A 72089-nucleotide genomic window follows, 5' to 3' on the forward strand; every position below is an offset into this window, starting at 1 on the left:
GCAAAAAATTTAAATATCTTTGGGGGCTAGGAAAATAATGTAAGTGAATGATGTAAAATATTTATAGGAAAAAATAACTGCTGAAAATACAATCAAACTTTATTTTCACTGAACGATGGTATATAGAGAAATAAAATAATATAAACATATGAAAGCAAAATATTTTAATTTGAGAGGAAAACTTAAAGTCAATAAGTCATTATTAATTAATTACTAATTCTATAGCTTGTGGTGTTTTTGGTTCTTCCCTGCAATTAAAAAAGTGATTCCTTTTCTTCTGCCCTTTGATATTACTATATTTTGCATTTCCTATGGCATTGTGGACAACTTCAAATATTTTACTTTAAATTATTGGCATTTAATTTTATACAGATTCATAAGGGAAACAATTATTGACTGAAGTAGGCATTTACAAATGTGGATAGAACTCTTACACACCGTGCCCTTCCTTCCTCTCTCTTTACATGGGTGACTCCTTCTCATTCTTCAGTTCTCAGGTTAAATTTTTCCTCTTCAGAGGTGGCTTTTCTCCCCATTATTATTTCTCATCCTTCTGTTTTCTTACTAGTATTTTTACTACTAGTAGCTACACTTGTTTTGTTAACCTGATACTCGTCTTTTCTACTAGCCTACAAGTTCCATGGGGGCAGGGTCTCTATAAGTTTCCCTCATCATTACATACCAGTATCTAACTTCATGCCTAAGTTACAGTGAGAGCTCAATACAGAATTGAAGAAAGAATGGTTAAAATCCATTAAGCTCTGGTCAGAGGGCAAGACTGACAGCCCAATTATCCTGGTTAGTGATGATTTGAGACCCAATTAAACTCCTATTCCAAATGGAGAAAGATAACTGAAAATAAATGTTTTAAAATAACTTTCTGGAGGGATATTTGGGAGTGCTTATCAGAACTTAAACTGAACACATATTTTGACCAAACTGTTGACCTTTCAGTAATGTATTCTATAGAGATTCACAATAGGCACATCTTTTAAAGCAGCAATTCCTTTCCTACACAAGAAGTCAGACAACCAGACATGTGTGGAGATGCGTTGTCATTACAATATCATTTGTAAACTCAGAAAACAGAAGTTGGAAATTAGCTAAACGTACTTCAAAATTATTTAAATAAATTCTGATATGTTCATCAATGAGATGCTATGCAAACATTAAAATTAAAATATATGACTGTATTAAGTTATAGTTAAAAATCACAGTGAAAATAAATTCACAATATATTGTTAAGTGAAAAAATTTTAAATAACATGTGTACAGTAATCACTCCCCTTTTTGTTTAAAACAATAATTGATATGCGTACATGGGCATGCCCAGAAAAATATTTAGAAGCATATATAAGATACTGCTCATATGATTATTTCTGAAGAGTGGAATTTCTAAATATTTTTATGCTGTGCTTGTTTATTGTTACAAGAAACATGCATTAATTTTATAATAATTTTTAAAACTAATAAATATATTTCTACTTGGAAAAAATACTTCTTAAGAAGATGAACCCACTTCTCTTAGGAATGTATTTGAATGTCTCCCATGCCTTTCAGTCAGACATTTCTTCTACCTTATGACTCAGTGATTCCACTTCTGGGAATGTATCTGAAGAAACCCAAAAACTGACTTGATAGAGTATATGCACCCCTATGTTCCTTGCAGCATTATTTACAATAGCCAAGATTTGCCCAGTACCCATCAGCAGATGAACAAATAAAAAAGATGTAATACATTAATACATTTACGCAGTGGAATACTACTCAGCTGTAATAAAAGAAGGAACTCTTACCTTTTGTGGCAACATGGGTGGATCTGGAGAGTATTATGCTATGTTAAATAAGCCAGTCAGAGAAAGACAAGTAGTATAGGATTTCATTTATATGTGGAATCTAACGAACAGAATAAACAAAATAGAAACAGACTCATAGATACAGAAAACTGAGAGTTCTTTGAGGGGTGGAGGTTTGGGAACAAGATGAAAAAAATGAAAGGAATTTTTAAAAACCCTCATAGACACAGACAACAGTATAATGTTCACCAGAGGGAGAGGTTGGTGGGGGGAGGTAGAAGAGGGTAAATGGGGGGTAATGGAGATGAAAGAAGACTTGACTTGGTATGTGTTCATCACAGCCAATACACAGATATATATTATAGAATTGTACACCTGAGCCCTGTATAATTTTATTAACCAATGTCTCCCCAATTCATTCAATAAAAATTAAAAGATAAAAAAGAAACTTCTTCCAATTTTAGCATGTTTCAACTTGGTTAGAAAAGTAAAATTGTTTTTAAAAATTGACTTTTATTCTTCTTCCAATATGGTCCAGAACACACTTAATGCTTGAAATATATTTTTGATTTTATTTCACTGAGCATTAAGTATTATTGGTAAAGCTGCAACGTTATCAAGCTCAGTTTACAAACTTGATTTTATTTTACGTTTTTCTGTTATACTTTTTAAAAGTGAATGCAAATAACTAATTCAAATAACAATTTTCATGACATTACATTCAGTGTCCAAGAACGTAAGCCCTGGATGAGAGGGACACCACCATCCCACCAACAAATGGTTGGATTGTTATTCTCTCAAATCATGCTGTGTCATATGTAGAGATCTTGTTTTCCTTCACAATCTTCTTCACTAAGAGCTGAATCACAGTCCAGCTAGTTTATAGGTTCTTTGTTTGCACGAATCAATCCAAACAGTCTAATAGGATCATCATGAATGTTTTCCTCTACTGCCTGGCTGTCAGGTGGGAAACTGTCTACCAGGCTAGTCTTAGGAAGGCCGGCATTTGTTCCATGTAACAGTTCCTCTCCATTCTTCTCTGACAAATGAGTATTTTGTTTCCTGGGCTTTCTGCGCTTCCCTTCATAGTTGTGATTCAGTTGGGCGTAAAACATCTGTGTTTCATTGATTGCCTAAAAAGAAAAGCATATTAGTTTTTCATTGTTAGTCCATTTTTTAACACTTTTCATAGGAAAACACTATGAAAAGCAAGAAGATTGCTTTCTGGACTTCACCTACCTGATTCTGACAAATTTGTCAGAATGATGATAAAAAGTATTAGTCAATTCAAGACTTTTTAGTGGAAAAGAGTGCTTATATAAACTTTTTGCTTGTGTAGTTTTATTTCTTTCCTATACTTAGATGGACTCTTACCAGCCTCTCCCCTTCCTTTACCTTAGGGAGCGCTTGCCCTAAGTTGCTCTTACCAAGTAACTTAATAATTGGTCATTTAATGGTTTCCACAAAAGTCCCCAATTATTCTACAGTTTTGAGATTCAGAACTATAAAAATAATAGTGTCGATTTATATGACTAGTATTTGGCAAAAAGTACATTTCCCATATTTATTATTTTCTTCCTTCTGCTTACCCCTCAGGTTCCCTTTGAGCTTATTTTGGGTTGGCCTTAGAGATATTTATTTACATCTAAGAGGGTTTGGTAGTTCTCTCTGGTCTAGTGCTGGGTCAGTACTAGAACAGGAAGAGCTAGAGACTAGGGAAACTTGGGGAAACAATAGGCTGAAAGGCAAGACCTTGAATTTGGCGATGGAAAGCTGAGGGTTGAATTCTGGCTCTGTAATGTGATAACCATGGGATCTTGGGCTGTTTTAAAAAACTATTCTGAGTCTCAATTTTCTTGCTTATAAAATGAAAGCAACTAAATTACAGTGTTATGAGTAAATAAAGGTAATATATATGGAAGCTATAACCATTGTCCAAAAGTAAGGTATGGGATTATATTTATTAGAATTTACAGGATAAAACTTTGGGACAGCTATTGAATAAACCAAAAGTTTCTGTATTAAGGATTTATCTTTATGATTAGGCCAAAATTATATCAATTTGTGAGGGCAGGGGTAAGGAAGCAACATTGGATTAACTGAACTCTCCCTCCTCCACTCATTTTCATGTTAAATGTTAAATGTGTTATATTTTCTACCAAGCAGAAAAGATGGTTGTACTTACAATTTCTCTGATATTTTTGGCTGACTTTTTATTCCTAAAATAACCATTTCTAGAAAATTGTGATAGCTGCTTAACTGGTATCTTTGCTCTAGTCTCTTCCCTCTGCCAGTGAACTTATATATTGTATTCAAATTATCTTCGTACGGCAAAATTTTCATATTTTGACCATCCTCTCTCCAAAATTTTACCCTATATACTAAAGTCTGAATTTCATGTCCTGACATTGAAGGTTTTCCATGCTTGATACTGCTTCACCTTTTAAATTTGGATTCCTACTACTCCCCTGCAAAAACTCTGTATGTCAGGCAAACTGAACAATTCACTGCTCCCTGAATACACTTTGTGCATTTAACTCCTTTGTCTTTGCTCAGGCAGAAAGAGAAGGAGATGTCACGGATGTTCAGAAATAACCAGAAGACACTCAGCATTGCAAAGGGATAGGTATCTGTTGCGTCTGTCCAGCACTTTGTTCTATTTTTTTAATATAAAAAAATTTTCCCTTCATCTCCCTTTGGGAAATTCCTCACCCTTAGCTGGTCCTAGATTAAAGTGCTGCAGGGCCAGCACAGAACTAAGCATGTGACCTAGGCTGGAACCAACCACACCATCCTTCCCCCTGGCAACAGAAGTTGGCCCAAGAATAGATGACATGTGGTTTCAGGAGAACCAATTATATGGCACATTTGGGGTTGATGTACAGGTGCAAGGAATAAAACATGTGTTGTTTCCTGGAGCTGAGAGGAAGAAAATCTGGGACTTGCAGTGGCTTGCCCAGCCTCAGTGGAGGAGTTTGTGGTGAAAGAAAAGAACGAAATAGGTCACAGACGGAAGCAGGGAGGGAGGAGGTACGAAGAGAGTCCTCACAGTTGGTCACCTCAAAAACAAAATACACCCTTATATAGCTCCTTGTCATGTGAGCCGGCAGTGTTCTTCGTATGCTAAAGTGGTTTGAATTGGGTTTCTGCCCTTATAACTTAAAGCATCTGATCAACAGTTGGACAACTTTGTCAAGTGCTGCAGAGTTCAAAAACTGTGTTCCTGGGAAAGAACTACAAATTGTACATGGCACAGTCACTTGTGATTTCCAAAGTTACTTTAGTTGAGGGCATGGGTAGAATATATATAGCGAGGGGTAAAAGAATGGTTATCTGTGGAGAGAAATGAAAACAGTAAAGTAAAAATCAGTGTAGGAGTCAGAGAGATAAACAAGTTGAAGTCAAATTTTGTTGTTTTATTCTTAAGTATTAGGGTGATTTGTGCATGTTGGTAGGTATATAGAAATAGTTTTTTGAAAAAGTTGATTTCAGAGGGAGAGAAACAATGATGTGAGAGAGAAACATCAATCAGCTGCCTCCCATATGCCCCCAACCAGGGATCAAACCCTGCAGCCTAGGTATGTGCTTTTACTGGGAATCAAACCTGCAACTCTTTGGTGTATGGGATGAGCCACCCAGCCATGGAAAAATAGTTTTAAAAAGTGAAAAATGGAGATAAATAATTTAATGTTTAAGACCTTGAAAGAAATGAGAGAAATGGTCAAGAGCATAAGGAGCAGTACTGGCTTTAGAAAGGAGAGAGCGTATTTCTGACGTAAGAGGGAAAGGAGAGACTGATGAGAGATTTTGACATGAAGAGGAAAGGACCAAGCTCACATTTGTGTCCCTCAAATATTTTAGGATATGAGAATGCTTGTGGGCTCATTTTATTAGTAGGTTTGCTGATAAACTCTTCCGGGTTAAAAGAAGATTGAGATACTGAAATTACAAGTTCTGAACTGTACACATTATTTTCGAAGGGCAAGAAACTTATTTCCATTTTTCCAACAAACACTTCATCCATCAAGCTTTATGCACAATATTGCAGATTCCTGATACTTTTGTAACAGACTATAGTAACAAAGTAAGCATTGGAGTAGGAAACTGGGCAGTATGTTTGAAGATAATGATCATTCTAACAAAATGGAATTAAGCGAATATAAAGAAATTACTTCTAATCTGTGAAACTAAATTTGTGAGGAGGATGTAATAGAATAAAAACTAATCCCCTTAGAGTATCTTTGATGATGTAATTTATAAAATAGCAGACTTGAAGACATTTTCAGGTTTTGCAAAATTTCCACTTTAGTAATAACTCAATGCAACTCAAATAAAGCAACTCCAATAGTGCTGCGTCCCTCATAGGAATCTGAGAAGATAATGCATATAAAGACATAAAACGAGGCCTAACACATAACAACTGCATTGGAAGTACTGGCCCCATGGCTATTTCTAGATGGTAGCAAGAGTGCACATCATTGAAGGAACAAAATCTGAGAGGAGAAGAAGGAATAAGAACTATTTTAAGTAAACTTATACTTTAGCAGCAGGTAGACTAAGAATTGTGAAAGGCTTTTGATGAAGTCAGTCTGAGAAGGTTGAGCTTATTGTGGTAGAAAAAGAAGAAACCATTCATTTCTTCTAGGGCTTTTATATGTTTTTGTTTAAACTATCACTCTGCTTATCCCCACTTACTGTGTGTAAATCTCTTGCTGCAAGACCAAAGACATAGGACTTGTATGAAAATTTACGCTCATGCCCTGTTAAATAGAAGGATGGTCTTTTCTATCCAGCTAATTTACCATTGAACTAAAGTTCTCTCTCTCTCCCTGTTTCCCCATAAATTACTAACATCTAGGCCTTTAAGCATTATACATGTGTCAACTTTTATATTTATCTCTGTGACACAATTTTTTCAATCTGAAAGTAAAATGCTTAATTGATTATGTAGGAAGAGAATCAACTTTTCCATTTAAATCTATTGCCTTTGTAATTGCACTCAATTTTGACTCTTTGAATGTGTGTCCAAGTAATGTTTACCTGCCTTTGAGCTTCCCTTTAGAGATCAGGTCCTAGAACACAACACATTCAGGTGGCAAACTTCCTAACAGCTGCTTCAGTTGTGCATCAGAACGCATTCCTTTTCTGCTCTCAACACCTGTGGCTGTGCTGTGCTCTAGACTAAACTTGACACCTGACATAGAAAACAGAACTAACCTGTGCGGGTGGGGTGGCTTCTTGCAGTTCATTCACAGATCTCTCTGGGCGGGCTTTCATTTGTTCATAGCAATTTTCATCCGTTGGTTCTTAGGAGTTGAAAAGATGATGATTCACAATGGAAAAACAAAATATGCTGGCATAAGTAAAAATACATGACCCGAACAATATTTAGCTGTAAATGTGAAATTCACAAAAATCATTTAATTTGTCTTTTTCGTGGAGATGCAAAGAGATAAGGACGCACTAACTGTTCTCTGCAGGTCAGATGGTGAAGTCTTTGCCCCACAGTGTTAACAGTAAGACAAAAGGAGATCACTTGGGATAAGGACTAGACCATAGTCATTTGTAGGCAATGACAATCTCAAACTACCATTTAGATATTTTAGAGATCCCATGAGTTAAATTTTTGCCTGTGTTCTCTTCTATTTAAGTATGATTGCAAATGATGCATGGTAGCATAATGCATAGTGTGCCCGCATTGATGATTACATACAATTTGGTAGTGTTTTTCTGTGAACAAGAAACTTCCCCGAAGCATTCTGAAACTTAAGTCCTATTTTGAAAAATGTGGTCTAGATTATAATTGTTCCATAAATCAGTGACAGGACAGTCCAGCCAGTCTGTTCTGAAGGCGGGCTGTCTCATGCTGACTCTTAAGTACTTGGAGATCTTGTGCAGTGTCCACAAGCCGGCAGACAGGCACTCGTTTCAGCCTGTGAGGATGCGCTTATTGAATCATTCATGCCTTTCTTACCCCAGAGACATGTATTTAAAAGGGAGAGGATAGAGAGTTAGTGACTGGTAGGATGGCCAGTAACCTGGCAGAACTGTGAACTGCCCCAATCTGAACACAATAAAAATAGTATCTTTACTATAATACAAGGTACCTCATCATTATTCAACCCTTTCTGAAAACACCACAAAAGAAAGGGTCCCTAGGATGGTATTTCTTGAGCCTAGTCCGTGGAATGCATGCATTAGAATCACCTGGGAGGTTTGTTAGATGGCAGATTCCTACGCCTTATCCTACACATACTAAATCGGAACCTGCAGGAGTGACCTGTGTGCTCACTTGAATATGGAGATAATTACAGGTATGGCGGGCTTCAAGGCACCGGGTACATAAGAAAGGGAGTCCTCAAATATTATAGGGGAGCGCCGTGATTCTGCAAGGTGAAACAGGAGGGCAAATTTGCTTTAATAGTTCATTCCTGAAAAGCAGTTCCTCATTCTTCAGAGTGCAGGGATTAGAGGGTACTTGACAATGGAAGATAGACAATAATTCTATAAATTCTTGAATTCTATAACACTCTCACATTCCTAACTTCAAAAGAATTCCACACTGTTTTGCTATATGGAGAGTCAGATCAGTTTAGTCCACTCCTGGAAACCTCTGTGTTGGAGACTCAGAAATCCACAGGGGCTCAGCCCGAGTTCTCCTGCTGTGGAATAAGTGAGGTGTTTGTAAAGCAAGGGTGGCCTTAAATGCTGGCATTACCCTCCCGGCTTCTCTCATCAGAGCTCTGGGATCAGATTGCAGTTGTCTGTTTGGAGGAATGTGGGGTATTTTTTGGGGGTGGTTGGGATGTTTCAAGTAATAACATGTTGGGAATTGATGAGTGTCTGTCACCTAAGAACAAAAATATATAACCCACTCAGGGATGATTTAGGTCTTCTCTCTCCCTACCCACTGTAGAAATAGCCCCAGGTTCTGTGCTTACAGAGAATGAGTTAAAACAAGGGAAACCAGAAAATGTATTTATTATTTTAGATATTTCACTATAGATTTGCTTTTGTATATGGTGCATAAAGCACTGTTTCCCTGGATGGGTTATTTTCTGTTCTAGAAATAGTATTTCAGAGAATTCTATGTGTGTCAAAATTCATGTAATAGAGTCTTCCTGTGTTCTCATTACTACTAGAGTGAAATGGAAGGCATACAGAAACAGGATGTTAATTTACACCTAATATTGTGACACATTTATGATGTGTGGTTTTGGAAATACATACTAAATGATATGCTAAACATACTTGAATTTATGGTTATCTTTGGAATATTTAAATGATATTATGACAAAAATAAGCCACCTCAAATTCTTTGTGGAATTAACTGGGGGGGGGGGGGAGGCGTGTATTGATTTATAGGTAAATTAATTTCTGAATAAATGAAACTTACCTGGGACCACCACATTATCTAAGTTACCATATATTGGTATGTCTTCAGCATAATACTCATCCTCCCTATAATAAGGAAAAATAACATTAGAACCCACTTTACACATAGTTCTTAACTAATTTCTCAGTTAAATTTGACATTGGGTAAACTTGTTCTTGTTCAGCCTTGGCCAATCAAGGTAGATATGTTTATGCACAACTGAGTGAATCCAAGTGTGAGAGCATGGCTGCATCAGGGTGTGTATGAATTTGAAGTGTTAGTTATTTTTTGGAACTCTCTCAGGAAATAATGATAGCAAGTACTTATTTAGTACTTACCTGTTTGTCAGTTGCTACCTGAAGTGAATTTTATATATTCATTTATTTAATTCTTACAATAATCTGACCAAATAAGCACTAAAGTATCCCTATCTTAAAGGCAAGGAATCTAAGGCCCAGAGAGGTCATATATTTGCTAAAGTTCATGAGAGTTGTAACGGGCAGAACTGGGATTAGAACCTAGGTTATCTGTGCTTTTACTACATGATGTACTGCCTCTTTACTTGACCAGACTTTCACTCCGAACAATCCCCTAAAACTATGTTTACAAAGTAAATATTAATTGACAGGGATGTATAAAAAGTAAAAAGCCAAAGAAATATTGGCAGATGCAATAAAATGATTGATTGCCTATTACACTCATGCTGTGCTGAGTTACATACATTATATCAAAGATCCAGCAAAATTCTACCAAAATACTATTATCACTCCCCACTTTACAGGTGAGAAGCCTAAGATTCAGACAGGTTAGCGTATTTTCCCTAACCTTATGCATAATATCAACATTATCTACCAATTATTAAAGCTTTTCTTTATGCCCATGTGCATTCAACCCTCAGACGCATTTTGTTTTTATCCCCACTGTGCATATAAGGAATTCACAGTTCACAGAGGTAAATTCTCCAAAGACGCAGAGACAGTAGCTGGCAGTGCTAGGATTGTAATGCAAGTCTGGCCCTAAGGCCCTGAATCTTACTTGCTCTTGATGTTTGATTAAGTTTCCTTACAGCCTCATCTGAGTAATCCTTTAAGGATTACAGCACACATCCCACCGTTGTCACAAGACAGCAAAATTGGTCCTGGAGACCAGCTTTCACAATAGCGGTGTAAGAACAGAGACCCATCAGGTAGTGAGAGTGACATTTCAGAAAACTGCCTTAACTTTGATATCACGTATCACCGACAGCTGGTAGGAATTGCAACAAAAGAAAAAAGAACTCTTAGCTCAAGGCGTACCATCTATATTACTAGCCATGCTTCTGAAAGAAGACAGTAAATGTAAATAGCAAGTAGATGTCCTTAAAAAAATTACAGATCAAATGATATCTAGGTAAAATGGATTGAAAAGCCCAGATGCGGGCCTGTGTTTTGCTTATCTTATAACAAAGGAACTCATTCGCACCCCTTCTTTCTATCTGTATTTCAATATAGCTTAATATTGTGATACGGAAGGGACCCTGCTCATGGTTTTCCTCCGGCTATGCAGAGAATATAATAACAAAAGGTAAAGAATTTTTAATAAGGCAATCCATCTATTTTCCTAGCCCACACAGACAGCAGATACAATCTGCAAATGATAAATCATGTTGAAAAAATGAATATCATTTCTTTCCTTATGAATGAAAATAAGATGTGACTTATAATGCAGTGTCCTGAGTCTACAAGCAGGTCTCAGATGATTAATCATCTCAAATAAAATATTATTCAGAAGCACTTACCTAATAAATTAATATATGTATATATATGATACTTATTATATATATGATATTTATAAATGCCAAATAGCTTCAGTCTATTGCAGATATTTAATAAATTCCAAGCACAAGTGTTTGGCAGTGTTTTTACATGGAAGGTTAATTATCATTAAAAATAAATTCATAAATAAGCTTAGATCCCAGAGGCCAGTGCACTTCTGAGTTTTGGGCTAGATCAGATTCTCCATTGCTCAGAGACTGTCTGAAATAGTCCTCTAACCAATAAGCACATTTAATTACACTCCACAATTTAAAATATTATTGTCTTTTACTAGGGTCCAAATTTCCTATTTTTACATATATTTTCTCTAGTTTATATTTTAAAATTGTTATTTATATTTTACTATTATTTTATTGTGAAGTCTTTTTTAGAAAAATGTCTTCATATTTTATTATCTAAGTATATTAAATAATTAAATTCAATTTTTAAAAAGTCATTACTTCTGCCTGGGTGACTTTGGGCATAAATTCTCTGATACAAGTAAGTATTATACTTGTCTATAAATCAAGGAAATTAAACTATTTAATTCCTATTGTTCTTTTCAGTTCCCAAATTATATGATATAAATGTAACATTCTAATATCCAAATAAAAATGAAAGATACTTCTATAAAAGTAAAGGTATTTTAAGGGACTGGAAAGTTGTCATATTGAGGAAAGAGCAAGGTTAGGGTCTTCCAGAAGTTGGTTTGGGTAAGTGTTAACTAGATTTGCTTAATATACATTCTGTGAATCAGCAGATATATGTTTGGGCTCCATGAGTGAATAAATGTTATTTAAAGCCATTACTAATTTTGGCTCTCAAAGTACATAATCAGAAATAGACAAGTTGTGAAGTATATACACGAATGTGTGAATTAACATGCCAACTGCTTTTTATAGATAATATCTGCATTGTATAATCAAATTTTGCCTAAATGGAGATTCATTACAATAGATTAATTATTAAACCCTTAAGGGAATCCGCACCTTTCCATCCTTGTATCCCTATGTTTAGCAAAGTTCTTATTTGTTGAATGAATTATATTAAATGTTGTAAAAGAGCCAACCTCTTTTTTTTGCATTTGCCCTACAGCTAAGAGGCTATTCGCTTTGAGATGGGTATTTTATCAATTTTCCCTTCTGACTCTTACCATCTTCATGCCCGAACTACCAACCCAATTTTCAGCAAAATGATCAAATCATGAGACTATCATATTGCATCTTAATTGCCCTTCAAGTGACAAGTATCAAATCAATTGTCAGATTAATTTATATATAATTATGTCAGATTTTCTTTGTTACATTTTTGTAACCAAGTCAGCAAATTACTCTTGATTTGAGCTAATGACTTGAAAATTATGTTATAGAATCCAAGGTCAAGAGTACTTATAAAAGTAAGTTGTGTGTGCGCGCATGTGTGTGTGCATCTGCCTGTAGCCCAGATCCTGAAACTGCCAGAGACATTTCCACACGGAGAAGAAAAAAACAACAGACCTTTCAGAGGTTTATAATCTTATCCTACTGACTGAGAAAGCTCTGTGTTTTTGAAAGATCTTTAAGTCTATCAGTCTACCATTTCAGAAAGATATGGAGAAGTAAAATTTTCTGTATTTAGATTTTTTTTATCCAAAAGAGAAATCTCCAGTCTAATGAAACATTTGGGCCAGAATATACTGCCTAAGAAAATCAAACTTCTTCACTATGACTCACACCATAAACCCTTTGTAAAAAAAAAAAAAAGTATCGCACTATACAATTTCTCAGCAACTAGCTCAATAAGTATTCAAGAGAATAAGTTGTACCTATAACTGCACATTATTTTAGAGCTGATTTATCACATTTCTCTAGTGGTTGACATTATCCCTAGAAACAGCATACCACAAAGTATCCTAATCAATGCATGCGTGTAAACATATCTTTACTTTTATTATGTATTGCCAGATTTCTTTCCACACTTGATGCTTAAGGGCCATACAACTCTATATATAATTAGACTACAGTTTTACAGTATAAGCTGAATCATAGTCTAGTATAATTTTCTCTGGAAATTGATGCTACTCCTAGAGATAACAAGTTAGAGTCCCATTCCATTCTTTACCAGCCCTCTCATTGACTCAGGATGAGTAAGTAACTAGGGCAGATAATAATGTTATAGCTTATAATTTTCAGATGAGAGTAAAAGTAATTACAACTCATTTTTCATTTATTTTTAGTCCAAATACTATATCCCTGAGCCCAACCTATCAGCAACATAGCATTTATTACTTTCTTTTATTAATTGGGAATCATAATACATAACTTATTTTCTACATACCTGGGAATGTAGTCTTCAGAGTACCTGTATATTTTACCTGAAAGATATTCAGAATAGACAAATGAGAAGAAGTTTTGATATATATTTGTTAAATCTTCTAGAAAGGGTTGTGAGTGGAACTTAACACAGTTAACAATATCAGTTAACATTTTTAATCAAAACATTTGGTTACCATTATTTGAACTAGAGATAATGATCATCTCTAATGTGGGCCAATCATAACTTATTTACTCTCTTGGTAGTTTGGGAGTGAAATTCAGGGCAGCAGAATAAAAATAATAATAAAAATTAGAGCAGAATTGAATGAAACAGAGAACAAAAAGACTATACAAAAAATTAATACAACAAAGAGCTGGTTCTTTGAAAAGATTAATAAAACTGGCAACCCCCTGGTTAAAATCACTAAGGAAAAAAAGAGAAAATCCTCATATAAACAAAATCAGAAATGAAAAATGAGAAGTTACTACAGATATTACAGATAATACAAAGGATCATACTAAAATACTATGAAAGGCTGAGTATATGCCACTAAATTCAAAATCCTAGAAGAAATGGATAAGTTCCTAGAAGTATATAACCTTCGTAGAATGAATCATGAAGAAGTGGAAAATCAAAATAAACCAATCAACAATGAGGAAATTTAAACAACCATCAAAAACCTCCCCAAACATAAAAGGCCAGGGCCAGATGGCTTCACTAGTGAATTCTATCAAACATTCAAAGATTTGATACCTATCCTTCTCACACTGTCCCAAAAAGTTGAAGAAAAGGCAATACTTCCTAACACATTTTATGAGGCCAATGTAACCGTAGCACAAAGACTTGGCAAGGATAACAAACAATAAACACACACACACACACACACATACACACCATACACACAAACTACATACCAATATCTCTGGTTAGTATAGATGCAAAAATCCTAAACAAAATACTAGCAAATCAAATATAACAATATGTTAAAAAAATATTTCATGATCAACTGGGGTTCATTCCAGGGACACAAGGAAGGTTTAACATACATAAGTGAACCAATGTAATATACCACATTAACAAAAGAAAGGATAAAATCATATGATCTTATCAATAGATGCAGAAAAAGCATTTGATAAGGTACAGCATTCCTTTATGATTAAAACACTCAATAAAATGGGTGTGGAAAAAAGTACCTCGCCATAAAAAAAACCATATATGATAAACCCTCAGCTAATATCACATCTTCAATTTTGAAATACTTAAAGCTTTTTCTCTAAAATCAATACAAGAATGCCCACTCTCACCACTTGTATTTAACATAGTCCTGAAAGTCCTGACCAAGCAATCAGGCAAGAGAAAGAAATAAAAGTCATCCCAATGAGGGATGAAGAAGCAAAAGTGACACTTTTTTGCAGATGACATATTCCTAAAGACTCCACCAAAAAACTATTAGAAACAATAAACAAATACAGTAAAGTTGCGGAATACCAAACACTGTACAAAAATCTACCACTTTCCTATATACTAACAATTAAACTTCAGAAAAAGAAATGAAAAAAAACCCCAATTTCTTTTGCAATTACAACCACAAGAATAAAATACGTAGGAATAAACTTGAAACCAATATGATCTTATTTACCACTGTCACCTCAATAAATTTAATATTTTTTTAAAAAATAGCAAAATGGCTTTTAAAAGAAACTCTTAAAAAGAGCCCGGGGCTCTGCAGTAACAAGGCTGATGAGAGTAGATGTGGGACTGTAAACCCATGAAAAAGTACGTGCCGATTCAAAGAAAGAACCCGGGTGATGGTTCAGAAGCAAGTGGAAGGAAAATATTTTTATTTTAAATTAAATATATGTTTTCAAAATTGAAAAAATAGTTCCAAGACATTTTTTTAAATGAAAGGCAATAATAGATTTATAATGAATTATTGAGGGACATTAAGGAAAATTCAGAGTACAGTTTCAATAATTAAGACCAATATTATGAAGAAGTCTGTATTACCTGGTCATGAATAAATTTTCTTTGATATTGAACTGGATGGATGTATCTAATGTTATATTTATTTTATTTTGATTAGATGTTATTTAATCTGGCACTAAATTAAAGCCAAAATTTTGCAGAACTTACTTTTATAAAAATGAAGCCCAATATTATCTAAGTCTCTGACAATGACTCAGACACAATAGTAACCAAACAGAGATCTTTCAGCTTCAACATGTGAAAAACACTCTGTATTGGTAAGGAACCAGCACAGATATTTCCAAATAATTGAATAAATCATCAAATAACCTCGAAGATTATTTTTTGGTAGATTTATGTGCAACAGAGTTAAGTTATTCTCCAGAGAGATCATTAACTGTTAGAGAAACATTATTGGAATAACATATCAAAATCATCACATTGGAAGATACAGTGGACATGTCCCATGTCCATGTGTTTGAATAATTCTGTGAAGAACCAAATGTGGGACATTTTTGCAGAATGTATACACAGAGCAGCTATGCAACCTAAAATGATGAATGTAATCCACTGGGGGTATATCTAAAATACTCTTCTGCTAGCCAACAGGAAACGCCCTACCATGAGCTGCATATGAAAAAATGCAGTTGTTTTCAACTACCTTCAGATCAGTCTTGTGAATATGAAAGCACGTAGATGTAGGGAGAAGTGTAGAGATGTCTGGTGTTGCACAAAACAAGTTAATGGAAGCTTGAGAAAGGTAAACAATATCAATGAGCATGAGAATAAATATTAGTTAATATAGACCAAAAAATTGTACTCTGGAAAATATCAAATATGTGGAGTGTTTTTTGGCATGACAGAAATGTTTATACTCAGGTAATCAATAATTATTCAGCTTTGTCTGGAATTAAAGTGCATTATCATACACAAGAATAACTTGATGTATCATGGAACAAATTCAGGCTGAGAATTCAGAAGACATGGGATTTAGGCAGCAGTTCTTGGATGCATTTGCATCACCTTAAAACTCTGACTCTCAGTTTACCCATATGTAAGGACAAAAATGTCTACATTGGGCAAGTAGATGTAGAAGATAAATAAAGCAATTTTTGTAAAAATGTCATAGAAATGGCAAAGTTAATATTTAATATTCTATATTCTAAATCCATATCACATAACAAGCCATGATTTAATTGTGCTGATTTGAATTGGAAAGTTTCTTCATTAAATGGGTCAGCTGAAAACAATTGATATAATTATGATGCTATTTTAACGATAAAATATTTTTAAGTAAATCTTGATATAGGATGAAATAACCAAATCTCACCTTTGGCAGAGGAATTGTCACCAACTGAACAGTAAATAGAAAGAAAAGGTAAAGAATAAAGAAGTGAAAACAAAAATAAAGAGTGACATTACTTAAATAGAATAAGAAAAAATAAGTATGGAGTAAAAATATTTCCCCAAAGATTTTTAAGAAACAACATGGATCTTCCATGGCGGTGGTTGGAGTGCGAATGCTGGTGCCTGGAAAGTATGCCGGGGCAACGGGTGACTGGACAGCTCTATAGAAGGAAAGGGTAGCTGGATGTACTATCACCGGAGAACAGCAAAAGAGAGTTTTAGACCAAAAAGATTTGCAAGAAAAAGAAGTGGAAGCAATTATGTAAAGGATACAATATACTAATGTAATGCTTAGGTAAAAGGAAAGGAACTAAAACAGTGTGAAGATAAAAATGAGTAACAGGTAAAAAAAATTATATAGCAGGTCCAACTATGCTGAAGAAGCACTGTGAAGGGGGGAACTCAAAAGTTCAAGGACACCACCACATTCCTTGCTATTCTTAGGACTTAACTGCGCTATCTAGAGTTGGATGCTTGGGACTTGTGTGGTTTTAATTTTACAATATTTACTATAAAAAGTTGATAGAATATGATCTCCTTAAAAAGGGGAGTAGTAATGAAGTCTAAAGGTTACAGCTATGGAGAAAGGTCAGCATGCCCAGCTCCTGAAAAGGGCTTGCTCTGACATAAGGGTTTACAAGTTTATTTACAAATAACTGGAATGATTTAAAAGCTCCCTAATCATTTCAATGGTAATCAGTAAAACAATAAAAGCAGTTCTTATTTAGCTATAATGCAGTTACATTTGCAAGACTCTGTTTGAGAAGAGCTGGGTGAGTTTTCAAAAGCCTCTCCTGTGATTCAGATGCAAAGACTTGTTTGTTTCGGGTTCATGGTTAAGAAGGTGTGAGCAAACATTTGCTTTTATGTTTTCCCCTTTATAGTTGTTCATCCTTCCATACACAATACAAGAAAAAACAGCACATGGCTGAAACTCCATAATAAAAAAAAAAAAAGATTTGATACATTTTTAATGTGAAAAAACATGCCATAATTTTCTAGTGAATAGGAGATATACTGATAAGACTTTGATGTATGAGCAAAGCATACATTTGTTTTAACCTTCTCAAAGCAGAGAAGAAAGATTGGATGAAGATTTTTTTTTGTTTTTTGGTTTCGGGGTTTTTTGTTTTTGTTTTTGTTTTTTGTTTTTTGCTTTAAAGGAGATAAAATGAATGCAATCCCATAAGAAAAAAAAAAAGAAATAAACATCATCTTCCTAAAGATCAGGTTTGGACCAACAATCACATAAAAAAGGAAAGATTTATTTTGGAGGGAAAGAAGAACTGCATTTCAAAGCTTCTACTTAGCACTGCTACAGAAAACATCAAGGAGAGGCTTATCTTGTCTATCTGATCGAATGTGAAGATACTACATTGTTGCTGGGATAGAGGCTGTCTTTGTAAGCTATTTAATACACAAGCAGAGCTTCCTCACTGACTGTTTGCCAAGGTGGAGTCATATCTTGCAAGTTTCTTAACCACAAAGAATAGCACAAAGATGCAAAAATAAAAAGTTACATAAGGCCAGGTAGAGGAGTATTGCATTCCCAGGCCAAGCAGCAGAAAAGCTGGCTAATGGGATGGAATCTCTTCTAGCCGGCCTGTCCAGCAGAGACAAAGCAGGGAGGAATCTTCAAGAAGACAAAAAAGGAGTCAGTTTGCAGAGGTAATCCCCAATCCGCCTGAAATCCCTGGGTGAGAAAGAAAGATAGTGCTCTTTGCTCATATGTAACAGAAAGGAAGGCAGTTATTACTAATACTTGGGAAAAGATGTGGGAAGAAGCTGGGGTGATGGGAAGGACAGCAGGGAGAAAAGGTGGAGAGGACAGGAATGAAGGGGACAGGATAAGTAAACACTGCTCAAAGGCTAATCTTAGGTTTGCACACTAATAAAGTGCAAGACCCAGGGTTGTGTGTACCACCTAAGGAGAATACACTACATCTCAAATAAAATAATTTACAATAGGTTAATGTTTAGAATCAACTCCATGAAAGCTTACAGAAAACCCTCTAAAATGAACCTTTACGTGACTTAAATGAACAACAGTTGTTGCTAAAACTGACGTGATTGTACAGGTGTGTTAAATAAAATAGAGATGAGGGCAGGAAGTGAGATGGGGCCTAGAGAACGTAGGAATGGTGGGAGTAGAGGAGAAGGCAGAGGAACTAATGTTCACTGAAATTACAGACATTAAAATTAAATAGGATAACATGTAGCCAAGTGAGTTCTTAACAGATGTTTGTGGAATGAGGGTAGAAAGCACCAGGGCCACCAAGAATGGTGATGTGGGCTGTACCCTGCCCCGGACTGACCTACTGAGTCCCCACTACTTTCTAAGAGGTACAGAACAGTACCTCTTTTCTGTTGTGTCAGTTATCCATGGTCGACCGTGGTTTAAAAATATTAAATAGATAACTCCAGGATAAACAATTCATATTGCTTATGCTGTTCTAAATAGCAGAATTAAATCTTGAGCTGCCTCGTTATGTCCCACCTGGGTTGTGAATCAGTGAATCATCCTTTTGTCCAGCCCTTTCATACTGTAAACACTCCCTGCCCACTAGTCACTTAGTAGCTCTCGCAGTTATCAGATCAACTGTCACAGTATTGCAGTGCTTATGTTTAAGTAACCCTTATTTTATTGTAATTTATTCTAATTTATTATTAGTTACTGTTGTTAATTTCCAATCCTGCTTAATATAAACATTAAACTTTGTTATAGGTACATACATATGAGAAAACATATAGTATACATAAGATTTGGTACCATCCACAGTTCCAGGTATCCACTGGAGGTCTTGGAACATATCCCCCATTGGAAAGGGGGACTACCGTATTTATATGATTTTCACAAGAACCCTATAGTCTAGGTGATATTTATAACAACTGGTAGATAAGGAAACTGAAACTCAGAGAATTTATACTACTTGTATAAGATCTCCCAGGTAAATGTTAAAAGCAGAGTTTTAATTCAATGTCAGCTTGACTTCAAAAGCCATGATGTTAAAAACAATTGAGAGAACTGAAACTGATTTTGAAAAATACATCGATGAATGCAATTTATTATTCTCTGTTTTTAAAAAGGGTCTAGTCAGGGATCATGTATAAAAGACCCATTGTAATGAACCACAGGGTGCAGACTGGCTGAGGGACCAGGGGTGTGCAGGGTAGAGGGGAGTAACAATGAAAATGTTGGGACAACTGTAACTGAACAACAATAAAAAAATCACTTCCCTCTATACTGCTTATAGGCAATATATTCACTGTGGTATGCCAGAGGCAATAATGGTTTGTACAGCTGACAAAAAAAAAAAAAAGAAAGAAATCTGTCTTAAAAAAAAAAATTAAAATCCTGCTACTGTCTTTTAGCAGTGATCAGCTAACCATTTATTATAAGCAAACAATTCCTCAAAGGAGTTTGTATGGTGGAAAAATGGTATGGATATGCATAAATAAATTTCAATATACAAATGATCAAAAATGAGAATTGGAAAACTCACTTGTTTCCTGACCCTACATAAATCTCCAAATGATTATCACTAGAATCAATGGAAGAATGAACATTGTTCAGATGCTTATTGTTGTCCTGGTTTACACCTTAAATTATTTCACCTCTATAGTTCTCAATTCACCTTTTTTAACTCTAGTGAAAATATTATCTGCCTTCATAAATTATTTTCGCTAAAATTTTAAATATATTCATTTTAAGTGATTATATAAAGAAGGGTACTGCTCTTAGCCCATTCTTTTCCTATAAAGGAAGGAAACTTTTCAAAGATACCTGATGATGGGTCATTTGTGCATCTGATATAAACTTTAACAAATTTTTTTTAAAGTGATTGCTAAAGTCATTATTAATGAAAAAGTGTTGTTTGCCTAAACTTTTATCTTAGGCATAGAAACGATATAATAGAGACCCTAAAAGAGTGTTGAGTTCCTGATTGAGGACATTTGGTCAAAAATGCAAAAGCAGCACGTGCTGGTGGAAACTGTTTCGGACAGAGAATTAGAAAAACTGAGGACATATCCATGATTTTGCTATTAAATAGATGTGTGACCTCAGTTATGCTACCTTTCTGGTGTCCCTCATTTTCTTTCAAACCCACATGACAATGATGCGCTCTTCTTCATACTTTATGTTAGCATTATCAGCATTGAAGAAGACACTCCTGAGACCCAAGCACTTGCCCCAGAATCCGACCATTGTTTTAAATTAGACTTATGCAAATTCTATTGGTCACGTGGGTCTAATTTAGTTCAGTTAACTTCATTTTCTTTCTTTTCATCTGTTAAGAGAAAATGTACTTATATTTTTTATTTGTCTATTACCACCTAAATGTTCTGCCCTTATTATTCTTTTTTTTTTTTTGGTTCTTGAGTATTAAGACCCCTCCCCCAAATTGTTGACCTTTCATTTTTCTTTTCTTCTCTTTTACTGTTGTTCTATTACAGTTGTCCCAATTCTCCCTGTTGCTCTCCCTTGCCCTGCCCCCACTCAGTGAGTCCCCACACTGTTGTTCATGTCCATGGACCCTTTATATACATGTTCCTTGACTAGACTCTTCCCCTTCTTTCCCCCATTATTGCCCTCCCCTCTCCTATCTGGTCACTGTCTGTTTGTTCCTTGTTTCCATGTCTTTGGTTCTATTTGCTCATTTGTTTGTTTTGTTCATTAGGTTCCACTTATAGGTGAGCCCATATGGTATTTTTCTTTTACCCCCTGGCTTATTTCACTTAGTATAATCCTCTTTAGTTCCATCCATGCTGTTGCAAAGGGTAGGAGCTCCTTATTTCTTTCTGCTGCATAGTATTCCATTGTGTAAATGTACTAGTTTTTTGATACACTCATTTACTGATGGGCACTATCATTTTTCTATCCATTCATCCATCATCTATCCATCCATCCAATCCATTCATGCATTCGTTGTATATATATTGAATGCTTACATTGTGTAAAGGTTGAGCTTTTACTGGGCATTACACTATTTCAATAATGCAAGTGAGGGTAAAATTCATGGTTAAAACTGCTGTCCTGCTTGTTCAAAAGAAAAGCTGACAGTGGCAGGTCCCCTTGACCTGCCCTCCTGGACCTTGGGAGTGTTTAAAAACAAGCTCATGTTTCCGTCTATGGCTTTTTCAGGTTCCTTTTTGTCCTCAAAGAGCCTTCTTTAGAGGCCCTGACTGATGCTGAGAAGTTTGAGTAGGCTTGAGTAGAAGGTTAAGGAGCTAGTCTTCAATTGTCTCATCACACATCAGAGACAATCTTTATCGCTGTTCTAGAATAGACTAATTTTATAGGTTGTTCCATTGGAAGAGGAAAAATATGTTTTATCAGGACAGTTTCTTCCTACTCAGTAACTTAAGGCAGAGATAAAGTAAGATTGGGAATCTTTTACATTTCTAATATGATTACATTCTTAAATTAAGAGGACCAATAGGGTGAAAAATGTATCAAATAGATTTTCTACAGATAAAAATAGCCTGTTGGATAACATTTTATAAAATTGTCTTCTTCTGTGGCTTTCCAGTGAATCTATCTCAATTCAAGCAGGCCCCATATGGCTACTTCTCAAAATGTCTTACCTTGTCGCTGCTTTTCCAGATAGTGGGAAACATTGAAGATCAGTGATATAACCAGAGCTAAAACCAAGGAGACTAGAATTGCCCAGACATAAAACTGGCATCCAGTGTTTGCTGTAAAATAAAGCAAACATACCCTTAATGTAGGCACTGGACTTATCGGGGGAATCACTTCATAAACTATATAAATGTCTAACTGCTATGTTGTACATCTGAAATGAATATAAAATAATACTGAATGTCAACTGTAAATGAAAAGTAAAAATAAATAAAGTAAAATGTGCTGTCAAATCAAATATGTATATAGTAGCTGCTTACCTATGTTTCGAATTGGGTATTTTCACAATTAAAACTATTGTATTTATCCACAAAAAAAAGGACAAATCCTCTGCTAAGAAATTAACATTGAATGACAAAGACTTCTTATAGATTTCAGAATGGATATTGGTAAAAGTTCCTACATTCAACATGGGCAAAAGGAGGCATTCTTAGTGTTAATGACAAAGAAGATATTTTTAGTCTAGCTACTAAAATTTGGCAGCTGGTGACTGATCATAAAAACATTGGTTCAAAATCAAGAATATCCAAATTACCCAGAATAATAATTTGCTATATTTTTGCCCTTTCTTTCATCCTTAGACTATAATCATGCTTGCTTTTATTATTTATGTAAAACTACTTATTCCCTGTATTATTCCCAGTAGTATACTATGTATTAAGATAAATCAGTAATTCTGGAATCACAGAAATGCAGCTTTGTCAACACTGGCCATAAAGAGCTTTTCCCATGTTACTTAGATCCCCATGAATGGATAATAGAGAATTGTTTATGCTTTCCTTTCTCTTCTGTGCAGCCTTCTTTTTTAATTCCTGAGCCATAAAGGGATTTCTGTGGGATATAATGGCCTATCAGCTGCCCTTGATTATTTATGGCAATCTTTACACATATATGAGAGACTACTAAGATAATTAGCTTGATTTTATATATTTATAATATAATATAATACATACAACTTATTGTTATACAACTTATTGTATACAAAATTAGTTATATCTATATATAATATATAAGTATATGCATATATTAGCCTAATTATATATTAACCTAATATAAATGAGCCTAGTTATAATAAGCTTTTATATTACAATATACATATATATATTTGGGTTAATTATCTTAGTAGTCATATACCCATATGAATGCTGACCCCAGAGAAGTAACTTGTGATTCTACAATACTGTATATTTGTGTGATCAACAAGCATTAATTAAACATCTCTTCTGTGCCAGAAGCTATGCCCTATATTAGGGCACCAAAGATAAAGAAAACAGCATCTTGCTCTCAAGGAACTCTCTGTTTAGTTGGGGTTGGGGGGAAGGGGCATAGATGTGTAAACACATAATTAAAAATTCAGGAAATGCAATGTAAATAGCCACAACAGGGATTGTGTACCTTCTAATCCCAACTCTCTGTGACTACCCAAAATACAAAACCATTTTAAGCCCTTTCAAAAAAATCCAAATACTGACGTTAAACACAATAAATAGAAAAACCAAAGCCTTAATAGGAGGAAAATTAGTTTTGTTTCCCTAATCTGTACTTAAAACATCCAATAAAGAATACCCAAACCCAAATGTTCTTTGTGCTGCTCTGTTTTACTTACAATCATTATCTCAAATTTGACATTTGAATTGCTGATCATCTCCTTCGAATACCTGTTGACATTGTCGTGGTTGCTGAACTGCCTGTAGTGGTCTTGTGTATTTTGGTTGGCTTTATTTATTTATTTATTTGTTGGTTTATTTATTTAACTTTTGTTTACTTTATTGGCGTAACACCGTTTGACAAATTTATACAGGCTTCAGGTGCAAAATTCTACATCACATCATCCGCGAACTGTATTGTGTTCACCACCCCAAGTCAAGGCCCCGTCCACCACCACTTTTCCCCTGTACCCTCCAACTCTGCAATCATCACGCTGTTGTCCACCTGCTTTCTAGGCATGCAGATGATTAAATATAAAATGTACATATGTATTCATGATATAGGTGTACATATGCATATAATTTGCCTATCACATTCTTATATACATTGCTTTTGTTTGAACTAGTCTGTGGCTCTTATAACACCAGAAAATCTGCCCACTAATGTTTGCTGCCTCCTCTTTAAGTTTGTAGCACATTAGTTCAAGATACTGTAAGTTTCACAAAGAGTAGGGTGATTCCTGCCTTCTACTCTGCGGTGCCAGACATAGAATATATGATTTATAAACGATTTTCAAGGATTAATTAATAAAAGGGAAAAATTAACTGATAATCATAGGGAAATGTGTGAATTTCTTTTCTTTAATTTTTCTTAAATATTACATAAAGTAAAAGAAAATCGAGAAGAGTTGAACAGTCTTTCATCTTCTGTAATGGAACTACCAATTAGTTTGTTTAAAAACACTAAGGTTTGGAGGGGGGTAATTTATTAATCAAGAACATAATCCTATAAATATTTATGAGAATTCTACAACATAATATTTGTTAATGATTTTAAATATAGTAATTCTGGGTTTTGTATTATACTGCATATATTCCTAGAATTACTTATTTACTATTTATGTTTAATTAGTTTGAAAAAAACACAAGTGTCTTCTGAGTGTAAATTTTAAAAATTCCAGCAACACTGGAATGTAGAATAACATGTAAGGTCCCTTATTAATACATAAGTGGGACACTAATATTAAACTAATTGGCCTTTTAAAAAAATCGCCACTGTATTTGGGGGATATTTCCCATGCTAGTATGTAAATTCTAGCACCTGCATAGAATTCCACAGTATTTGCTGTAATATAATTCATCTACTCATTTCTTTAGGAGGAACATTCTGATGTTTTAAACTCTTTTTCTCCTATAAACAAAATGCAAAAAAACTGCATTGGACATTTTATGCACACATGGGTTATTTTTAGAAGAGGTTCCTGAGAATAGAATTGCTGTGTCAAAGGGAATTTTTAAAGCACTCTTTCAGGGAGAGACTGATCCCCATCTCGCATTTGGTAATAATCCTTTTCAGATGGTTGATTTAACATGTGGAAAATGGAGCCAGCATGCTATCTCACTTGTCAGATGGGTCTCAGTTTCCCTCTTTGCTCTCACAATACAGCAACTTTACAGAAAAATTAATTTCTGATTTCTATTATTAAATTAATGATTTTTATTAATAAAGACTTTTCTTCTTGTGCATGTCACTTAGGGAACCACAGTCCAGGTACAGTTCTAAGTCCTTTCATATTTTAATACAATTTGAGGGCACACATTATATGTCCTCAAAATGGGGGACAGGAAACATTGAGCGAACACTTCAGAGAGAAGGTAGACTTGAAAGATGGTTAGGAATGGGTAAGGTGAGAGTATTGCAGACAAAGGAGCAAGTACACAGAGACATAAAGAAACAAAATGGTAAATATGACAGCTATTGAAAACTGCAGGTGACTCAGAATGATTGGAACATGGTGTATTATTGGGTGGGTATAGCAGGCAAGTCCTAAAAGACTTGTAACCTAAAGAAACCTAATCATTTATATATAAAATTCTGTCCCCAATAGTCTCTTAACTCCCCAAAGGACAGAAATACAGAAAAAGTATTTCAGGTTATTCAGAAAGCCAAAGTAGACTGTATTCATTCACTCTCTAGAGTTACTGTATGTGGGGAATTTAAATAAATGAAGTTTAACTGTTACATCATCCATGTTGAATGCTATGAAACAATGAATAAACTCAGATAAGCAATAACAAAAAGATAAGAATCAACCACAATCTTATCAAGAGACAATCACTGTAAACATTTTGTTTAATTTACTTCCAAATTTACTATTCTCTGTGTAGAAATTGTTGCAGATGGAGACATAGGATTCAATTATACTGACTATAGTGTTATTTACTTTCCTGTGTGCTGCTCTTCCTCTAAAAATTATGCATCCATTTCTTTGAGTGGCTTTGCATTCCACTGCATGGGTTTTACACAATTTATTTAAATAATTCCTTAGTGTAAGATATTTAAGTTGCTTCTAATATTTGGTTATATACACAATGTTGAGATGAATATCTTTAGCTAAAACTCTATGCTCATCTTAGTTTTTCTTTTTAGGTAAAAATTCTTCAAGATGAATTGTTGGGTCTACATGTTTTAAAGGATTTTGATACCTCAATGTCCAAGGTTTTAAAACAATACTAAGCAAACTGTTCTCAGGTCAGTCTGCCCCCTTTCATATTAGTTCAATTGGCCCTGACCTTATATTTATCACTCTTGTTTAATCCACACTACATCAGCTGCCACTCAGGATCTAGCTCTCTCCTTCCACACACTGTTCTCATATATTCCCCTCCTCCGTGATTTCTGGAGAAGGTTGTCCTTTTGTCTTCTTTCTGAGCTCTATGACATAGGTCTTTCAAAAGAAGATGCTGGTTCCTATTTCTGCCCTACATATAGAGGATATCACACTTTTCTCCCCTTACCTTGATCTATTTCTACAAAATGTTATTTTAGGTTTCTTTAGGTTACAAGTCTTTTAGGACTTGCCTGCTATGCCCACCCAATAATACACCATGTTCCAATCATTCTGAGTCACCTGCAGTTTTCAATAGCTGTCATATTTACCATTTTGTTTCTTTATGTCTCTGTGTACTTGCTCCTTTGTCTGCAATACTCTCACCTTACCCATTCCTAACCATCTGTCAAGTCTACCTTCTCTCTGAAGTGTTCGCTCCATGTTTCCTGTCCCCCGTCAACTTACATCCTATATATCTCTCTATATTTCAAAAAGTATTGACATAATCATCTATATATAAAATTCTATCCCCAATAGTCTCTTAACTCCCCAAAGGACAGAAAGAATATCATATTCATCTTCAACTTCATTCCTCATTTCTTCATTGTACCTATTTTATGGGGATTAAATGAATTAAAATATGTTATAAGATTAGAGAGTAGTGTTTCTCACTAATATTTAATGCTCAATAAACATTGGCTATTGTTTTTCTTTTTATTATTATCTTACTACTAATAAGGCTCCTACCATAATTTCTGCAACCTATTCAGCCCAAAGTAGGTGTTCATTAAACATGTGTCAACTGACTAAATAAATGAGAAGTGCAGTAAAGAAGGGTGATGTAATGATGGGCCAACAGGAATGTTCTGACCAAGTGTGAGGTCTAGAAACATCCACAACCCAAGAAAGACATGTTGATGATTCTATTACATTTATCTTCAGTGCCATTGAGTAAGGACGTTCCTCCCAAAAGCTGGGAAATAGAAACTACAAGAGAAGAGGAACACTTTGGGCCACTGTGGCTCTGGTGAAAGTTCTCATGAACAAACCCTAATCCTCTCTTCTATGAATCTGTATTTACAAAAAAAAAAAAAAAAACCTACTGAGAATTAGTTTGTTTCTCAGGAAGCATGATACAAGAAAGTTGGTGCCAACAGCTAGCTAGCTATCTGATTAGATTTATGGGAGTAGTCACCACTATAAATAAAAGAATTTATTTGGGGAGTTTGAGTAGAGTGAGCACAATCTCTGGAAAAGAAATTTAGGAAATACCATTAGTTGAAGTAAGCTGTATGAGCTCACTCATAACCCTGGGAAATATATGTTTGCATAAAATTAAGGTTTTAATAACATGTGTCAGGGTGAGCAGAAATAATCTCCTCACAGACCACATAATAATTTTAAGAAGCTTAAAATGGGATGTGCTTTTATTCTCTTCTTTTCAATGTTTACCTAAAAGACTTAATATGTTTATTTTTACTTGTTAAATGTACATCCTTCAACTATGAGAACAGAAAAATGGATTTTTCTTATACGCCGATAACATGGTTTTATGTTCATAAATGCAGTCATGAAATAGTTGTTCTGTCTAGCTATTATTAAGGAAAGAATAGCTGTTTTTGGCAGATGTCCATTTTCTTTCAGCCTAGTAATTATAAATCATGGTATAGTGTAGCATAGCACAGAGTTGTATAACTTGCTTAAGAACACTTCACAGCTAATTTATTACTATGGAGTTAACCAGAAAGTTGTGTTGCTTAAAGTTAAACATTTAATAAATGTATTAATAGTTTACCTTTAGCCAAATTGGGTGATTTGTAACCTTGCTTTAGAAATAGTCCAGTGTAGAAATTATAATATCAAATCTCTATGACATATGCTTTGGGACCTTGACCATTCACTCATACACATACTGAAAAGATGCACAACTAATTTTGGAAGGAAATTTTAACCCTGCCCATAGCTTCTCCCTGTATCTACCTCTGAATAAAGGTAGAATTGGCTTCAATGACTTTCTGTACCAGGGCATATCCTAGTTACATTCCCAAGATGTCTTAAGAGTATATCACACTCCCTTCCATCTTAGCTGACCATCAGCCTTAAAATAGTAAGAGAGGCCCAAACTTTGGGTTGTATTCAGAAAATAAAAATTAAAACTCTTTGCTGCTCTCTTTTTTTTTCCTTTCATTTTCTATATTTTCTGTCTTTGTTATCAGGGCAAAATAAATCTAATTTTAAGGAACAGAACCAACTATATGAAACATCATTGAATTAGTTAATTATAAGGATGCTATGAACTAGAAGATATTGTTTGATACATCATTGGGTAATTTCACATATAAGAAGCTGAGATCTCCTCAAAATCTAGAACATCTTTATGCTTATAGTCTATGTGACTATTGTCATTGGTCATGTGTCTGTATTTGTATTTTATACAATCTATCATACTTCTCAAGGATTAGATGATATTCATTTTTATGAACTAATTGTATGTTTTGCTGCTTAGTTTCTTTTTGCCTTTATTTATTTGGTTATCTTTTATATTGTTCTCCGTATTTCCAATACCTCTCTTTCTGGGGGAAGGGTAAGAGATTAAATAAATACATAGAAAATAATAACAAGCTTCTAGAATTTATCGTTCTTGAGAGAACTAATAAAATCATACTTCTTCCTACTTAGTGTTTTTTTCCTCTATTTTTCACATCTAGTATTTAGCATATATCCAATACATAGTTGTGGTTTGGGTAAATAAAATATAGCACAGTATAAAAAAAAGCATACTTCAAGGCAATAAGCAGAAATCCCTAATCTTATTTTTAAAATACACTGATTTTTTTATCTATACATTATCTTATCATTGCACAAAATTATATTTCAATTATAAGTTTCTCTTCACCTTTTTAATTAAAGGAAGCACTGAAAAAGTTGTACTAGTCTTATCTTATTGTTGCAATAAGATAACTTCCCTCTCAGCTATAAACAAACAGCTAAATCAGTCTCACAAGCCAACATTTCCTATAAAAACTTTTAGGAAAGACCTTATACGTTTCATGAAATGTCAACAACACTAAGGCAAAAACTTGGACCACAATGTACATTCCTCTAGGGCTGGGTTTATCATTTACTGTAACAGTAAATTTGTTTCACATAACCAGTTTAAACCACAGGCTAACTTCTAATGTGTAAAGTTGGTTTAGCATGGTCTCTAGTTTTCCCCTGATGTTAGGAGTCTATTCCTACTGAACCCCTTTTTCCCAAGGTTTTTTTCCTTTGCTACTGTGACTTGAGTTTTATATAGGAGGATTTTTATTTAGAAGCTTTGTATTTCATGACGTTTTTGATCTTTCAAAATCTTTGATTGCCAACAATTAATACCCCCATTTTGAAAAACAAAGCAAAACACACAGAGATGAGAAGATATTGAGTAGCTACATGGTAAAGATTTTCAACTTGAATGGGAGATCACACACACACACACCACTTCATCCTTCCCTGACTCAGTTATTTTCCATGCACAATATGAATATTTCCAGATCCATGTGGGTATCTATTCAGTAGAGACAGTGCCTGTTCTTATATTGTATGTACAAAGTGCTTAAAAATTCCTGCCCAACAAATGTAATCTTCAGTATCTTTATTCATTAATTGTAATTACTTTCATTTGTATAGCTTTTGTCAATTTAAAAAGAACTCCCACATAATGGGAATTTAGCTATTTACACTGTTAAGAAGCCAAAGGCCTCAAGAAGTCATTAGTGAGGCAATGACAACCATGAAAGCCATGATTTAAGTTTCTATTAGCTTTCAACTGCCAGAGGCTAATAGAGATAGGTTTAATTACAACACCTCTGGCTCCCTTAAAACCAATAGTACTTGGTAGGCACTGTATTTAAAATTCACAATTCCATGTGCTCTGGAAGGAAACTCAGCTAAGCGAATGTCATGTCTTTCTGCTTGATTCTTACAGAAGCCTTTACTTAAACAAGTAACAGTAGAAAAGTAATAAATATAATGTCTTCTTTGTTTCTCCTTCAGGGATTCTGTAACTGAGACAAGTGTATGAGTTTACAATACACAGGATATGGATTTTCTTGATGGTTTCTCTCCTTGGCTTGCAAACTCTGTCCGAGAAGTGACTATCTCTTCCTTGCATTCATGCATGTGTATGTGTATTTATTTTACACACCCCAGAAAATTCAAAGAAAAAGGTCTGATATAACAATCCCCATAGATTCAACTCATGAGTTTTTCTTCTGTGCTGATGGTTTGGTGCCTAACTAGGCACATTCTTGACTCTCTGAACGTGGCATGTTGTCACTACACACAGAGCCCACCCCCACAATTCATCCCTGTTGCCCAGCACTAGAAGGCATTAGAGAGATAGGAGCACTGGGCGGGGCTCTCAGATCCAGCCCCAGGCTTTCAAGTAGATAGGACAATGCTTTTACTGAAAAAATAAAAACCTGCCAACCTTAAATATCTGTTATAAACAAAGGGCTATTTGAGAAGTGACTGATGTATGTCCAAGAGAGGACACAAAGGAGAGAAGGACAATAGCCATATAGCACGTTGGAATGTCTGTTTCAAACAGCGTGGAGAAAGGGAATGAGTGTAGTCACATACTAGCCGTGTGACATTCTGCTTATCATTGAACCTCACTCCCTAACCACTTCTAAAAGGGGAGTTCAGACCCCCTTCTTCATAACGTCAAGATCCCTCTTTTCAGTACATCATGAATGCCCTTAACCAATACTTACTAAATTTAATCAAGGAAAGCATATGGATGTGAATGAGGTGGAGGGTAGGTTTTCAGACAATATTTTGTGATTCCTGTAGTCACTTTTATAATTAAACTTTAATTGTGGTTGGTAAACTTTAGAAATCCTATTGGAATTAAAGTAATGGCAAAATCCCTACTTCAGATGAACCTCTCTTCACCTGTATTTAGCTGTCCCTTTATGGACGTACCTATTACTTCCTATTGGATAGACACCTTGGTGAGGGCCTCCGATGAAGGCATGGGTATAGGGAAACCTTCATCTAACGAACTTCTTTCACTACTATGGGTTTTATTTTTTTAACTGTTCCAAGAAGGTCTGTTAATTTTTCTTCCTTCTTTTTAATTCAGGAATGCTGAGAAAATTAAATGAAATTTAAAATGCCTGGAAAAGTGATCTATAATATTTATTATTAACTAGCAATTTGTGGACATTTATTTCTCAGCTGTGACCTTTAAGTGACAATTTTTCCTGGGTTAACTTTCCTTAAAATCACTACCAAACTATCTAAATTAAATAATCAAATATGATCTGTAACCTACCTTTATTTTAAAGAACATCTGAATTTAAAAGATGATTCTTAAATCAATCCTACCTATCTAGTTTCTAAAAGAAAGACTTTCATTGTTCTCAAAAAGGTGATTGAGGCTCAAAGGAAAAGAAAACTGAATAAACACAATGAAAATTCTTTTTTTAGAAAAATAGCAATGTAACTACATTGTGAGTCATTGTTTAAATGAAATTAATGGTAGCCTGAAGGAGATGTTTCTGCCACTTGGCTTAGCTCATACTGATTTTGTGTGACTGCGGAAACACGGTAGGAATTATGATACCAACACATTTATTGATGCAGTGACTAGAAGTCATATCAGTAGGAGAAAAGGAAAGATTTGGGGTTTTCTTTTCATAGATTGTTTTAATTAACTGGGAATTTTACATTTTTGTTATGTTCAAACATTTTTTTATTTCATCTACCTCAATGTAAAAAATATTACCATCTGATTTGTTGTCTTATTTCACATTAAGGTTTTTGTTTTGTTTTAAAGCCTGTAATGCTTCATGATGAATCTATTTTTGTCTCTTCTGTGGAATTATAGAAGGTCTTAATTGACAATGGAGGAGTTCCTGTATTACACCTGAAGGGAAAATCTAAATTACAAAATGCTGTGGAGGAGATTTTATCATATCCTTTATAAAATTAGAATTACTTAATACTGGAAAGCGCTGAATGTCATATTCACTGACTTTGGCCTTCCCGAATTCCCCATCGCCATTAACTCATGGCAATTGTTCATAGTATTGCTATGTTCATTTCGTGCAGGTCACTGGCAAAACTGGAACAATTGTTTTTATTCTTTGCTAATCTATGAAACCTGGAAAAGAAGGAGAAGCGTGAAACTGTACGTCAGCTTATGCTTCCCTGTGTGAGCAATCCAATCAATAGATTTTAAAATCCAGCAAATAAACCACTGGAAGCAAATTCACAGAAATTATGAGATATACTATCTTTATAAATAGTTCATACATATTAACATTAAAAGTACTGTAAGCAGAACAATTAAGCAAAAGACATAATCAGATAATTTACAAGGGATAGAATTATAAACAGTTTAAAAACCCATGCAAAAATGTTTGACCTCATTATAATCAAAGTAATGCATATTAAACAATGGGTTAGCATGTTGTGCTTTTTTTTAGTAAAGATTTCTTTTTTAAAAAATTAGATCAGCCTGTTAAGCGGAAACACAGCTAGGAAGGGAGGAAACTGGCATCACTCTCAGAAAAGCAATTTGTTAATAATGAGGCTTAAAACGTCCATGACCTCTTACTCAGTCATTCCAATTCCAGAAATTTTTCCTAAAAAATAATTCTTAGAAGATGAGCTATAGAGATGCTCATCTTTCTGTCATTTAAAACATAAGAAAAATTGGGTACAACATAAATGCCTGACAATAAACTAGTAACTAAGTAAACTATAATTAACCCAATAGATGTTATTTTGTGCATTCACGTAAAATAATTAGGCAGAAGTTGTTGTAAAAAGGGAAATAGTTATGGTAAAATGTTGGTGAAAAAAGTTGGATTACGATTTTATGTACATTATTATTTCAGTTATGAAAAACAAGCCATGTAGAATATACTGAAACAAAAATTGGGGGTAAATACAATGAACTATCTTTTGTTTTATTAAGGAGAAGGGAACTATGTAATTTTTTTCTTTTTCATATATATTTCACAGTTCTCACCCTTAATAAATATGTATTTTCTCTTACCACAAAAAACCCCATTTATTAAAGAAATAAAAAGTACATAAAAGAATAAAAAAGGAATGAACCATTAACATGGAAGAGACACAGCTAATCAATGTGGATTCAACTGTCACAACCCATTCCACAGGTGATAGAACTCCCACTGGCCTCGGGATATAGTCTAGTTCCTAAATTCTAAGGAATTAGAATGTGATTTCCTAACCTGTTTTGTAACAGAACAAAACAAAAGAGGAATATGTGTGGTCACTGAAAGTTTCTTTAAAAATAACAATTCCTTTACATGCCACAATTATTAAAGAAAAACACTGAACAGGTTCAACTAGTTTTATATTGTAAAACACTTCCCAGTTTTCTCTTTTAAGAGAAAATAGTCATTTATACACTTACATTAAATGTTATCTCACATTTTAAAAATAATGTATAAACTAGTTTATTTTTCAAATCTTAAGTGTCTTTGCTGGAGACTCAAAAAATTATTAAGTGAAATTTTAGGCATAGCAATGAAACAAAAAACTTAAAAATTCTACTTACCCATCATGCTTCTTGTTCTCAAGAAATCCTTATGTAGCCATAAGGCAAACACCTGTTTTAAAAATGCTCCCACAAACTTTTGTTTCTAAGTAATTTTGCTGTTATGTTAGAGTAAGTATGACAGTACAGCTTGTCTTTATCTCTACCTCAGTTTTTTCTCTCTTCTGTTTCTTAAAATCTTTTGTGTGTACTTAGTTCAGTTACAAACAGGAAATGTGGTGATGGAGGTTTCTAGACTTTTGATCTGAAACTAGTAGGCTTTTAAATTTTTGTGTAATGTGAGAAAATCCCACAATACTTTGTACTCTGCTATTTGGTTTTTTTTTTATTAATACCTATACCTAATTTAAAAATAAACAATGAAACCAAATTATAAATTAATCTAGGAGGGATCTCCAATCTTTCTGGAAAGAATCCAGGAATATCCTCATTAGTGAGTTTATATGGAAATAAAATGAACTGTACTAAACTGGGAAGGAAACAGTGAGAAGCCCCCAGGTGTGCTAAGCTGTCAGTTGTGTTTTCTTTGAGGCATGTCAGAAGAAAGGGAATTAACACTTTTTGAAACTACCATATGTCAAGGGGCTTGTTGACGTTATCCCACTAGGAGAAAGGGTGCCTGCCTCCTTTCCTGCCAACCCTCACCTCAGCCCACGTGGGTGCCTCTGATCAATTCAGGCCCATTTGGCAACAAGCTCCAGCTCTCAATCCCCATCTCGGAGCCTCAATAGTCAAAGTTTCTAAGTGTTAGTGAGCCTAAGTATCTTATGCGGTACTAATTCAACATGCATATTCCTGAGATCCTCTAAATCAGAATATTTGGAGTGGAGCCAGGAACCTGCGTTTTCACAAGCACCCCCTGGTTATTTTAATACAGGTGTTCTGAACAATGCTCTGAAAACTCATACATATATCAATGATAGCATTTTATTTTTAACATTAGTCAGATAAAGATTGTCTCTTTATCTACATATATGGTTTGTATGTGGTCCTGTGCATGTATTTATCTGCTGCATATTGTGTGCTTATAGAGTCCACCCATTTTCTTTAATTATAGAAGAATGACAAACTTGAACCTAGTTTATTATAAAAGGAGACTTTTATAATAAAAGGGAGGGAAAATAAAAAATGAGGTGACTCATAGACTCAGAGCAAAGATATTAGATGGCTTGCAGGACATTTTGCTCTAGCTGATTTCTCTAAGGTTCTTGAAGGCAGGAAGAGTATTGATCTTATCCATCATTAAAATTCCAGCCTCCAGAGTAATGCCTGGCACATTGTAGTTTTCAATAAATATTCTCTCAATGACTGAATAAATAAAGAAATGTTAGTCTTCTGCTTTCTCCTTGCTTCATTGCAGAAAACAGCTCCCTAGTAACTAACACAAGGCTTCTTTATTCTTTGGACAGAGTTGACTAAACACTAACAGATTTTTTTTTACTTCAATAACTCTCTCCAAAAACATTTCTTGTGAATCACTGAATCGGAATCTGTAAAACTGAAAGAGACCATGGAGAGTCCCTCATCCAATCCTATATTTTTTTTAAAAGTATTTTCAAAATATGTTCTGTGTAACACTAGGCCTTTAGGAAACATTTGGATACAGATGTTCTTCCAACGTATTATTTTCACCTTTGTGAATGCAAGCATATTAAAGGCTTGGTAAATCCTGCACAGAAAAAAAACCTGACTAATCATTTTAACAGAGCTTGTTCTAAATCTATTTGACCGGAAAACTGTTTGCTTGGCTGCCATCCATTACCAGGGTGACAGGTTGTGTGAAGCAGGCCAGGCTGCCCACAGACCAAAAGCTCAAAGGGATGGAAGTCTCAGGTTCATGTAGGGACCAAAGGACAAGAAAGAATTTAAAGGACTCATCCAAGAATTAGGTAGAACACAGGAATAGAGACTGCTGCAAAGCCGAATCCCAGACTTCAGGTAGTTCAGAACACTTGAGACGTCAGTTTAAGAGGAGAGGGCCCAGCTGTGGGGCCTTGAGAGGCTGAGCCGTGGTCCTGAAGTAGGGTAACAGGTGAGGAGAACAGGAGCCCTAGTCTCAACTGGGAACTGCATAGGTTACCTAAACAGGACCTTGGAATATGGGCAAAGTAGATGCTCACTTATATCAGCTGGGACAAGCAGAGGATATACCCAGGAGAGAGGTGGTGTCGGGACTGGAAATTTAGATGCAGCATCCCCTTGTTAGAACGAGAACAGTGCAGAGGATGAAATAAGAGGAAACAAGGATGCCCCCATCCTAGCTGTTCCATAGAATACAAATCCAGAAATAATAAGGGTGTTTGGTAGTTGGCTTTAGCTGCAGAGAAGGTCAGACTCAGTAAGAATGATTCAGGTAAAAATGCAGGAATTCTGTGGTTAGCCCAGAAGATAGCTGTACCTCTCAAGACAGCCCAACAGGGAGAGAGACTCAAACTAAATCCACCAGTTGGGACAGTGCCTGAAGCTGCTTAGGGTCTTCCCTGCCTCAAGTCTGTGATATCTGGGAAGGCAAGGGAAGAAGAGACTGGTAGAGACCGAGAAAGGGTGTATGCCCCATCTTTAGGTTAATAGATAGTCTGTGGTACACACTGAATGATTACCTAATGGTTTGAAAGAGTTAATGAACATGACACATGATTGGTATTTCCAAAATAGTAAAACCTAGGATGATAAATTCTAACCACAATTTCACAATTTCCAATTATTATATTTTGAAAAGTGATCTATAAGGGTGGATACATAAAAAGGAATTTATTTACAAAAAAAGTTGTGTTTTTATTCTTACATGTTTAAACTTCAGTCACCTTCAGAGTACTCTCTATTTGAGGCAGTACACCTGTTGAGATGTTTCCACTGCTCAAAACAGTTTCGAACGTGTCAGTTTTGATGCATTTTACTGCTTCTGCCATTTTTTGTTTCACTTTTTCTACATTGGTGAAAACATTTCCCTTTGAGGACTTTTTTTATTGGGAAACAAAAAATAGTTGCTTGGAGTGAGATCAGATGAATAGGGAGGTTGGGGCCTGGGGGTCATGCCATTTTTGGTCATGCCATTTTTGGTCATGCCATTTTTGAACACTCAGCACAGTGTGGGCAGGTGCACTCGTAAATCACCCATTGTGAAATGGGCAAATATGTTGAAAGAGCCTTCAAAAAATTCACTGAAGTTGAACTTAGCCTCTTACAACACCACCAGCTGGTACACGGATGCAGATGGGTTCCTAGAGCACTCACCTAGCAGGGATGACTGTACTACAAGGTGCCTGCTCTCCAGAAGATAATTCAGGTTTATTTTCTTGGGGTCCCCCTCATACATTCTAATGACCCCCATTCCACAGATTTATGTAATCAGGAGACAGAGCAAGATTGCCCAAGGCCATACAGAAAGTTTGTGTTTGTGAATTAGATAGCTCCAAGATGTTTGAAATTTGCTGGGGAAAAAAATGACAGCTTTTCATTGAAATATAGATGACTGAGCACTTTTAGACATTATGAGAACATTTAAAAACCTATGGATATATGTTTGTTATACAATACATTAGCAAGTGCATTCAGAGATTTGAATAATAGCTTCATGAGCCATGTTCAAATGATGAATAAACATGAGGTTTCTGTATTATTTTTTAATGAGATGGGTTATCAAAGTGAAGTTTATAAGATAGCTAGACTAAGCAGAACTGTCCTGACAAACTTGAAGCAGTTAGAAGTATTGTGGGAAATTTTGGGAGAAAGTATGTGGTTTTGATAGGCACCTGTCAAACAATGAGAATATTAAGGCCCACAAAACTGAGGTTTTGTTTTAAAAATAAATGAGAGAGATCAGAATGGCAGCTGCCAGTCAGAGCTTCCACACTCAGAAAAAATGAGTCATAGAGTATAAAAGGAGGCCCAGTTTGTAAATCTCTTTTTATGGTTATTTGTTATTTATGTGATTAATCTTTATCACTATAGCATATGTATTTATTACCCTGTGTGTATTTTACATTCATATATATGCATTCAGAGATATATATATTACACACACACTCAAATATGTCTTTCTTCATTTTTTTTAAATGCAAGAGGTTCCAAACTATAAAGAATAGTTATTAGCAAGGGATTACCTGGGACTTTGACTTGACTTTTTATGTATTTAGATATTGTTTAAATTATTTACAATAACTGCATGACTTTTATAGTTGTAATAAAAGATGTTTCCTTATTTTAAAGACTCTCTGGAATACCTTTGTTTTATAGAAACAGAATTTATTTCTCTGTGCGAATTTTCTTTATTGGGGTGAAATATTTAAGGCTGAAGCTAGTACAAAATAAAAAACCAGACAGGAGAGGAGGGTCCACTGTGCTTTCAATTATGCTGTTTTAAAATGTGAAATTATTCAAAATTAATTATGGTGTTACAATTACATCTGATTAGACTATATTGATGATTCATATTTTCCTTGTTTACACTATATGATCCTTCATAAAACATAATAATTATTCAGATAGAAAAGGGAAAAAACAAGTTAAAAGCAATAGAACAATGCATATATTTGGCATAAAATTCTTAGATCTTTTTATTACACTTATCATAGCTTTACAAAGCAAAAAATCTTTAAAAATCAAACACTAAAGTAATAGGATAAGTTATAAAAATTTAGAAACAAGACAAAGAAATGGCTAATAGCAGGTACAGTCTGTTTTCCTACTTGGGAAAGGTTTAAGTATCCACATTTTCTGGAAGAAAACAATTTTCCCTGTTACAAAGATTTTTATGTGATGTCCTAGAGGGAGTGCTGTTAGCAAAGTCAAGCATTCTGAGAAATTTTGTTTATTTGACATACAACTGACTCAAACAAACTAAAATCGGTGTATTTACTATAGGGATTTTCATAGCTTTAATGAGCTAATATGCAATTTCTCTTCTATAGAGGAGGATGTTTTATTCAGCATTCCCAAAAATTATTGCACTAGAAGAACATACCCTTATTTTTTTCAAAGCATTTTGCAGGACACTGGATCAAACAATTTTATCTTCCCGTTGAACTAGCTCTTACCTTTTGAACTCCTACCATATTCAGGACCTGATTTTACTTGAGGGACACCCAAAATAGTATCAACTTTACCCCCTACATATGAATTTCCATCTCTAGAGATGTTTTGCTTGAGATTATAAAGAAATGAGCCTTAAATTCAAATGCTCAGGGCAGGTAACACAGTTAGCATCCTCAGGATCACTTACACAGCGATACTAGTTCTAGTGAATTCTAGTGAATGCACCAAATAAGACATGCAGTAGATTAAACTTCTGTCACAATAAGAGGTTTGGGACTAGGGCATTTCTAAAAGGCAACCTGTAGCTGGAGGGCCCTAGGGACCAGAAATGTACAATGAAAGCAAGGACACCAAGAAGTGACGCACCAGTCAGAATTCTGACAAGAAACAGATACAACAGTCAAAGGGAGGGGTTGAATGAGTTTAATGAAGAGACAATGTGCAGGCAGGGCTAATGGGAGGAACAAGGGAGAGTGAAGCACTTTCATATTAACAACAGTGAAAGCCCATAACAACTCCTTGGCCTGGAAGTACTAGAGGTGTATCTGGTTGCTGGAAACCAAAGAATATATAATTGTAAGTAGGGCTGCATGTCAGGAACCATGGCTTTCATTTAAAAACAACAACACCCATAACCATTGCCAGTTATGATCAGACAAGGAGGGAGCTGTGGAAAAATACCCCAATTTTGTTCTTTGTCCTTCAGTCTCCCACCCAGTGTCAAACCACCTTATTGGTCAAACCCAGTGGCATCAGAGGAAAAGGCAGCACTTATACTGCACTTCATGGAAGCCAGCCTCTCGTGGGTCAAAGAGGGGCTGAAGAACAGAGAGGGGCTCTGGAGAGATAAATATATTCACATAAGAGGTGCTGAGAATGAACTTAATTTTAATAGGCACTATCTGTCCTGCCAAACCTGAACTTTATAATTTTATAAGCATACTTATTCTCCAAAACACAGAAGAGTAAATAAGATCAATTCATTTTGAGAAATTTAACTAGGCTCATCAATGCAATTTTTTTGACCCTAAAATAAGACCTGAAATGTCCTGAATAATATTGTTTGTTCTGTCATAATAAAACAAAGGTAAGGATAACATTTATCCAGAGATTGTATTAAAATGATGAAATGGAAGAAACAATAAAGAAAACTGTATGTTAAAATGCCCCAGAGTTTAAGGAAGGTATGAATCTTTAAAGCAAAAAATATCTCAGAAAGAGAGGTAAAGCCAATGTGACAGATGGTTAATACTGGAAAAATCTAAATGAAAAATAGACAAGAATACTTCATACTATCCTTACAATTGTTTTGTAAAGTCTGAAATTATGTCAAATGTAAAAGTTTATAAATATGTTCAAATTATAACAGTATCTGCTACATGTGAAATGCTCAGTACTAGATGCTGATGCTGTCATTATTAAACTGATAAAATTGAATAAAAACATTACAAGAAACTATAGAAAAATTGTTCATTATAAAAACATATAGAAATTCTTAACAAAATTTTAGCAATCTAATCCAGCAATATATTAAAAATATATCATAAAAGAGTGGGTATACAAAAATGGTTTGACATTAGAAAATCAATCATTGTAAGCAATCATATTAGCAGGCTAAAAAATAAATCCAAACCAAAAAACAACCATGTGATCATTTCAATAGAGGCAGAAAAATTATTTAACAAAATCCTAACATGCATTCCAAAATAAAATAATAACACTCTTAAAAAACAAGGAATAGAAGAGAACTTCTTCAACATAGTAAGGTTACATACAAAAAACCTATAACTCCAAAAAAACCAAACAATCCAATTAAAAAATTGACAAAGGACCTGAAGAAACACTTCTCCAAAGAGGACATACAGATGGCCCATAGTCATATGAAAATATGCTCAAAGAGAAATGCAAATTAAAGCCACAATGACATGTCACCCCAGGCCTGTCAGAATGGCTATCATTAATAAACCAACAAACAAAAAGTGCTGATGAGGATGTGGAGAAAAGGGACCCTCATGCACTGTAGGTGGGAATGCAGACTGGTGCAGCCACTGTGGAAAACAGTATGAAGATACCTCAAAAAATTAAAGGTGAATTTGCTATTTGATCCATTGATCCCACTTCTGGGAATATATACAAAGAAACCCAAAACCCTAATTCGATTGAACATAAGCACCCTAAGTTCACTGCAGCATTATTTACAATTGCCAAGATATGGAAGCAGCCCAAGGGCCCATCAATAGATGAATGGATAAAACAAGTTTGGTATATTTGCACAATGGAATACTACTTGGTAATAAAAAAGAAGAAAATTTTACCCTTTGCAACAGCATGGATGGACCTGGAGAATATTATGCTAAGTGACTTAAGCCAGTCAGAGAAAGACAAATACATTGTGATTTCACTTATATGTGGAATCTAATGAACAAACTGAACTAACAAGCAAAATAGAGACTGACTTGTAGATGGAGAGCAGATGACAGCTAGTGGAGGGGGAGGTTAGAGGGTGAACGGATCGAGCAGAAAAGAAAAACGACTGTATGTAAAATACATCTTGACATTCCTAACTTTAAAAATTTGGAGATAGAAAAGAGAAAAATAATAATCTATGAGTCCATGTTGATAAACATACAAATGCATAAATAAAAAGGGAAAATTATTTCTTAGTGTGTGAAGTAATACATGTGGAAGGAATGATGGAGCTAGATAAACCACCATTTTGAAACTGTAAAATTAATAACTGATTCAGAAAAAATTGTCAATAGATGATAAATTACTAGGTCAATGACTGATGAGCAAAGGGATATTTCTCTATCTCAAAATTACAAATTTTGAAAAATGTTTACAAGTTAACCATAAATTAAAAGGAAAAATATAAATTTCTTGATGGAGAAACTGCAGATATAGCCTTACCTAAGTGACAAAGTTAATATTATCAATACTGGAGCAAATGAAAATCACAAACGTTCTACTATAGTGCACTGTGTATTTTTTTCATATTCTTGTGATAAATGTAAAGCTTTAGTCATTCATAAGGCAATATAAGACAAGCTGAAACTGAGAGGCATAATGTTAATATACTGGTAACTGGCTCTTAGGCCTCAAAAACATCAAGGTCAAGAAAGAAAATGAAATTCTAATTAATACATTTCAGATTACAGCAGACTAAAGAGACATGACAAGTAAAGGCAACACATGATCCTGCATTTGATCCTAGGATTTGGGGAAAAGTAAGTATAAAGGAAGCTATTTGGATAATTGTTATAATTTGAAAATAGACTATAAATTAAATATCAATATTGTATCAATGTCAAATTTATTGATTTTGACAATAGTATTACATTTATAGAATAGAAAGACCTGATCTTAGAAAATATACACTAATGTATTTAGAGGTAAAGGGGCATAATATCTGTAAATTTACAGTCAATTTACAAATCCAGATACAAAGAAAAAGAGAGCAAGCAAATGATAAATGTAAAGCAAAGGGAGAAAATGTTAACAATTGGTGTATCTGAATAAAAGGCATATGAGTTTTTTTTTAATCCTCACTTGAGGATATGTTTATTGATTTTAGAGACAGAGGAAGAGAGAGAGAAAAGATAGAGAGACATGATATGAGAGAGAAATATTGATGGGTTGCCTCCCACATGTGCCTGGGCCAGAGATTGAACTTGCAACCTAGGCATGTGCTCTGACCTCCTGGTCAGGGAGGTCAAAATGAACCCACAACATTTTGGTGCATGGCATGACACATCAACAAACTAAGCCACCAGGCCACGGCATGTACAAGATTTCTTTGTGCTATCAATTATGGGTCACCATTTAACTAGAGCTCAGAAAAAATGTATAACTTTAAGGTATTAATGAACAAGAACAAATTAAGTGAATTGAATATCCAAATCAATAAGTTATATAACTATAAAACAAATCCAAAAATTATGTAGAAGATAGTTAAGATAAAAACAATAATTAATGAATTGGAAAACCAAAAATGTCAAATTAATAAATAGATCTAAAAGCTAGATCTTTGAAACCTCAGTAGTAAAATAGATAAATTATTGACTATCTGAATTTATTTAAAATGAAGACTATTTTGTATATTTCTTACACAAAATAAGAAATAAGAATGCCTATTGTAAATAATGCTGCTGTGAACATAAGGGTGCATATATTCTTTTGAATCGATGTTTTGGGGTTCTTAGGTTATATTCCCAGAAATGGAGTCACTGGGTCAAAAGGCAATTCCATTTTTAATTTTTTTAGGAAACTCTATAGTGTCTGAGGGAGTAGAGGTGGGGTCGGGTGGAAGGAAGCACAGGGGAAAAGGTTGAGGTAACTGTAATAGCATAACAATAAAAAAGTGAAGTGATTAGAGGGGTAGAAGCTACTAAAAAAAAAAAAGAGGGGGAAAAAAGATGGCGGAAGAGTTATTGGGAGTCACGCGGACCTCCTCCCAAGATCAAACTGGAATTGTGACTAAATAGTGGAGAAATCACCTGGAAAACAATGGAACAATAGAGGGAGGGAAGCCTCGGAGTTGCAGACAGATAGTGGAATCAACTTTCACGCATCCCAACAGCTGAGAAGTGCACTGGAGGCTCAAGAGGGTGGGCTGGGTGCCCATGGGCACCAGCACCAGAGGGACATTGAAATCCCAGTTGGATCCCCCTGAGAAGAACAGGGTCTGAATCATAAACAGGGAACCCTAGACTACAACAGCTGAAACCAGGAAAACACACAGACAAAATGCAACCCTGCAAAGCTAAGGAGTGCTCTCTGCCAGAGACAGGTGGCTGGGGATGCAAAGAGACATATAAAGGGCTAACACAAAAATTTGCAGTGGCAGCTGCCTTCCTTGATCTCTGGGTAGAGGTAGCAGGAGAGTGGGCTGATGTCTGAGGAAAGATTGGTGAGGAAAACTTTGTGAAGAGAACTGAGATGGCGGCCGGCAGAGCCCCAGTGATAACTCACCTCCTACTCTGCAGCTACCATCTTGCCCAGGCATAAGAGAATTAATTAACTTGCCTTTTGCGTGCTCTGCATGCAGCTTGTGCATGTGTGGGCTGGGGGCTGAGTGCAGACTGGCTGGAAGAAATAGAGGATTCCTGGCCAAGGGAGACACATAGCTGCATAGAGACCCTTGAGAAAAGACTGGAAATGGAGGGGTTGGGGAAAGAACTGGAGGATTATCAGAGAATCCTAGAGCAGATTCCCTCCCCATTCCATAGTCCCCGTCTTGCTCAGGCAGGCTGTGCCCCCAAAGAGGCAGAAGCAGGCATGCAAGCTAGAAGGTGCACGATTACAATGCAGTCTGTGGAAATAGTGGATCCCTGGCTGAAGCGGTCACAGAGCTGCCGAGAGACCCTCAAGGAGAAACTAGAGACAGAGGCATTGGGGAGTCCTGGAACTGACTCTTCCCCAGTCCATGATCTCCATCTTGCTTAGGTGGACTACTCCCCTGAGTGACAGCAGCCTATAAGGTGATGATAATCCTGCCATTAGGAGGCACTGCTCCGCCCTGTGGTGCCTAAGCTTGACAGATGAGAATAGAGTGACCAGATTGACATTCACAGGAGACATGACAATCTACAGACAGTAGATTCCTGGAAAGGTCAAACAAATGGCCCAAGGTCAGATAGGTCAATAACTGACACCATCAGAGGCAAACTCAGAAAGAAAAGTAAAGAAAAAACAAAATAAATAAAAAGACCCGCCTACTACCATAGAAATTTAATCCTCAAAGTCAGGAAATCTAGATGGATCGATTGAAGCAGAAGTAAAAAGAAAAAGACTCTCACAAAAATGGGACGAAAAAGAAATTGCTCCAAAATGAGGGAAAAGGAGGAATCCCCACAGAGAGAGCTAAATGAAATAGAGGCAAGTGAACTATCAGATATGGAATTCAAAACAATGGCTCTAAGGAAGCTCAAGGAGCTCAGCCAGCTCAAAGATAATTATGAGAAATTGCAGAGAAACTATCAAGAACTTATGACAAACTATATCAACCTGGAAAAGGACATAGAAACTATCAAGAAGACAAAAGAGGATATGAAGAATACCATTTCTGAATTGAAGAACACAGGAGAAGGAATCAAAAGCAGGCTAGATGAAGCTGAGGATTGAATCAACAAGATGGAGGATAAGGTAGAAAAAAGCTCCCAGAAAGAACAAGAAAGGGAAAAAAGACTCAAAAAGAATGAAGAGGCATTTAGGGAAATGCAGGACAACCTGAAACACAATAATATCTGTGTAACAGGGATACCAGAAGGAGAAGAAGAGGAGCAAGGGATAGAGAACCTCTCTGAATGAGTAATGATAGAAAACTTCCCCAATTTGAGGAGGGAAAAGGTCTCATGGGTCCAGGAAGCACAGAGGGCCCCATTCAAGAGGAACCCAAGGAGGCCCACTCCAAGACACATCATCATTAAAATGGCAAATATCAAAGACAAAGAAAGAATCCTAATAGCATCAAGGGAGAAACAGGTAGTAACATACAAGGGAGTCCCAATACTGCTAGTGTCTGAATTCTCAACAGAAACACTACAAGCCAGAAGGGAATGGCAACAAATATTCCAAGTCATGAAAAGCAAGGGCCTACACCCAAGGCTGCTCTACCTAGCAAGGCTCTCAATTAAAATAGAAGAGGAAATAAGGAGTTTCCCAGACAAAAGAAGGCTAAAAGAATACATCTCTACCAAACAAGCACTACAAGATATAATAAAGGGACTGGTTTAAGAAGATGAAGGAAAAGAGTGAGAAAGAGAAAAACACAGGTACAAAGAGAAACAATGAATAGGTTTCTATCAGTAATAACTCTCAATGTAAATAGACTAAATGCCCCAATAAAAAGACACAGGGTAACTGAATGGATAAGAAAACATGACCCACACATATGCTGCCTACAAGAGACCCACCTCAGAGCAAAAGACCTACACAGATTGAAAGTAAATGGATGGAAAAACATATTCCAGGCAAATGGGCAAGAGAATAAAGCAGGAGTAGTAATACTTACATCACACAAAATAGATTTCAAACAAAGACCACAAAAAGAGACCCAGAGGGGCACTTCATAATACTTAAAGGAAGAATCTATCAAGAAGACATAAACAGTGTAAACTTATATGCTCCCAATACAGGAGCCCCCAAGTATATAAGGAAATTGTTGGATGACTTCAAAAAAGATATAAACAGCAACACACTGATAGTAGGGGATTTCAACACCACGCTGTCAAAAATGGACAGATCTTCCAAGCAAAACATCAACAAGGATATTGTGGAGATGGATGACATACTTAATCAAATGGACTTAACTGACATATATAGAACCTTACATCTCAAAGAAGCAAAATACATATTCTTTTCAAATGCGCATGGAACTTTTTCAAAGATAGACCACATGATAGCACACAAAGCAAGCCTCAGCAAATTCAGGAAAATTGAAATAATACCAAACTTTTTCTCTGATCACAAGGGCTTGAAACTGGAAATCAACCTCAAAGAGACACTTCAAAAACTTGCAAACTCATGGAGACTGAACAGTACACTATTAAACAATGAATGGGTCAATAATGAGATAAGAGAAGAAAGCAAAAGTTTCTGGAAACAAATGAAAATGAACATACAACAGTCCAAAACCTATGGGACACAACGAAGGCAGTCCTGAGAGGGAAGTTCATAGCAACACAGGCATACCTAAAAAATATAGAAACATTTCAAATAAAAGACCTAACACTACAGCTACAAGCACTGGAGACACAACAAATGAGTCCCAGAGCAAGTAGAAGGAAGGAAATAGTCAAGACCAGAGCAGAACTAAGCGACATAGAGATGAAAAGAACAATTCAAAGGACAACTAATCCAGAAGCTGGTTCTTTGAAAAGGTACATAAAATTGACAAGCCATTAAGCAGACTCATCAAGACAAAAAGGGAGAGGACCCAAATTAATACTATCAGAAATGAAAGAGGAGAAATAACAACTGATACCACAGAAATACAAAGGATTGTCAGAAACTACTATGAAAAATTATATGCCAAGAAATTTGAAAACCTTGATGAAATGGACAAATTTTTAGAAAAGTATAATCTTCCAACACTGAAGGAGGAAGAAACAGAAAGCTTGAACAGACTGATAACAGCTGGGGAAATTGAACCAGTAATCAAGAAACTCCCAGCACACAGAAGCCCAGGGCCGGACGGTTTCACAGGAGAATTTTACAAAACATTTAAGGAAGAGCTAACCCCTGTCCTTCTCAGACTATTCCAAAAAATCCAAGAGGAGGGAAGACTCCCAGACTCTTTCTATGAGGCCAGCATCACCCTGATCCCAAAACCAGATAAAGACCCTACAAAGAAAGAAAACTGCGGGACAATTTCTCTGATGAACATAGATGCTAAAATCCTCAACAAAATATTGGCAAACCACATCCAGCAATACACTAAAAAGATTATCCATCATGATCAAGTGGGATTCATCCCAGAGATACAGGGATGGTTCAATATACACAAATCAGTAAACGTGATACATCACATAAACAAAAGGAAAGACAAAAACCACATGATCATCTTGATAGATGCAGAAAAAGCATTCTATAAGGTACAGTACCCATTTACGATGAAAACACCCAGCAAAATGGGAATAAATGGGGCATTCCTCAACGTCATAAAGGCTATATATGAAAAACCTACAGCCAACATCATACTCAATAGGCAAAAACTAAAAGCCTTCCCACTAAGATTGGGAACATGAGAAGGATGCCTACTTTCATTACTTCTATTCAACATAGTATTGGAAGTCCTAGCCACAGCAATCAGACAAGAAAAAGAAATAAAAGGCATTGAAATTGGAAAGGAGGGAGTAAAACTATCATTGTTTGCAGATGACATGATAGTGTACATAGAAAACATTGTAGACTCCACCAAAAAACTCCTCAACCTAATAAGTGAATTTGGCAAAAAAGCAAGCTACAAAGTCAATATTCAGAAATCAAAGGCATTTTTGTACACCAGCAATGAAACAGAAGAAGAAGAAATCAGAAAAAAATACCATTCAATATAGCAACAAGAAAAATAAAGTACCTAGGAATAAATGTAACCAAGGAGGTAAAAGACCTGTACACAGAAAACTATAAAACTTTGAAGAAAGAAATTAAGGAAGACACAAATAAATGGAAGCATATATCGTGCTCATGGATTGGAAGAATTAATATCATCAAAATGTCCATACTACCAAAAGCAATTTATAGATTTAATGCAATCCCTATAAGATACCAATGACATATTTCACAGAAATAGAACAGACATTTCAAAAATTTATATGGAACCATAAACGACCCCAAATAGCCTCAGCAATTTTGAGAAAGAAAAACAAAGTAGGAGGGATCACAATACCGGACATCAAACTGTATTACAAAGCCACTATACTCAAAACAATCTGGTACTGGCACAAGAACAGACCCATAGACCAGAGGAACAGAATAGAAAGCCCAGTAATAAGCCCAGGTCTCTATGGGCATCTAATATTTGACAAACAGGGCAGAAGCATAAAATGGAGCAATAATAGCTTCTTCAACAAATGGCGTTGGGAGAGCTGGATGGCTACATGCAAAAAATTGAAATTGGATCATCAGCTGACACCATACACAAAAATAAACTCAAGATGGATAAAAGACTTAAATATAAGTCGCAACACCATCAAAGTACTAGAGGAGAACATTGGCAGGAAACTCTCAGATACCCCACACAGCAGTTTCTTCACCGATATGTCTCCTAAAGCAAGGGACATAAAGGAAAGAATAAACAAGTGGGACCTCATCAAAAGAAGAAGCTTCTGCACGGCTAAAGAAAACATCAGCAAAATGAAAAGGGAGCCAACTGTATGGGAAAATATATTTGCTAATGATACATCAGATAGAGATTTGATCTCCAAAATATATAAGGAACTCACACGACTCCACTGCAAGATGACAAATGAAATAATCAAAAAATGGGCAAAGGACCTGAGCAGACACTTGTCCAAGAGGAGATACAGAGGGCCCAGAGGCATTTGAAAGGATGCTCAGCATCACTAGCCATCAGAGAAATGCAGATCAAAGCCACCATGAGGTACCACCTCACACCGGTCAGAATGGCCATCATAAACAGATCTACAAACAACAGGTGCTGGCGAGGCTGTGGAGAAAAGGGAACCCTAGTACACTGTTGGTGGGAATGCAGACTGGTGCAGCCATTGTGGAAAGCAGTGTGGAATTTCCTCAAAAAGCTGAAAATGGAACTGTCTTTTGATCCAGTGATTCCCCTGCTGGGACTATACCCTAAGAACACCAAAACGCCAATACAAAAGAACCTATGCACCCCAACGTTCCTAGCAGCACAATTTACAATAGCCAAGTGTTGGAAGCAACCTAAATGCTCATCGGTAGATGATTGGATCAAAAAGTGATGGTACATATACACAATGGAATACTACGCAGCAGAAATAAAAAAAGAATTACTACCCTTCGCGACAGAATGGATGAAACTAGAGAGCATTATGCTAAGCTAAATAAGCCAGGGTGTGAAAGACAAATACCATGTGATCTCACCTATAAGTGGAACCTAACCAACAAAACAAAGATGCAAGGAAAATAAGACCAGCAACTCTGAAAGGAATAGAAATCAACAGAGACAAGAGGGAAGGAGGAAGAGGGGGCGGGGGAAAGGGAAGGGAAAGGGCAAGTCAAGGAACATGTAACAAGCACTCATGGACAAAGCCAAAATGGGGAAAGATTGAGGGAGGGAGAGCGGGGAGGGGGCAGGGGAAAGTGGTTGGGGGAAGGCAGAGACAAATGTATTTGGAAAAATAAGTTAATTAATTTTTTTAAAAAAGAAAGAAGAATAGAAAAATAACTTACTAATATGGAGGAAATTGAGAAGATTACAAAGACTCGTGTTTAACTCCAAGCAAATATATTTGAAGACTAGTTGAAAGATATGATTTATAGAAAAATATAGATTTCCAAAACTGAGAGAAGTCTAAACGGCCAAATTCTCAAGAAATTGAAAAAACTGTAAAATTTCTTTCAGAAAAAAATGCCAACCCTTTACTATAGGAAATGCTTCTAGTGTTTCAACACTGAACATTTTATTGATTTGCCTTGAGGTAGAGGTATAGATATATAATTAGATATAGATTTAGTTATAGAGACAAAATATAGAGACAAGATTCAAAAGATATTGGAATATTATCATGTTAAAGAATTATCTGAATCATCTGACTGTGTTTTTTATCAAAATCTAACATGTGTTCTTTTAAAAGTCAGATGGAGATCTTATGGCAGTGAGATGAAGAGGTTATAGAGTTCTACTTTGCAATGGAACAAGTGTAAAACAAGTATAAAGGGGAAAAATGCCTGTAACTACCACCTGAATATTAAGAAATGCTTAGTCTTAGAAAATTACTACAGTTTCATGTCAGACTGGCAGCAGTCCATGGTTTTCTGGGCTCGGCCACTCTCATCCCCCTCTCCTCCTTCCCCTTTTGTTGTTTGATAGATTACAGGCTTGAAAATGGCAGCAAAACCAACAGCTTTAAAGCCAACATGGAAGACTCAATGTTGGGGGGGGGGGCAGTATGAGAAAAGTGGGGTAGAAATATTAGTGTGAAAATCCCATACATCACTGGCTTAAAGTGGCAGCCTCATTTCAGAATGAATGGAGAGACCACAACTTTGCTAGCCAGGTTGCAGACCTGATTTAGAATGAATGATGTGTCGCACAAATTTAATGGTGAGAACCATAATAGCACTGAGATAAGCTCTTCACTCACCCATGCCTGACTGCTAAAGTATATGCATGGTGTCTGGAATATCAAGATGAGCCAGGGAAAAATGAGAACTTGAGAGCTGACTGCAACTTTGAAGGCATTTTTCAACACACACACATATTGTACCTCAATTAGAACATCTAGGAAAGCATTAGAAGGGGATTTAAGAGAGAGAATAAGGGGTTTGCTCAAATTATTGGCTGACCACTTAACTATGCAGACAGAGGGAATGCCCCCAAAAAGGATTCCTAAGTGGAAAAGAAAAACTGAGCAGACACATTGTTGGTTTCAGAAGAAGAGAGATTCTGTGGTTTAAGTCCAGGCAAGTTACTAAGACAAAGAAACAAACATAACAAAACCCCACAATTCAGTAAGCTTTAGAAAGATAAAACAGAATGCATGGGTGCTATAAATTACCTAAAATTTTTAGTTTCGTACATCCATTATAAGACATGCTGAGAAACAGGGAGTGCAACCCATACTCAGGAGGAAAAAGTAGTTGATAGAAATTGACTCTTCAGAACAGATGAAAGAACCTAATGGAAACTGTAGAGCTGAAAAATACAATAACTGAAATAAAAAACTTACCACGGTAGACTCTACACCAGACTTGAAATAGCAGGAGCCTTAGTGAATTAGAAGATAGATCAATAGAAATTGTCTAATCCAAAGAATAAAAATAAAAGAAATAGGAAAAATAGAATATTGCCTCAGAGATCTGCAGGACAATTTTAATAATTCTAACACATATTTATTGGGGGGACATGAAAGGGGGACACAGAAAAGGACAGACAATTATTTAAAATATAATGGCTGAAAACTTTCCATTTTGATAAAAAAAAATTTATTTCCAGACCCAAAATACTCAATGAACACTAAGTAAATATACACACAAAAGGAAAACCAACTAGACACATTATATTTGGATTCATGAAAGCCAAAGAAAAGAGAAAATCTTGAGAGTAGCATGAGTAAACAACTCATTGTATAGAAGGAAACAACAATGTGATTAATGGTTAAGCTTTCATAAGAAATAATGGAGGCCACTAGAAAAAGGAATGACTTATTCAAAGTAAAAAGAAAAAAAGTCAACCAAGAATTCTATAGCCTAGTGCAATTATCCTTTAAAAATATCAAAGTAAAAACATTCCTAGATAAAGAAAAATTGATATAATTCACTGCAGACCTGACTTACTAGGGAAAATAAAATAAATCCTTTAGGCTAAAGGAAATCACACAAGATAGTAACTCAGATTCACAGGAAAAAAATGGAAGTCATAAGAAGTGTGTGAGTAAATGAAAAGACTATGTGTGTGTATGTATAATTTTTTTTTTCTTAATTTCTTTAAAATCAGGAGATTGCTTAAAGCCATAGTTCTAACACATTATTATTAGTTTTATAATATATATGAAGCTTTTATATATATGACAACAACACAAAAGGATGGGGAAGAGATGAGATGGAGCTTTAATGATACTATATATTTTACTAAAATAAATTCAGTGCTAACTTTAAGTGAATTGTGCAAGTTAAAGATGAATATTTTAATCCCTAGAGTAACTAACAAAAAAACTCAAAGAATACAGCTAAAATAAGCAACAGGGGAATTAAAATTATATCCAAATACCAGTTTTTGCTTAGCACAAATACTGTAATAGAGAAATGGAGGGGAAAAAAAGAAGTAAGATATGCAGAAAATGAATAGCAAAATGGCAACTATAAGTCCAACTATATTAATAAGTACATTAAATGTGAATGAGCTGTACACTCAAAAGGCAGAAGTTAAATGGTTTTTAAAAAAACAAGATTTTATTCTACATCTACAAAAGAAATACTTAAAATTCAAAGATACAAGTAGGTGAGGTTAAAAGCATGGGACAAAAATGTAGGCTTACAGTAACTGTAACAGATAGTGGCTGCATTAATCTGAGATGAAATAGACCTCAAGGCAAAGAATGTTACTAGTGATGGTTTTGTGGACATTTCTTAACGATAAAAAGGTTGATATGTCAGAAACATATAAAATTATAAGTATATGTGCTTATAACAATACAACCTGAAAACAAATGAAGCAAAAGCCAATAGAATTTAAGGAGAAATGGAAGAAAAAACAGCCATAGTTGGTGATTTAGTTACTCCTGATGCAGCAATATATAGAAGTTGAGAGAAAATAAATAATAACATAGAAACCTTGAACACCATCATTGAAAGGATTTAATTGGCATGTAAAGAGTACTCTTCACATAGCAACAACAAAATACACATCATTTTTAAGCAGACATGGAACAATCGTCAGGATAGAGTGGTATAAACTATCTCATAAATCAAGTCTTATGACAATTAAAGGGACTGAAATGACACTAAGTATTTTTATCACCATCATGAAATTAAATTAAAAATCAATGATAAAAATATATTTGTGAAATCCCCAAATATTTTGAAAATAAACAACAGACTTCTAAGTAACTAATGTTCAAAGAAGAACCCACAAGGGAAATTGCAACTGAATGAAAATAAAAACAGAACAATACCAAAATTTAGGGGATGCACGTAAAGCAGTTTAAAAGGAAATTTGGGTCATAAAATGTTTACATAAGTAAAGAAGGAAAGTCTAAATCAGTAATCTTCTAATTGACAAGCAAGAAGGAAGAAATCAAACTTAGAATAAAATAATAAAGATCAAATCAGAAATCAGTAGAATAGAAACATAGAAACAACAGAAAATATCAATGGAACAAAGAGCTATTTTTGTGTAAAGGTCAATAAAATTGATGAACATAAGTAGAGAACAGCTCTACAGTTTCCATTAGGTTCTTTCATCTGTTCTGAAGAGTCAATATAGAAAATAAAATCATAAGAAAACATGAACACTTTTACATGCCAAAAATTAGGTAAACACAGATAAAATAGATAAATTTCTAGAAAGATGAAAATTACCAAAACTGAGAAATAATGGAAAACTTGAATAGACCTACCAAGAGGAGGAAATTAAATTAGTAATTAAAAATAAGGGAAGAGAAACTGAAGGAAAGGGACTTCATAAAATTCTATATTATTTGACTCTTTTACAATGAGAATATAGTGCTGAATTATTTGTGTGATGATAAAAATAGATATTTCTGCAAGCTGTAGTTGTCTAGAGTTCAGCTTAATAATTAAACTTACAGGACTTCATCCAGCACCCAGTTCATTTAGTTTTAAGAAAGCAGACAGGAAATAGCCCAGTACATACAACAACAACATAACCCTGAAGCTGCCCCTCCCAGGCACAACTTGCAGTGTTCCTGTCATAATGCTTATACAGCATGCATGGTAACAAGAAGTGAAGCTGAAAATGGGGAAATTAATATTAGGGTATGAGAGCTCAGGGAATCGTCAGCTCTAGGGTCCCTTAAACTTTTTAAAAAATCAGTAGTGACTCAGTTTCCCTCTTTTTGATTTTTAAATTTTTGTTTTTAAATTTATATATATATTTTTTAATTATAGTTGGCATAAAATATTATATTAGTTTCAGGTGTACAACATAATGACTCAGCATTTGTGTAACCACGATGTGATCAGCATGATGTCTCCTAACCATCTGTCACTGCACAAAGTTATGATGATATTATTGACTATATTGTCTCTGCCGCACAAATTTCCTTAAGCTTTTATTCCTAGTTAGTGACACTGCTCTCTCAAGTGCATGTGACTATGCTCAATCCTCTGGCACAGCTGCTTCACCTAAATCCCAATTATTCACTTCTCAGTCTCAATAATGAGAAATGTATGGTTTGGTCCTGTTCCTAGTCCCTGGCCAGATACTATTTTAATATGATTCTTCTGTAGTTAAATTTTTGAATATTCTTCAGTTAATATTGCAAGGAGGATTGAACAGAAGTCAAATCCTCAGACTTTCCTGAGACTAAAAGAAGTTCACAGAAACAGCTGTTAACTCCTTTTAAAAGTCTGGACAAATATCACTCAAAGATTAGTAACAGTATGTGTTAAGATTATAAAAATGTTTTTCATATTTAAACTTTCACCTGTTTTGTAACTTTGCCATGAGCACTACATAATTTTATATTCAGAAAAATAAAGCTATTTCCAAAAATAGTAAATTTTTAAACAAATCAAATATTTGTGCAATTGGGGAAATGAACAGTTGGTGCAGATGGTGAATATTTTCATACTTGCCAATGTTGACAAGAATTTCATTGTCATGTGGCAGTCTTAAAAATTACATTTTAACTTTAATAACTCTAATTAAAAAATACTTCAAAATTCCAAATGAGCTTTGAAACTAAAAGAGGAAGGAACATGTTTTGAGTATGTTCTATTTCCTATTCTATTTTTGTAGCAGGTTGGGATTCCGGGAAGACTCTGAGATGAACGTTACCTTGCAGGAGGTTTATTAGGAGTGTTGTTAGGATCAAGTGTACCTGCGGAAGACAAGGGACAAAAGAAAGCTGGACTGGGCAAAGGGAGAAGTCAAGCTGCAATGCAGTCTCAACAGAAGTCTCAGCTCTAAAGATGGGATGACCTGCAGGCCTTTCCTAAAAGATGAGGAAGAAGGAACGGAAAAAGGGAAAGAGAATGAAGGGGAAGAGGACTGGTGTGGTGAGCAGGACTAGAAGCCATGTTTAGAGTATGCGCAGTAAAGAAATGACTCAGGGATGAAACAACCCTCAGCATGCACAGTACAGCGTGGCAGACAACATGTACTTATCTGAAGGATAACACCACCCTAATCAACATGTGCCTATCAAGGTTGCACAGAACAATGTGGCTATCAGAACTGATGCATACGACATGTGCCTATTGGGACTATGGAAAATAACATGTGTTTATCCAACGTAAGAAAGACATGTTTATGAGAAATTGTGCAAACCAACATGACTTGGCAACCAAAAAAAGCATAAAAGCAGAAGACTTCAGACCATGGGTGACGCATCCAGAGAGCGAGTCACTTTGAGAAGTCCTGCACATTCAGCCCTGAGAAAGACCTATGCTGTGTTTCTGTCCCTCTGACTTTACCTTGCAGGACTCTGACTGGCCAGCCGGTTGCCTCCTGAACCGAGACCTGATCTGGATCCTTGGGACTCAGTTTTGTTACTCCCAGTTCTCTTGTGCGATGTTACTACTGATCGTTTCTGAGTGACTATTACTGTTATTATGTTAGTATGGATTTGGATTGAATCTGCATTAATAAAAACTGAATGCATAGCATTCAGTTTTGACTCACTGCGTGGACTCACTGTTATTCCTTCATACCGACATCACCCGTAGGACTAGTCTCATAGGCAGCCCAGAACTTTAGTTCTTTAAGGCCCTTGGTCAGACTACTTGAGCGAAGACCGAAATCTGGCTTCTGGAAAGACTACATCGCAAAATACATGCTCACAGCAATGGGTTAGGGCCTTTCCAGGCCCCGGTTGATTAAGCCATCCCTGGGAAGGGGCCATGTCATTGCTAAGGTGACTCTCTTTAGTTCAGGCAATAGCTGAAGGGAACTGATAGCTTGAGGCCTGCTTTGGAGCAACTCTCCCAGAAGCTGAGTAATCAGGCCTTTATCCCTAAAGGGAGATGAGGGCAGTACATTACAGTGCTCATCACAATGTGAAAATGATGAATGAGTTATACTAAGTTTGTGTTTAACACAATCTGTATAGCAAATGCTATTAGTTGCCTGGCCAAGACTCATCTTCTCTTGGCGGCCTACTTGATCTGAAGCAGTGACGTGCCTAGGTCAGGTGAAGTAACATGAGTGTCTAAACTAATTACAAGAACCCTGTTCTCTGCCTCCTAGAGCCTCTACCAGCCTTCCCACCCTCTGCTGTGGCAGCAGCAAGTAGCCTGATGATAATAAGATAATGAGACCTAAGGAAATGTCAGCTATGGGAATTCTGAAAAATATTTTGTTTTCTTTGTTAAAAGAAACAGATGAAGCTGATACCCACTCACCCGCTCCTAATTCCCTCTTCCTATTCTTATACACAGCTGTGGTACTGGTAGCCACAGACGTTATTTTGCAACTGAGAGGAAAAGGTCAACAGAATTGTTACGAGTTTGTTCCAATATTTGTAAGGCACTAAACTGACTAAAGCCACAAAATCATTTCTGGGTTTCTTGCTCTTTAAGAAAAATAACCCCTAATTGTTTAAGTAGCTAAAATGGATATTTTGTCCCTGGCTGCAAAGCATAGCCCAAATTGGACCAAGAACCACATAAGATAGGATGATGACTGTATTGAAAATATATAGTCAATACATGTATGTATGTGTGTCTGTGCGCTTACCAAACTGTGGTGTATTTGCAATAAATTTGAAAGCACCAAATACTGTATCTTCCTTCCAGGATTTCATACTGCATATTAGCCTGAATTATATTAATTAATTGCATTAAGATGTTCTGCCATAAATAAAGCTACTTCAACAAACCAAAAAATACCTAGTAAAACTCTACCCACTAATATAGACTAGATTGGGAAATACTATTTAGCATGTGTTCTGATTCATATTTCATTAACTTTTTCCCTGTTTCTATGATTATTTTCTGCAGCAGTGTTCCTAGGAGCAACCGGTTTAAATTGAATTAGGCAAAAACTGTAAAACCTGGTTGCCCCGGATTTCTCAAGCAAGCAAACTAGCTAGCTCTGAAAAATTGACATATTGAATTGTGTTTTAGGATGTGGTCAAAGCCCAACAGAGAAACATGTGTAACATATTTGCAGATCACTGCTAACATGCAAACTGTTTGCTGGTCACAATTAACATCCTGTGTCTCTCCACACTAGTTATTTTTATCCTCCTGCAATCAGCCCCTTTTAGTCCTGTGTGGAGTATTGACAGCGCAGAGGCAGAGGCGTAAGGTAGAGGCATCCAGCTTTCCATGCTGCAGAAGGAGGTAGTTCTCTATTTTGATGCAGAAAGAAATGGTCATGGCCACTTTAACAAAAGTCCTGCGTTGCATTTGCACATAGTTTCAGAGCCTGGCATCTATAGATATGATATCATTATCTTCACAGAGGGATTTTGGTACACTCCCACCAAAGGCATTCTAGTGTGAAGGGCTGGATACTAGTCTTGCTTCTCTCTTTGACCTTCTTCAAAAGTGGTCCATTTTTCCTTGTAGTTACTTATTCAGTCATTCTTCTTTTGAAGGATGCCTCAGAATGTCTCACAGACATGTCAAACTAAAACTTTCTGAAATTGAACTTTTGATTGCTTCTCCATCTTCCACATTTTGAAAGCAGCACTATCATTACCCAGAAACCTAATTCAAGCCAGAAACCTAGAACTCATTATCCTTGCTGCCTTGGCATGTCTCTCATGCTCATATCCAATTTATTTTCATTTCCTGACTTCAGAAGGCATATTTATTCATTCACACCACTTCTTTGCTGCCCCCATGTAGGCCAAGCATCATCATCTCTTGCCCAGACCATTGCAAAGAGCTTTTCTGCTGTTATACTGTTGACTTTTTTGATCTCTTTCCCACAGAAGATCCAGACTAATATTTTAAAAAGTGTATTATACTAAGGCACTTCCTTGCTCAATGGGCACTCTCAATGGTTGAACACTGCATTAAGAATAAAATTCTAACTCCTTACTTTGCCCTCAGGCCCCACATGGTCTGGTCACAGCAGTTTTCCAATTTCAACATGTAACATTTTTTGTTTTGCTCTATGATCTGGAGCAAGACAAGCTATGGTCCATGGACCAAATATACCCCATCACCTGTTTTTGCAAATAAAGTTTCATTGGAACACAGCCATACTCATTCATTTATGTACATCTATGGCTGCTTTCATGCTGCAATAGCGCAGCTGAATATTTCAACAGAGAACATATAGCCCCAAAAGCCCAAAATATTTACTATCAGACCCTGTAGAGAAAGTTATGCTGACCACTTCTTTAAGTCTCACTTGCCTCCTTTCCTCTCTCCATCAAGATAAATGCTTTATCAACTCCAGCCTTTGCACTTGCCCTCCCCTCTGCTTGGAGAGGGTAAAATGTTTCTTCATAAAACTCCTTCCATCTTCTCAATGACTCAGCTCAAATCTAAATATTCAAGACTGCCTTTCTTTAAACTAAAGTAGGGCACCCATCTCCCCAGATACACTCCACTCTAGCATATCCTGTTTCCTGGATAACACAATAAAGTAAAAATTATTTTGCTTCTGTTTTTGATTATGGTCTAATTACCTCCACAAGATGCTAAGCTCCAGGAAATCAGGCCCTGTGTCTATCTCCTTCAGCACTTCTTCCCCTCAACCTAGAAAGTGACAGTACATAGTACATGCTCAGCAAATATTTATTGATTTAATGAAATAACAAGTTGTGATCAGTTTTCCTAAATGACTTCCAATCATTTAGCTTCACATGCAATATAAATTTCCCACATAAAAAAACAGTGTTCTTTCGCTTCCTTCAAATTAGCCTGCAGGATAACATTGTTATTACAGCTTCTAAGGGTAGTCCAGTTGCTTTTTGAATTTCATTTGTGCACTTATTCATTTCACAAATATTTATTGATAGCCATATGTGGAAAACATGTGGAAAGACACAATATAATAAGCTTGTCTGTTGAGTGGAAGTTTGACTGTCATTATCTTAATATAACTAAGAGATTTCAAAAGTCAAGGATTTTAACTGAAATTTGTCCAACTCAGTATCCTACTTATGCCAATTATCCAGAAACACTACTTCAATGACTCAGCAAGGATGTTGTTGTTAACACCAAGACTGGAGCAGTCAGCGTTGGTCACATGAACACCAGTGGAAACAGCTCTGTAGAACTAAGCATGTTTAGGGAGATGTGGCTGAAGCACTCTATAAGTAGGAATAAAGTAACTGGGTTTTCTTCTAGTGCTTGTGAGTCTTGTTAGCAATGAAGAGAGAGGAACTGTTTGGGATGGAGGACTGTTTTTGGATCTCAGTGATATTGGGCTTAGATGTGGCTCTCCAGGGGAAGACTTTGGACAGTGTGGTCACCAGACATTTATGGAGTTGGACAAAATGCCATCTGACAGCCAAGGGTATGGGAAAAAAACAGCAAAAGCACAAGTTTTCCACCTTGCATATATGACAATTTCTCTATCTACTCCTGCAAATCATTTAATTGTTCCTCTTTGTCCATAAAGATCTTACCTTACTTATCTTCATAGCTCTCAAACTGCCCAACTCAGAGCCTTTCACACAGTATTCTCGTAAGTACTTACTGAATAGAATGGCAAGTATACTTTGAGAGAAGGGGTTTTCCCTATGGCTTCATCTGCAATAAATGCACCAAAAACACTGCACAGTTTTGTAATTTTTTTTTTTTTTTACTAGACTAGTGTTGGTGTTCCATGCTTCTAAATCCATAGCTGGAAAATATAATCAGTTTCCCAAACTTTTTGTTCACTGTATGTATAGATAAAATTTCAATCGCAGCATTGAATAGGCTTTTGGTATTACAAGATAAAGCTGCTTGGTAATTGCCATCTTGTTTGGAAATGGCAAATGATGGCTTTCAGGATAATTAGCAAGGCGTAATCTCATTAACCTGCCCTTGAAGTCAGTTTTCCTATAAGATGGATTTCCTGTGGGAAACCACTACTCTGCCCCAACCTTCCTTCTCCTGCCACTGCGTCCTAACTGGCATCATTTCCAAGGAAGCTCTGCAGGATTAGCAAACAATGATAATAAGAATAATTATTTTTAAAGCATATATATTTCCAGGCAAAAAGGAGAAAAAGCATATAAGTGTTCTGGATACAGGTAATATTTGTTTAGTTTTATTGAGGTGCTTTCTATATACATTGGTACAAGCCCTTCAACTTCAGCCTGTTTCACTATGGAAAAAATTACATTTTTAAAAAGGTTCTTCTGCTTATTTTAATTTTTATTCTTGAGAGACTCCCCTTGCTAAATTATTTTAGTAAATATTCATACATATTGTGTCTATCTGTCTGCATCTTTCTTTTATCAGCGATGAAGTCTTGGTATCCAATGTATCAAAACTAATTAGTAGCAATGAATGATTTATATGAAAACTCAATATTACCCTGTTATTAATAAGCAAAACTGTTTGGGTGGAAGAGATGGCAGCATAGGAATATCACTTGGCTCAGAAATCCAGGCTCTCATTTGATACCAAAGAGCTGCGAGGCTGAAGCACCAAAAACTATCCAGGCAAAATAAGAGGCTAATAAATCATTTTGAGAATCATGGCTAAGGATAAATATTGAAATTTCACAGCTGTTTTGGGAACTGCCATTTATTTGAATAACACTGAATTAATTGTGTCAAAAAGAAAAATGGAAAAACAGTTTCAGTCAGGTAAGGAAATGCAGATAGATTTTTAAAAATTAAACACATACAATTAGCCCAATGTCAACTGAGCTGTCATGTGGTTGAGAAGAAATTGACACCATTCCTCCCTTACAGATGAATCAAGCTCACTGTTCAGCAAAACCCTGTGAGGTAAAGACCTAATTTATTTACTGACTCTATTGGTATAAGAAAAAAATATGGATTTGTAGGAAAAGACAAATGTTACAGAAGTTGTATATAAAGGACTTTAAACTGTATTATGTAAACTTCTTAGGGTAGAGACTATTTCTTATATATTTGTGTGATTATTCATAACACCTAAAATAGTTCCAATGAACATAGGAGGGGCTCAGTGTTTATTTACTAACAGAATGGCATAACGTTAAATCAAACTGGTAAACCCACAGTCCTAAATTAAACAGTGACTTATCCACATTTTACACTTAAATATTGTGAAGAATTTCATTGTGTCATGCTCTTACATTTTTATCTTTCCTGAAATTCAGTTGTGATAAGTTTGTGTAAGTTCTTGATGAACAATAAGCAAATTTTATAGGAGATTTGTTTTTTAATTATTTATTTTATCAGTCTAATATATGTTTACCACTTATCATTCAGGGCATCATGGCAAGCTAAAGAGATGTTATGATTTTTAAGATGCATATCTCAAAGCAGCTTCCCTTTTTAATTCAAAGCTATTTTATTTTTAACTCTACATTTAACTGTTTTGCCTTATTTCTCTTGCAAATAATTTATTATCCATCTGTTCTTATCAACTTTTGATTTTAGAACACTCTTAGATTTATAGAATTACGACAAAGATAACACCAAGAGTTCCTATATGCCTCAAACCTATTTTTTCCTGTTAACATCCTATATTACATTGGTCACAGTTAATGAGTGATAGCATGCTGTGTATTTCTTTATCCCTTTAATTCTAAGCTATCAGTGTCTTTATACATAAAGTAATTTTTGTAGACCACATATATTTGGTGATTGTTTTCTAATCCATCCTCACAGCCTCTTTTAATTAGTGCATTGTAATTTACTTATTAATGATAGCCAATCTGACAGGTATGAGGTTATCGCATTAGGCAAAGGCAAGGTGGGGAGCACCGCCACAGGGAAATGCCACCTGGGTTGCAGCTCCTCCCAGCCCTGGCAACAACTGCCACATCAGGGGGACGGAGCGCATCGCAGGGAGTGCGGCACTCCCGGGATCTGAGCGTTACCTTCCCGGCCGGCTGAGATGGGAGCAGGGCTCTGAATCCTGGAGAGCCTGTCCCAGGTTTGTCACAGATGAGGGGAATAAACATGAATCGTCCCAAACACTTCTCTGTTTGCCGGGGGAGCAGACGTGGCACATCCCTCGAGTAGGAGAGGCCCCCTCGCCCCTCTTTCCAAAGGCTTTTATTGAAAGGGTTATCAGTGGGGCTAGGTAACAGGAATGCACACGTTATCTCATTACATCCGTAAGTTAATGTTCACAGAGAATGGGTGATGTTTTGAAGAAAACAAATGGCAGGAACACACTGATTTACATGGGTCTGAGAGGAGACTAGTAAACAAGAGAGACAACTAAATGTGAGAGCATAGTAAATATAACAGTGCCCAAGGATATAGCGTTAGGGTCTGTGAATAATGTAAATTTCCTTCCCAACATGAGCTGGCTAGAGCTTCTGAGGGAAGAACAAAGCACACTTTAGAGAATTTACTTTAAGGCCCGATTTCCCTGGGAACCACCAGATCTAGTTTAGAACTGATTCAGGGGGGAGGGAGCTGCCAAGAGACAAGGAGACTGCTTTCTGATAGCATGAGGACTCCCGCCATGTCAAAGCCAAGCCAAGCCGAGCAGTGTGGGCATTTTTGCCCTTTCTCTGTGTTCCCCAATTTCTTGCCTGCTGCCAATATTAGATCGGCATCTGTCTTAGGTTGTATACCTCAGCGTGAGGTAACTTACCTGTCTTTGATAACTGGTCATCAATGGCAAAGCAGAGAGGCAGGAGCTACATCCCTGCAAGGGGGGACAGGTTGTCTCCAGGTTGTCTCCTCAGGAGCCTGTTTCTCCAAGGCCTCCGGATTATTTCCAGCCTTGGGACCCTCCAGCATGTCGGCAGGTGTACAGTTCCTGAAACCAGACAGAGTGTTTCCCAACATGAGGTTATATCTCATTGTGGTTTTAATTTGTATCTCTCTGATGATTAGTGACATTAAGGTTCTTTCTTATGTCTATTGACCATCTGTATATCCTCTTTGGAGAAGTGTCCACTCAGGTCCTTTGCCCATTTTTAATTGGATTGCTTATTGTTTTGGGGTTGAGTTTTATAAATTCTTTATAAATTTTGGATATTAACCCCTTATCAGATGTATCCTTGGCAAATATATTCTCCCATTCTGTTGGTTGTCTGTTCATTTTGTTGATAGTTTCCTTTGCCATGAAAAAACCTTTTAGTTTGATGTATTTCCATTTGTTTATTTTTTTCTTTTGTTTCCCTTGCCCAAGGCAATATATTGGAAAAAATATTACTATGAGAAATGTCTGATATTTTATTGCTTATGTTTTCTTCTAGGATTTTTATGATTTTGAGTCTAACATTTAAGTCTTTAATATATTATGAGCTTATTTTTGTGTATGGTATAAAAAGGTGATCTAGTTTCATTTTTTGCACATATCTGTCCAATTTTACCAACACTAGTTATGAAACAGACTGTCTTTACCCCATTGTATGTTCTTGCCTCTTGAAAAATATTAATTGGCCATAAAGACATGCATTTATATCTGGGCTCTCTATTTTGTTCCATTGATATCTGTTTTTATGCCAGGACCATACTGTTTTGATTACTATGGCCTTATAGTGTAGTTTAATATCAGGTAGTGTGATTCCTCCAACTTTGCAGTTCTTTTTCAAGATTTCTGTGGCTATCTGAAGTCTTTTGTGGTTCCATATAAATTTTGGGAATATTTGTTCTAGTTCTGTGAAATACACTATTGGTATTTTAATAGGAATTGCATTGAATTTATAGATTGCTTTGGGTAATATGGACATTTTAATGATGTTAATTGTTCCTGTCCATGCACATGGTACATGCTCTCACTTATTCATATCTTCTTCAATTTATTTCTTCAGTGTCTTAGAATTTTCCAAGTACAGGTCTTTTACATCCTTGGTTAGACTTAGTTATAGGTATTTTATTCTTTTTTTGAAGCAATTGTGCATGGGATTTTTTTTTTAATTTCCCTTTCTGATAGTTCATTATTGATGTATAAAAATGCCACCGATTTCTGAACATTAATTTTGCATCCTGCTACCTTATCAAATTCATTGATCAATTATAGAAGTTTTTTGGTGGAGTCTTTAGGACTCTCCATGTACAGAATCATGCTATCCACAAATAATAACAGTTTTACTTCTTATTTTCCAATTGGCATGCCAATAAAATTTATTTTTCTTATTTGATTGCTGTGGCTAGAACTTCCAGTGCTATGCTGATTAAGAGTAGTGAAAGCAGTTGTACTTGTCCTGTTCCTGATTTTAAGGGACACCCTTTTACTTTTTCCCATTGAATATGATGTTGGCTGTGGGTTTGTGATATATGGCCTTTATTACACAGAGGTGTGTTTCTTCTATTCCTGCAATGCTGAAAGTGTTTGTCATATACAGGTGCTAGATTTTATCAAATGCTTTTTCTACATTTATTGATCTAATCATGTTACTTTTATCCTTTTTTTTTAATGTGGTGTATCACATTTATTGATTTGCAGATATTGAACCAACCTTGTATCCTTGGAATAAATTATACTCGATAATAGTGTATGATCTTTTGAACATATGGCTGGATCCTGTTTGCTAATATTTTGTTGAGGATTTTAGCATCTATGTTCCTCAGTGATATTAGTATATAATTTTCTTTCTTTGTAGTGTCTTTGTCCGGTTTTAGAATTAGGATAATGCTGGCCTTATAAAATGAGCTTGCGAGTCCTTCTTTCTCTTGAATTTCTTGGAATAATTTGAGATGGATAGATGTTAGTTTTTCTTTGAATATTTGGTAAAATTTACCTGCAAATCCATCTGATCCAGGACTTCTGTTTTTTGGGAGTTTATTACTGCTTCAATTTCATTGGTTGTAATTGGTCTTTTCAGATGTTTTGATCCATCCTGATTCAGTTTTGGGAGGTTGTATGTTTCTAGGAATTCATACATTTTATCCAGATTGTGCAATTTGTTGGCATATAGTTGTTCATAATATTTTTTATAATCCTTTGTGTTTCTTTGGTGTCAGTTGTTACTTCTCCTCTTTCATTTCTGATTTTTTATTTTTACTTGGATCCTCCTTCTCTCTGTTTTTTTTTTTTTTTTTTTTATGAACTTGGTTAAAGATTTGTCAATCTTGCTTATCTTTTCAAAGAACCAGCTCTTAGTTTCATTGACTATTTGTATTATATTTTTTAGACTTTACTTTGCTTATTTCTGCTCTGATCTGTATTATCTCCTTCTACTCACTTTGGAATTTGTTGTTCTTCTTCCAGTTACTTTAAGTATAAAGTTAGATTGTTTATTTGAGGTTTGGGGTTTTTTATTTTTATTTTTTTTAGATAGGCCTGTAATGATATGAATTTCCATCTCAGAGCTACTTTTGCTGTGTCCCATAGGTTTTGGGTGTTTCTGTTCTCATATTCATTTGTTTTATCTTTTGATTTCTTCCTTGATCTCATTTCTAAACCATTCATTTTTTAGTAATGTATTATACAGCTTCTATGCCTTTGTGTGTTGTTCATTTTTTTTCCCTGTGATTGATTTTGAGTTTCCAGTTTGGGGATTTTCTATTACCTATGTTCAGACACACTGATTCTTCCTGCAGCCATATCAAGAATTTTCATCTCTGTGCTTGTCTTATCCATGTGTTCTAGCATGTTGCCTACATTTCCCATGAGAGTTCTTAACATATTCATCATAGTTATTTTATAAGTTTCTGTCTGATAATTACAACATTTGTGTCATATTTGAGTTTGGTTCTAGTGATTTGTCTTTTCAGACTTTTTTTCCTTGACTTTATCATGCCTATTGAAAGCCAGATATTTTGTTTTGGGAAATATAAACTCAATTTAATAGGCCAGCAGTGTGAGGATTTATGTTAATCTGGCTAGGAGTTTGTTTTTGTTTAATGTTTGCTGTAGCTATCAATGACAGAGGCTTCAAATTTCTCTAGTTTCTTCATTTTTTTCATCTCAGACCTTGACTTCAGGCTTCTGTAAGTACTCCTCTTATGATGGAATCTTTTTCATATTGGTCTCTCAGTTGTAATCCCCTGCTATTATACTGGAACCATGTGGTAAGGTGGGGGTGGGGGCTTGAGGCATTCTGTAATTTTTCCAATTACCTCTCAGCCTTTTTGTGGGCTTGTGTTTCTGGCCTATGACTTTCATAAATGACTCCTCTGTATAGTTTCTCTCCAACCCCCTTAAGCAAGGCAGGAGGGCTAGACAAGGCTAGAATGAGAGGCATGCCTTTCTGCCACAGCTCTGGAACAACACTCTGATAAAGTCTTTCCCCAGGAAAAGCAGGCCTTTGTTATGAGGGAGGGAGGCTTCAGACATGCATTTCACAATAATTACTGCTCTTCTCCATCTGCTAGAATCAAAAAGTCCATCTTTCTTACATTTTTCACAATGAGAACTTGGGTTTCTTGGAGGTGAAGTCCATAAAGTGTGGGTACCCCCTAAAACTTAGTCCCCCAAGGTTAGTCACTCTCACTCTAGTCCATAGTCAGCCTCCAACAATTCATTAAAATTACTATTAAGTATTTCTATCAGTTTATGCCTTCAGCACTCTCTGCTCTGGGTGTGCAAATCCACTGTGATGCTGGATCTACCTCTCCAGATTTCAGGGCAGTATTTTGCACTGCAAACTCAACTCTGACAGATCCAAGAAAAGGTGTCCTTTCTTCAATTTGTCCAACTTTTTCTTTGAGTTTGGAGTTATGACCTCTAAGCTCTTTAAATGTTGGAAATGAAGCCTACACTTAGGGCTTCCTTTCTTTCTGCTTAAAGTAAACAAATAAGCATAAATTATCTCTAACAGCTTCTTTAAATGTATGTATAAGTGGTTTCCTTATATTACATTTCTTACCTTTTTATTATGAATTGCACATACAAAAAAGTGTACAAAACCCATGTACAATTTAGAAAGTGATTGTAAAATCATTACACATGTAGCTACCTACATTAATAAAATATTGCTAGTTAAAATGTCCAATGTAATGATAAATGGTAACAGAAATAGTGAGCATACGTAAATCATTTCTAACCTTATTGAGATTATACCTCTAGCATTTTTCCACTTAATAAAGTGATTAAGTACCATTGTTTTATACTTTGTAACATGTTAAGGAAGTATCTAAATTACTATTTTATTGAGTGTTTTTTATCAGGAATGTATATATGGTTTTTTCAAGATCTTTTAACATGTACGGAAACACTCAAATGATTTTTTCCTTTGACCTATTAATACGGTGAATTATATAAACAAATTTCCTAATATTGAATGATCCTTGTGCTCTGGAGATAAATCACACTTGGCCACAATGTCTTTTTTTTAATGTGCTAGTAAATTCAATTAATTGTGTCCTTTAAAGACATAATTAGGGTAAAATGAATGGGTCTGAATTCACTGCTGTCTTTAAAATAAGAGATGTGGAGGGAGATTAAGATGGCGGAGGAGTGAATGGGAGTCACGCTGACCTCCTCCCAAAACCAAACTGGAATTGCAACTAAATAAGGGAGTAATCACCTGGCTAGCAGTGGAGCGATAGTGGGAGAGGAGCCTTGGTGCCGCGGACAGTGGATTCGACTCTCACACATCCCAACAGGTGAGAAGTGCGGTGGAGGCTCGAGAGGGTGGGCTGGGTGCCCACAGGCACTGGCACCAGAGGGACATTGAAACGGCCAGTTAGCATCCCCCCGAGAAGAACAGGGTCTGAATCATAAACAGGAACCCCTAAACTACAGCAGCTAAAACCAAGAAAATACAGACAAAACGCAACCCTGAAAAGCTTAGGAGCACTCTCTGCCAGAGACAGGTGGCTGGGGATGCAAAGAGACATTTAAAGGGCCAACACAAAAATTGCAGTGGCAGCCACCCTCCTTGATCTCTGGGTAGAGGTCGCAGCAGGGTGGGCTGGTGCCTTGGAGAAGACTGGTGTGGAAAACTTTGTGAAGAGAACTGACATGGCAGCCGGTGGAGCCCCGGTGATGAGGCACCTCCCACTCTGCAGCTACCATCTCGCTCAGGCATAAGGGAACCCATTAACCTGCCTTTTGTGCGCTCTGCACACAGCTTGTGCATGTGAGCTGGGGGGCTAAGTGCAGACTGGCCGGGAGAGCCTTGAGGAGAGACTGGAGACAGAGGCGTTGGGGAAAGAACGGGAGGAGGAACCGGGGAGTCCCGACTCCCTCCCCGTTCTGTAGTCTCCATTGTGGGCTAGAAAGGCACACCCCCAAAGAGGCAGAAGCGGGGTGCGCATGAACCAGACTGCCCTCGATTGAAATGCACAGGGTGTGGATCCTTGGCCAAAGGGGTCATGGAACTGCCTGGAGACCCCTGAGGAGAGACTGGAAACAGAGGCGTTGGGGAAAGAATGGGAGGAGGAACTGGGGAGCCCTGACTCCATCCCCGTTCCGTAGTCTCCATTGTGGGCTGGAAAGTCGCACCCCCAAAGAGGCAGAAGAGGGGGGAGCATGAACCAGACTGCCCGCGATTGAAACGCAGTCCACACAGGTGGTGGATCCTGGCCGAAGGGGTCACAGAACTGCCCGGAGACCCCTGAGGAGAGACTGGAGAGGGAGGCGTTGGGGAAAGAACGGGAGGAGGAACTGGGGAGTCGCGACTCCTTCTCCTTGCTGTAGTCTCCATTGTGCGGGAAGAGGCCACACACCCAAAGAGCCAAAAGCTGAAAATCACACATAGTGCAGGCGCGCACACTTGTGCCGAGTGACCAGTGAGGGTTGGCGAGCATGGGTGTGACCGGCATGGGCTGGCCAACGCTTGCACCGGCTGGCAAGGCTTCCCACAGATTGGCACCGATAATGATCTGTGAGGGAGTGCACAGAGCGGCAAGGGCAGGCGTAAATTGACCCGCCAGGCCTGTGATTGCGGAGCGGCTCACAAAATTAGTAGATTGGGGCCGAAGGGGTCACAGAGCTGCCCAGAGTCCCTGGAGGAGAGACCGGAGACAGGATTAACTGGAGAGTCCTAGAGCTGACTTCCTCCCATTTCCGTAGACTCCAGATGGCGAGGGCAAGCAATGCACCCAAAGAGCCAAAAGCGGGGAAAACACACGATAGAAGACCCTAAACTGACCCTGCTGGGGAGCTTGCCTGGCCAGGGGGGGCCAGACGAGTACCCGAGGACACAAATAAGCCCCCTGGTCTGGGGCAAGCACACGTGAGCCCAGGCAGGCGGGGCGATCCTGCCGCGCTAGGGAGCATGCTCAAGGAGCCAGCGGGAAAGTGCAGAGTGATCCCAAAAAATAGCCCAGCCCTGACCGAAGGGGTCACAAAGCTGCCCCAAGCAGGAGTCAGACACAGACAGTAGACTCCTGGAAGGCTCAAACAAACAACCCAAGGTCATATAGGGTCAACAACTGACATCATCAGAGGCAGGCCCAGAAAGAAAAGTAAAGGGAAAAACAAACAAACAAACAAACAAACAAATAAATAAATAAATAAATAAATAAATAAAAAGACCCACCTACTACCATAGAAGTTAAGTCCACAAAGTCAGGAAATCTAGACAGCCCAATTGAAGCAGAAGCAAAAATAACTAAATAAATAAGTAAAATACTTAACAGACTCTCACAAAAATGGGAAGAAAAAGAAGTTCCCCCCAAATGAGTGGAAAAGGGGACTCCCCATAGAGAGAACTAAATGAAATAGAGGCAAGGGAACTATCAGATATGGAATTCAAAACAATGGTTCTAAGGAAGCTCAATGAGCTCAGCCAGCTCAAAGATAACTTTGAGAACCTGCAGAGAAACTATCAGGATCTTACAACAAACTATATCAACCTGGAAAAGGACATAGAAACTATCAAGAAGACACAAGAGGATATGAAGAATACCATTACTGAATTGAAGAACACAGTAGAAGGAATCCAAAGCAGGCTGGATGAAGCCGAGGATCGAATCAGTGAGATGGAGGATAAGGTAGAAAAAAGCTCCCAGAAAGAACAAAAAATGGAAAAAAGACTCAAAAGGAATGAAGAGGCATTTAGGGAAATGCAGGACAACCTGAAATGCAATACTATCCGCATAATAGGGATACCAGAAGGAGAAGAGGAGCAAGGGATAGAGAACCTCCTCAAAGAAGTAATGATGGAAAATTTCCCTAATCTGAGGAGAGAAAGGCTCTCATGGATCCAGGAGGCACAGAGGACCCCACTCAAGAGGGACTCGAGGAGGTCCACTCCAAGACACATCATTAAAATGGCCACTATCAAAGACAAAGAGAGAATCTTCAAGGCAGCAAAGGAGAAGGAGAAAATAACATACAAGGGGGCCCCGATACGCCTAGGAGCTGACTTCTCAACAGAAACACTACAAGCCAGAAGGGAATGGCAACAAATATTCCAAGTCATGAAAAGAAAGGGCCTACAGCCAAGGCTGCTCTAACAAGCAAGGCTCTCAATTAAAATAGAAGGGGAAATATGGAGTTTCCCAGACAAGAGAAGGCTAAAAAAATACATCTCTACCAAACCAGCACTCCAAGATATGCTAAGGGGACTGGTTTAAGCAGATGAAGGAAAAGAATGAGACAGAGAGGAACACAGGTAAAAAGAGAAAAGATGAGTAAGTTTCTATCAGTAATACCTCTCAATGTAAATGGACTAAGCCCCAATCAAAAGACACAGGGTAGCTGAATGGATAAGAAAACATGACCCACACATATGCTGCCTACAAGAGACCCACCTCAGAGCAAGAGACCTACACAGATTGAAAGTAAAGGGATGGAAAAAATTATTCCAAGTAAATGAGCAAGAGAAAAAGGCTGGGGTTGCCATACTTGTATCAGACAAAGTAGATTTCAAGACAAAGGCCATAAAGAGAGACCCAGAGGGGCACTTCATAATACTTAAAGGAAGAATCTATCAAGAAGACATCAACATTGTAAACTTATATGCTCCCAATAGAGGAGCCCCCAAGTTTATAAGGAAATTGTTGGATGACTTCAAAAAAGATATAGACAGCAACACACTGATAGTAGGGGATTTCAACACCCCACTGTCAAAAATGGACAGATCTTCCAAACAAAACATTAATAAACATATCGTGGCGCTGAAAGACACACTGAATCAAAGAGACTTAACTGACATATATAGAACCTTACATCCCAAAGAAGAAAAATACACATTCTTTTCAAATGCTCATGGCAGTTTTTCAAAGATAGACCACATGATAACACACAAAGCAAGCCTCAGCAAATTCAGGAAAATTGAAATAATACCAAACGTTTTCTCGGACCACAAGGCCTTGAAACTGGAAATCAACCTCAAAGAGAAACTTCAAAAACCTGCAAACTCATGGAGACTGAACAGTAGACTATTAAACAATGAATGGGTCAATAATGAGATAAGAGAAGGAATCAAAAAATTTCTGGAAACAAATGAAAATGAACAGACAACTGTCCAAAACATATGGGACACAGCAAAGGCGTTCCTGAGAGGGAAGTTCATAGCAATGCAGGCCTACCTAAAAAAGATAGAAACATTTCAAATAAAAGACCTAACACTACAACTTCAAGAACTGGAGAAACAATAACAAATAAATCCCAGAGCAAGTAGAAGGAAGGAAA

General features: G+C 36.2%; 1 protein-coding gene across 1 annotated transcript; it reads right to left on the bottom strand.

Moving 5' to 3' along the window:
* Nucleotides 1-2671: 2671 nt before the first annotated feature.
* On the bottom strand, nucleotides 2672-31309 carry LOC129073579 (T-cell receptor-associated transmembrane adapter 1). Its single transcript, XM_054577236.1, has 6 exons — nucleotides 31288-31309; nucleotides 22218-22328; nucleotides 13281-13317; nucleotides 9193-9257; nucleotides 7014-7102; nucleotides 2672-2929 (listed from the first exon to the last, which is right to left on the bottom strand). The coding sequence occupies exons 1-6, from the start codon at nucleotides 31307-31309 to the stop codon at nucleotides 2672-2674; spliced, it is 582 nt and encodes a 193-aa protein (XP_054433211.1).
* Between the last annotated feature and the right edge of the window lie 40780 nt (nucleotides 31310-72089).

The sequence above is a fragment of the Pteronotus mesoamericanus genome, unplaced genomic scaffold (genome assembly GCF_021234165.1).
Source record: "Pteronotus mesoamericanus isolate MK-2021 breed Mesoamerican mustached bat unplaced genomic scaffold, CSHL_Meso_final contig_42, whole genome shotgun sequence".
Lineage (NCBI taxonomy): Eukaryota > Metazoa > Chordata > Mammalia > Chiroptera > Mormoopidae > Pteronotus > Pteronotus mesoamericanus.

Bases quoted from the DNA above. Each gene is read 5' to 3' on its own strand.
- LOC129073579 (XM_054577236.1), bottom strand. From the start codon at position 31,309: ATGCTTTCCTTGATTAAATTTA. The intron at 13,318-22,217 runs GTAAGACATTTT...AATATCTTTCAG, and splicing joins TCTGGAAAAGCAGCGACAAG to GTAAAATATACAGGTACTCT. The intron at 2,930-7,013 runs GTTAGTTCTGTT...TTTTCTTTTTAG, and splicing joins AAGCCACCCCACCCGCACAG to GCAATCAATGAAACACAGAT.